Genomic DNA, 72,089 nt, shown 5'->3' on the forward strand with positions numbered 1-72,089 from the left:
ATCTGCTGGCTGATTTCATCGGGCTTTAACGAAGACACAAGCTTGGTTCAGAAAATGTGCAAGATTAGGAAAAAAAGGCAAAAATGTAATAAATCCGTGTGCCCAAGTACTTTTAAAAACAGACCTCAGGGTGGCATTTTATGAGGGGTGGGAGGGGTGGAGGCAGATTGTTCACCTGCCCCCTCACATCCACCCCCCTCTCAGCTTTGTCCCCATAAAGGAAAATGGGCCAGAAATCAATACAACTGGCACAACCCACCCTACAGCCATACTACACTGCGAGCAGGCTAAACTTGTTGGGCATGGGACATTCATCCCTCCCCCAACCCTCAGTGGGAACAAGACCCAGATTAACGGGCAGCTCCGGCTGTCACAGCAGTGCCAGAGCTCAGTGGTGAATGCTGCTGGGGCTGCAGGAAGGAGGACAAAGAAGATCATGGCTGTCCCACAAAGGTAAGTCCTGGAGTCGTAGGATGGGGAGGGATCCCAGAGCCCAGGGAGAGCGGAAGAACATGTAGCGGCCTGGGTTTTGAAGGTCAGGTGACATGGAAAGTGGGTGACAATTTAGGGGTGGGATTGCTCTCAATGAGTGCGGGGCCCCCACAGGATGAAGTGTCCCCCACTTCCTTCTTGCCTTATTTTATCTAGGCCTTACAAAATAGTCTACCACTCCACATCCCACCCCGACATCCTTGCCAACAAGCCTAATTGACCTTTAATTATTTATTTACAAATGGCATGTGTGCTGCTGATTTTGGCATCCACCTGTTGTATGTTGGGCAATTGACACTGGGAGGTATGGAGGGTTAAAATAACAGAACTTTATTTACAGGGTGGTGTTGAACAAAAGGCTGCTTCTTCGCTCTGACAGCCTCCCACGCAAGCGACCTGTGACAATACATGAATATATTAATACACGGTGCTTAGTGCAGCTCACGAGATTCAATCTTAATACAGAGCATTTCCCCCCCCTTTAGATTGAACATCCCCAACAAATTCAAACAAGTGCAACATGAACAATAATCAATAAATAATAATCCATAAGTCACAAAGTCTTGAGGTCTTCGCTCTCGGAACAGTTGACGATGAAGTCTGGCATCTTCATCTTTGCTCTGGTTGTAACTTCTACCATTTTTGTCTTTGCCCAAACATCATCTCTGATTGATTTGATGGGCTTCAACATTGTAACTAGAGGTTGACTCTGTTTGGTTTCCAGGTGAGGTGTTGTTTCCTCAACTGTGTCTCTCGGTGTCAGGGCTTCAGGAAGGTTCAGGTCAGGACTTTGTACAGTTGAACCCGGATTTTCAGCAGGTTCCATTTCTGATGGATAGGTTCTTTCTGCCAACAGCTGATCTGCAAGCCTCCTCCAGATGACATCATCTCTGGTTTGGACGGTATGCGAAACAGATCCAGTCTGTGCAAGGATTATGGCGAGAATCCATTTCTCTCTTGTGGAGCAATTTCTGGCCAAAACGCCTTGTCCTTGGTGGAAGACAGAATGATTTGCTTTCCCGCCATTCTAGCTGTCCTTGTTGTTGTATTTATTTTGTTTCTGGAAATTTCAACAAGTCAAATGCCAAACGTGGTTGTCTCTTTCATCCTTATTAATGCAGGAGAGGTCTTGGTCGTAGAATGAATGGAAATTGTTAAGATGTTTGATCAGAGAACCATGTTCCCTGGTTGCTCTCAATGTATGTTTTATGGTTTAGAAAAAATGTTCTGCTAGTCCATTTGTAGCAGGATGGTACAGTGCAGATCTTAATGTTGAATATCTTTCTCTTTCAAGAAACTTTTGAATTCTTGGAAGACAAATTGATTTGATTTATTATTGTCACATGTATTAACATACAGTGAAAAGTATTGTTTCTTGCACGCTATATAGACAAAGCATACCGTTCATAGAGAAGGAAACGAGAGAGTGCAGAATCTAGTGTTACAGTCATAGCTAGGATGTAGAGAAAGATCAACTTGATCAAATTGTAGTCCATTGTTCAGGGAATCTAAATCTATTTCTCTTAGTCTCTCAATAGTCTTTCCTGATGAACTAGATCTCATTATAGCAACTTCTGACCACGTTGAACGATCATCAACCATTACCAAGAACATATGTCCTTCAAAAGGTCCCACAAAATCTACATGTCTCATTGCCAACTTTCTTCTGGCCATTTCCGTGGATGCAGTGGTGCTAAATGTGGCAGATTTCTTACCTTTGCACATGAATAACACATTCCAGCTTTCTCTTCAATTTTTGCATCCAATAACTCCAGGCTATTTCCTTCATACATACAAACAAGCAATGGCCCTTGTGTAACTTGTCTTCACATTGGTAGTGGAATGACCACTCTGAGACCCCAAAGGAGACATCCTGACTGTACTGACAGCTCCAATCTTCTGGAGGAATACCGTTTCAAGTCAGATGTTGGTTCTGAGGTCTTCCTCGTAATACTATGTCCATCATTTATGAGAATATTGGATCACTCTAAGTGTACCTCCTCACTTGTGCATAAATGGCTGGTGTACTGTCTACCTGTTCAAAGTAGAAGATACTTGAGTAGTTTGACAAACTATTAACTGATGTACTAATTAGTAGTGGTAACCTTGACAGTCCATCCGCATGGTTGTTGACACTTGATGGTATAAGTATGCACAGACAATAGCAATGCCCATCTCTGCCTTCTACTTGCTCCAGTGATGGAATTCCCATGTGTGGTTCAAAAATGGTGGTTAATAGATGATTGTTTGTCAACAAGTGTGAACTTTCCTCCATACAGGAATTTATGGAATAGCTTCACTCGAAAGATAATCCCTAATGCTTCCCTTTCAATGTGTGCCTAGTTACTTTCAGCCTTGCTTAATGATCAAGACACAAAAGCAATGGCTCTTTCTTCACCAGACGGCATGATGTGGGATATCACCGCTTCAATACCATAACTGGATGCATCGCATGCTACCACTAGGTGTAGGGTAGGATCAAAACATGTAAGGACTTCAGATTTGAGCAACACTTCTTTGGTTTGCATGAAAGCGTCATTGCGTTGATCCACCTGATGCATTTTCAAATACGCGAAGACTAGTTAGTACGCAAGAACAAATAGGCCTTTATTCACAAAAGACTTGGAGCACACCCATGCTGATGAACTGGTCCGGAGACTGAGGCAGGGGGGTTGGGAGCAGTCCCCTTTATACCTGGACTAGGGGGGGAGGAGTCTCAGGCAGGGCCGGCAGGAGCGTGTCCAGGCCTGTCACACATGCACACAGGCAATAGCTTAACAGTGGTTTACCACACCAACCACTTCCACTTCTTGTTCTGACAAAAGACGTTATGTAATGGTTTTAAAATGGCTGCCAAATTTGAAACAAATCATCCATAGTAATTCAGCAATCCTAGGAAGGATCGCAACTGGTCAATATTCTGAGGCGCAGGCACCTCTGTTATAGCCTTGACCTTCGAAGGAGATTTGTGACAGCATGTGGCATCAATCATATGTCCCAAATACTCAACATAGGATTGTAAAAACTCACACTTGTCCTTCCGGACTCTTGCTCCATAATCTTTCAATCTCTGAAGAGTGGCATCGCAATTCTGAAGATGTTCCTCTTCCTCTCTTCCAGAGACTAGGATGTTATCCAGGTAACACTGGACTGTGTTTAGTTCACTCAGGATTTGATCCATTGCTCTTTGAAACAATGCAGGAGCGAATGTGGTACCAAATGGCAATCTTCGGTACCGGAACAAGCCTTTATGTGTCCCGATTAGCAGAAGTTTCTGTGACTTTTTTTGTCTGCAATCTGTAAGTAAGTCTGGCTAAGGTTGATATTGCTAAAACGTTTGTCTCCTGCCAATCCCACAAATAGGTCATTGATGTGGGCTAATGGGTACTGTTCCGCACATAATATTGGATTTAGGGTGACTTTGAAGTCTCCACAAATCCTTACTGATCTATCCTTCTGGATGACTGGCACTATTGTTATGGCCCATTCAGCAATGCTGACAGGTTCCAAGGCTCCCGTCTTCACAAGTCATTCCAAGTCAGCCTCCACTTTCAGCCTGATAGCATATGGTACGGCCCTTGCCTTCAAGCATTTTCCTGGCTTCTTTCTTTAATCTTCAATTTAACTGTGATGTCTTTCATATTCCCCAGTTCTCCATCAAACATAACTGTGTATTTCTTTAGAATTTTTGTGAGGCTTGATTCTGCATTAGTCATCAGGTTGACTTCAGCCCAGTTCAGTCAAATGTTCTCTAACCATGTTTGACCTATCAATGCTGGATAATTGTCCTTTACTAAAAATCTGAGACAAATCTGCTGTTTGTCTGTTACATTGCATAGTAACTTCAAAGCAGCCCTTCAGTGGAACCATTTCATCTGTGAATTTCTTCAACACCTTGAACCTTTCAAGGAATATGTCTGAGTTTTTCCTTATGTACAGTTTCTGGCACCAGCGAGATGGCTGCCCCAGTATCAGCTTCCACCCTTAAAATCTGTCCATCTAGCAGTGGAGTGCCCCAATATCTACTCATAGCACCAGCAAAGACTAGCATATTCAGTGGTAATTTGTCTTCAGACTGTGAGTCACTTTGTTTCTCTCAACCCATTTGTACAGCATGAACACTTTTCTTTTATTCTGTTTACATGCGGTTTTGGTTTGTTCTGGCTTCTTATTATTTTTACTTATTCCTTGCTTTTTCTTCCAGCAGGCACGCTCTATGTGTCCATTTTTCCACAGCTTTTGTACACAATGTCCTTACACCAGCATTCTGCAGCTGAATTCCCTGGCTTCACAAATCGGAGAGATGTACGAGCTTAGGTGTCAGTTCAGCAGACATTTTATTTATTCGAGTACACAAATTCAGTTGCTGAGCTGCTTTTGCAGCCAGCTCCATCAAACCAGCAACTTCCATGGCCTTTTTCAGAGTAAAGTTACTCTCCATTCGCAATTGTTTCTGTGTTGCTTCACTTCACAGATCACAGACAACTCTGTCCCCAATTGTCATTCAGCACATCACCAAACTCGCAATATTCTACAAATCTTTTTTAGCACAGGAATTGCACAGTTGATTTCCCCTTTACTTGATTTCATTTGTGGAATCTTAAGCGCTTTGCAATCAGCAAAGCTTTGGTGTAAAATGTGTTTGCAAAATATCTATGATTTGTTAGTATGCTTTAGTGCCTGGCTTCTCAGGTTGCATTAAACTTCTGAGAAGGTTAAATGACTTCCCCCCCCCCCCCCACCCCCCATCACACTCAGGAACATGGGCACCCTGCTATCTTCTGCTATTTTGTTTGCCTGCGCAAAATAGTCAAATTGCTCAGTTTAGGCCCTTAGGCAGATGTGGGGATACAGTCAAACAAATTCTGTCGGCCGTGAATGTGGAGAGGCATCCCAAATAATGAAACATCTCTTAGGATTCCCTCTCTTAGGATTCCCTGCCATAAAGCCCTCAAGCAAGAACTTAGCTGTGTGGAATAATGGTGAGGGAAGGTATAGCAGCATAACAAGAAGACGACACATATGGCACAGAGACAGGCCATTTGGTCCATCTGCTCTATGCTGGTGTTTATGCTCTATATGTGCTCCTCCCTCTCTATTTACTTCTTCTCACCTAATAGACATTGTCTGGAATTTTCCAGGTCCATGCCCCACGGGTTCTCTCACAGAGGGACTGGTGTGGGTCCACCCACTGGGGCCCACCCCTGGCACTGCCTCAGCACAAGTTGGCACTTCCAGGTAGGCACTGCGAGGATGACATGATGCCAACCTGGCAGTGCAAAACATTCAGCCTCTGATCTTCAGGTAAGCGTTCTCCAAGGCGGCCTTCACGACACACGACAGCGCAGAGTCGCTGAGCAGAAACTGATAGCCAAGTTCCGCACACATGAGGACGGCCTAAACTGGGATGTTGGATTTATGTCACATTATCAGTAACCCCCACAGCTTGCCTCCTGGACTTGCAGGCTGTCCTGTCTGGAGACAATACACATCTCTTTAACCTGTGCTTAATGCTCCCTCCACCCACATTGTCTGTATCTTTAAGATCTGGTTGGCTGTAGGGATTCGCATTCTAATCAGTATTCTGTAACTTGATTTTGTGTCTCTGTGCCCTGTTTGAGAGCACATTTCCACTCCATCTGACGAAGGAGCAGCGCTCCGAAAGCTAATGGTATTTGCTACCAAATAAACCTGTTGGACTTTAACCTGGTGTTGTTAAAACTCTTACTGAGTGCAAAACTGTGCCAAGGGGCAGTGCCAGGGGTATTGCCAAGTCGCTGTCAGGCCATGTCCCACTCCCCCAGGGCCATACTCAACTTTACACCCCTGGGGGCATCCCCACAACAGGTTCACATCTGGCTGACGTCACGTGGGTGTGGTTTGAAAATACGCTTTGGGCTCAATATACAGCGAAGGGGGTGTTTAATTATATGTTAATATATTGAAATCAGGTTCACACCCATCATGGCTGTGAACCTGAATATGTTGTCAGTGAGGGGTGACGAAAATTGGAAGTCACAATCTCACTGGCGAGATATGTGATTTCCGGGCCAGATCTAGAACACCATTCCTTCAGGCAGTGAACAAAGGCTCAAGATCACCCCATTTTACTCATAACTGGGACTGATACCTTCCCCAATACCTCACTGGTGAGGTATTGGGGAAGGTATCAAGGTCAAGTACAAGGTCAAGGGTGGGTACCGGTAGACAGGAAGGTGGGTTGAAGTGTGTCTACTTCAATGCAAGGAGCATCTGGAATTGGTACTTGGGACTACGATGTTGTGGCCATTACGGAGACGTGGGTAGAACAAGGACAGGAATGGTTGTTGGACGTTCCGGGGTATAGATGTTTCAGTAAGTGTAGGGAAGCTGGTAAAAGAGGTGGAGGAGTAGAATTGTTAATCAAAAATAGTTTAACGGCTGCGGAAAGGCACTTTGAGGGGGATCTGCACACTGAGGTAATATGGGCTGAAGTTAGAAATAGGAAAGGAGCGGTCACGTTGTTAGGAATTTACTATAGGGCCCCAAATAGTAATAGAGATGTGGAGGAAGAAATTGCTAAGCAGATTATGGATATGTGTGGGGGTCACAGGGTAGTTGTCATGGGGGACTTTAACTTTCCAAATATTGATTGGAACCTTTGTAGGTCAAATAGTTTAGATGGGGCAGTTTTTGTGCAGTGTGTGCAGGAGAGTTTCCTGACACAATATTTGGATAGGCCAACAAGAGGTGAGGCCACATTGGATTTGGTACTGGGAAATGAACCGGGCCAAGTGTTAGATTTGGTTGTGGGAGAGCACTTTGGAGATAGTGACCACAATTCGGTGTCTTTTGTTATTGCAATGGAGAGGGATAGGGCCGTATGGCAGGGCAAGGTTTACAATTGGGGGAGGGGTAATTATGATGCGATTAGGCAAGAATTAGGGGGCATAAGGTGGGAACAGAAACTGTCAGGGAAAGGCACTAATGAAAAGTGGAACTTTTTCAAGGAACAAATACTGGGTGTCCTTGATAGGTATGTCCATGTCAGGCAGGGAGGAAATGGCCGAGTGAGGGAACCATGGTTCACGAAAGAGCTGGAATGTCTTGTGAAAAGGAAGAGGGAAGCTTATGTAGGGATGAGGAAACAAGGTTCAGATGGCTCGATTGAGGGTTACAAGTTAGCAAGGAATGAGCTGAAAAAGGGGCTTAGGAGAGCTAGGAGGGGACATGAGAAGTCCTTGGCGGGTCGGATCAAGGAAAACCCCAAGGCTTTTTACTCTTATGTGAGGAATAAAAGAATGACCAGGGTGAGGTTAGGGTCGGTCAAGGACAGTAGTGGGAACTTGTGTATGGAGTCAGTAGAGATAGGCGAGGTGATGAATGAATACTTTTCTTCAGTGTTCACCAAGGAGAGGGGCCATGTTTTTGAGGAAGAGAAGGTGTTACAGGCTAATAGGCTGGAGGAAATAGATGTTCGGAGGGAGGATGTCCTGGCAGTTTTGAATAAACTGAAGGTCGATAGGTCCCCTGGGCCTGATGAAATATATCCTAGGATTCTTTGGGAGGCAAGGGATGAGATTGCAGAGCCTTTGGCTTTGATCTTTGGGTCCTCACTGTCCACGGAGATGGTGCCAGAGGACTGGAGAATGGCGAATGTTGTTCCTCTGTTTAAGAAAGGGAATAGAAATGACCCTGGTAATTATAGACCGGTTAGTCTTACTTCGTTGGTTGGTAAATTGATGGAAAAGGTCCTTAGGGATGGGATTTACGACCATTTAGAAAGATGCGGATTAATCCACGATAGTCAGCACGGATTCGTGAAGGGCAAGTCTTGCCTCACAAATTTGATTGAATTTTTTGAGGAGGTAACTAAGTGTGTTGATGAAGGTAGGGCAGTTGATGTCATATACATGGATTTTAGTAAGGCGTTTGATAAGGTCCCCCATGGTCGGCTTATGATGAAAGTATGGAGGTGTGGGATAGAGGGAAAGTTGGCCGATTGGATAGGTAACTGGCTATCTGATCGAAGACAGAGGGTGGTGGTGGATGGAAAATTTTCAGACTGGAGGCAGGTTGCTAGCGGAGTGCCACAGGGATCAGTGCTTGGTCCTCTGCTCTTTGTGATTTTTATTAATGACTTAGAGGAGGGGGCTGAAGGGTGGATCAGTAAATTTGCTGATGACACCAAGATTGGTGGAGTAGTGGATGAGGTGGAGGGCTGTTGTAGGCTGCAAAGAGACATAGATAGGATGCAAAGCTGGGCTGAAAAATGGCAAATGGAGTTTAACCCTGATAAATGTGAGGTGATTCGTTTTGGTAGGACTAATTTAAATGTGGATTACAGGGTCAAAGGTAGGGTTCTGAAGACTGTGGAGGAACAGAGAGATCTTGGGGTCCATATCCACAGATCTCTAAAGGTTGCCACTCAAGTGGATAGAGCTGTGAAGAAGGCCTATAGTGTGTTAGCTTTTATTTACAGGGGGTTGGAGTTTAAGAGCCGTGGCGTTATGCTGCAACTGTACAGGACCTTGGTGAGACCATATTTGGAATAATGTGTGCAGTTCTGGTCACCTCACTATAAGAAGGATGTGGAAGCGCTGGAAAGAGTGCAGAGGAGATTTACCAGGATGCTGCCTGGTTTGGAGAGTAGATCATATGAGGAAAGGTTGAGGGAGCTAGGGCTGTTCTCTCTGGAGCGGAGGAGGCTGAGGGGAGACTTAATAGAGGTTTATAAAATGATGAAGGGGATAGATAGAGTGAACGTTCAAAGACTATTTCCTCGGGTGGATGGAGCTATTACAAGGGGGCATAACTATAGGGTTCATGGTGGGAGATATAGGAAGGATATCAGAGGTAGGATCTTTACTCAGAGAGTGGTTGGGGTGTGGAATGGACTGCCTGCAGTGATAGTGAAGTCAGACACTTTAGGAACATTTAAGCGGTTATTGGATAGGCACATGGAGCACACCAGGATGATAGGGAGTGGGATAGCTTGATCTTGGTTTCAGATAAAGCTCGGCACAACATCGTGGGCCGAAGGGCCTGTTCTGTGCTTTACTGTTCTATGTTCTATGTTCTATTTATGATGTCAACGTGAACTCTGCACCCAAGGGTGCCCTGGCCATTCCCAGGAGTGTAAAGGGGCTGCAGTAAGTAACTCCGTTGTAGTTCCAGCCAGTGTAATTTGATTTCCTGGAGCCAGTCACTCCCCATCAAACTTATGCCTTTGCCCAAAACCACAATCAATGGTAGCTGAGAAGACTGCTATCTCTAGCTTACAAGAGTCAGAGTCATTCCTATGAATAGAGTAGCTTATGACCATAAGACCATAAGACATTGGAGCCCATCAAGTCGGCTCCATCATTCAATCATGGCTGATATTTTTCTCATCCCGATTCTCCTGCCTTTTTCCCATAATGCCAGATTCTCTTATTAATCAAGAACCTATCTATCTCTGTCTTAAAGACACTGAATGACCTGGCCTCCACAGCCTTCTGCAGCAAAGAATTCCACAGATTCACCACTCTCTAGCTGAAGAAATTCCTCCTCATCTCTGTTTTAAAGGATCGTCCCTTTCGCCTGAAATTCGCCCTCAGCTTCACCAGTGTAAGTGGCTAGCTTAGCTGCAGTGTCCTTCAGCCTCAGAGATTGAACCCCTCCTTGGAGATACAGGGATGTTCGTTCTCCAACGGCCATGACTGAGGCCCTCAAGTCCACCTCCAACTTCTGTGGATGGCCATTCATCAATAACAGCTCTGTAACTGGGGCTACGCCCACCTTTATGTTATTCATTGGCACAACGTTTGTTTCATCTTCTGGACGACTCTCCATATTATATAATGGAGTTGGATTATATACCCTGCTTGTACTGGGCAGGCCCTGCATGTTTCTGCACTTGTGCCTTATGTGTCTTCTTCTCCTGCATGCAAAGCATTCTGCTTCTCTGAATCGGCACTTCTCTTGGGAGTGACACCCTCCATATTGGTAGCACTCTGAATTACTCCTCGGCTGTTGACTGTACTTCCTATACTTTTGAATTGTTTTGACTTCAGTGCTTCTCTCTTTACATAAACCAGCACTCTCACTCTTGTCACCACTGTTGTGAACAGCTTCCTGCCAAACCTGGTGGACCTCACTATTCAGCATGCTTTGGAGCTCTACGGTGCCCTTCTCTGCACTTTCCATTGATAGAGCCAATTCCAGTGCCTTTATAGGGTTATTTATGACCCTGCTAACAACTCCTTCCATATTGCAGTATTATTTACACCCAACAATAATCGGCCTTGCAACATGTCATTGAGATCTAATCCAAATTGACAATGCTCCACTATTTATATTAATCTTGCCACTTAGCCTGCTATTGCTTCTCCTGGGGCTCTCCCAATTGAGTTGAATTTGATTCATTGCCAAATTACCGAGGCCTTAGGATGAGAACTAGGGCCACTAGCTCAGCTAAGTTTTAGTATGAGGAGCATCTGGGAATGTTAAATTTCTGATCAAATTATATGTCTGGGTCCCACATGTAATATGCAATATAACCATCTTCTTATCCTTCCCCTCTATTCTATTAGCCTGGAAAAGATATTGCAAATGCTCCCCACTACTGCCTGTGTCTCTCCTCTTTCTGCTAGTATTGCCTCCTATGCCTAGCCTTGGCACAAATTGTGATACAGGCACCCGCTATCTTGCTGCTACTCTTTTAGAGGTAGCATTGTTTACTGACCTCAAAGTCATTGATGAAATGAAGCTGGCCAGGTGCATGCCACTTATCCACTGCTGGGCACTTAATTTGGAGGGGGATTGTAATTCCAGAGAGTTGGCAGCACGGTGGCACAGTGGTTAGCACTGCAGCCTTTCAGCTCCAGGGACCTGGGTTCAATTCCAGCCTTGGGTGACTGTGTGGAGTTTGCACATTCTCCCCGTATCTGTGTGGGTTTCCTTCAGGTGCAAATGTTTCCTTCCACACTCCAAAGATGTACAGGTTAGATGGATGGGCCCTTAGTGTCTCAAGATGTGTTGGTTTGATGGATTAGCCATGGTAAATATGTGGGGTTACAGGAATAGGGTGGGGGAGAGGGTAAGATACTCTGTCAGAGAATCGGTCCAGACTCTCCTGCTGTAGGGATTCTATGATTCTAATAAGCATTCATGAGATGAAAATTAATGTAAATATGGTTCATGACATAGATCTGTGGGAAATGAAATTCCAGACTAATTTCCGCCAGTGGGAAACAGACTTTTTCCGTCACATTAAAATTAGTGCCCGCTGCCCACTCTGATCCTGCTACTGCAAGGAGCAGAAAATCCTACCCAGTGACGATGATAATTCCCCATTCCTCTTTGAAATTTAACAATGAGGCTTTTTGCATCCTGTGGAAGATGCAGACACATGCGGAGTACTGTATGGGTTATATATTTACCAGTTATAGCAGCAAGCCATAAAGAAATAAATGATTATATTATTTTCTATTATTACTGACTCTGGAAATCCGTAAGCCAAGCAGTAATGCTAAATATGGGTTACAGGCAAGAGGAAATTTAGCCTATACTTCCAGCATTAGTGTTTTTCCATGTTGCTGCAACAGGAAAACCAGCCTATACTCATTAAACAGGATGGAATTACATGATAAAAGGAGACAAGACAGTTAAAGAGATCTCTGCTCCATTTTTACAACAGCTATAAAGGATGCAAATCATATCTTAGCTCCAGTTTGAATCTTCAAATCCTTCAACCTTCCATTTCTTTCCTGTTATCTTTCCCTTACTTTGCTCATCAATTTAGTATCAATGATCTCCTCCACTTTACTTTCAAATGCCATGCCTTGGTGATTATGACAGTGGAATAAAAATGCAATTTAACCCGTGTGGAACGAAGTAACAACTTTGCAGTCACGACATTGATCTTAATATCATAGGTTTAGAATTGCCTTCAGCATCGGAGCTCCGACTCAGCACAGAGAAATAAGATTCCTAAAAGAAACAAACTTCCCAAATAAAGAAAGATTCCTCCTTTAGAAAATAACTACAATGTCACACAATCGTACACTATCTAATGAAGAGGCCTTCAGTTCTGTAGACTTGACTCTGTCCATAAGCATATTAGTTGATACTATCATGTTTATTTTCTTTTAATAGGCATATTGAAATGTGGTGAATATTTGGTAAATATGGTTGAATACAAATATCAATCAACACCTTAAATATATCATGATAAAATAAGTTTACAAATAAGCTGATGGCTTCAGTTGAATTTAATTCTTCCTATTTTTTCAGAATAGAGTATAGACTTTGCAATATCCTGATTGTGTATCATTTTGTGTTTCTCTTTTTATGTTATCCTGTACTGAACTCTAGGGGGGACATGATAATACAATCACATTTCCTGTCATTGTACTGTGTAAATGTCATTGGGAGTTTGAGCTTCAGTTGTTGCTGGTTGTACTCACACTAAGTGTAGAAGGTGCAACATGGTTGTCATAGCAATGTGTCTGGCAGGAAGTCATGCAATAGACTACTTTTAATTACATGTTGTTGGTGTCCATTATGGCCACATGCTGTTCATGCCCCTTAAAACTGCTGGCAATAAAATGTCTGATGGAGAAAATATACACTTCATCCAACTTCAGTAAAATCTTTCAATCACTGAACTCACAAATCTCAAGAGCTTTTGTGTGATAAATCAAACTAATATCTAAAATGTATGCATAATTTAAAGTTCCACTTTAATCTATTCTCTTGTTTTGCATGTGAGCATTCCTTGACTGATGTATTTTTTACATCATGCATTGAATAAGAGGTTACAATTCACCACATTCGCACGTAACATGCAGCATTGAAATCCCGAGAACCCCAGAATTCATTGAATCATAGAATTCCTACAATGCAGAAAGAGGCCTTTTCGGCTCATGGAGTCTGCACCAACTCTCTAAAAGAGTGTCTTACCCTGGCCTAACCACCCCCCCCCCCACCCCCCACAACCCCCCCCCCCTCACCTTGTCCCCATAAACCCACACATTTACCTAATCCACCTAACCGCCACATCCTCAGCCACTAAGAGACAATTTAACATGGTGAATCCACCTAACCTGCTCTTCTTTGAATTGTGGGGGGAAACCGGAGCACTTGGAGGAAACTCATGCAGACAGAAGGAGAATATGTATACTCCACACAGTCACTCAAGGTCAGAATCAAACCTGGGTCCCTGGTGCTGTGATGCAGCAGTGCTAATCACTGTGCTATCGTGCCACCCAGAACAATCAGTGCTATGTTTCTTTGGGCTAGAGGCAGGGCTTCTCGTTGCATTTCCTATAAGATCGACTTGTTTGTGAGTGCTCAGGATTTAAAATGTTTGGCATACAAAAGTGCAAACTGATCATGGTGCAGCGAAGGCAACAGGGCATCTGGGACCTTGGAGAACAACAGGACATATGGATATCTTGAGAAGGTGGGTGAATTCGAGGGGGAGAACTCAACATCAAATCAGGTACATGAAGAGAAATAGAGAGGTATATTTTCCAGTCTAGCCCGCTGCAGGAATTGTCACAGGTGGGAGGGAAACTTTGACGGACCATTTAAAGATCTGTTAATCTCCGGCAGGAATTTCCGGTCTTGGGGTGGAGAGGACTGGAAAATCCTGCCCAAAAAAAGGGAAAGAAAGACAGGATTAAGAGGGAGAGAAAGAGACAGAAAAGTAACACAAACATTGTTAAAATCTCCTAAAACAATTCGCAACCTGAAGAAATGAGACTTACAATGGCCCATTTTCTGACGAGTGAGGTTTATTGGCAGTGTTTAACAACTGACACAGGTAATGAGAGGATAATGAATAGACTTAACTTTCTATGGCCATTGGATAGTGAGAATGCAAATGTGGCAATTCATGAAAATCACAGGAAGCTTAAGGGTGAGTCATTATTTCCATGAACCTAAGAACATAAGAACTAGGAGCAGGAGTAGGCCATCTGGCCCCTTCAGCCTGCTCCGCCATTCAATAAGATCATGGCTGATCTTTTTGTGGACTCAGCTCCGCCCGCTCACTATAACCCTTAATTCCTTTACTGTTCAATAATGTATCTATCCTTGCCTTAAAAACATTCAATGAGGTAGCCTCAACTGCTTCACTGGGCAGGGAATTCCACAGATTCACAACCCTTTGTGTGAAGAAGTTCCTCCTCAACTCAGTCCTAAATCGGCTGCCCCTTACTTTGAGGCTATGCCCCCTAGTTTCAGAACGAGAAGATAAAGGTCAAGTGCGCAAATTGTCCAGCAACTTGTGACCATTTGAAAATCACTGGGTATGTCTTCATACCACAATTTGCTGGCCAATTCTTGTGTTAATAACAACGTGTATTGTTCAGCTGCTGTTCTTTTAAGTAAAAGTCTGGCTTATATCTTTTAAGTGAACATGCACAATTTACTGCACAGTTAAAATGATTTCACTGCTGTTCAATTGAAAACTAGTTTTCTGAGAAATAGAATTAAAATGCTCTTTTATCCGATATAACTTTACTAACACTTGAATTTCTCCACTCTTTTATTCCTATTATTCTCTATTTCAGGAGAGGATGGCACCTGTACAAGAAGGACGGGTCACAACTAAGTTGGAAGGGCACGAATATCCTGGCTGGGAGTTTTGCTAGTGCGATTCGGGGGGGGTTTAAACTAGTATGGCAGGGGGGTGGGGATCAAAATATTAGGTCTACTAGTGTAGAGGCTGGGGACGAGCTTGGGGCTGGGACAAAGCTGGCAAAGAAGAAGAGCACTCTGGGGGAGGATGACCTCACTGGGCCTGGAGGTCTGGAGTGCTTATACTTCAATGCAAGGAGCGTAGCAGGTAAGACAGACGAACTTAGGGCCTTAATGCTCATGAGGAATTTGGATGTGGTTGCGGTGACAGAGACTTGGTTGAAAGAGGGTCAGGACTGGCAGCTGAATATTCCGGGGTACAAGTGTTTTAGGCAAGACAGAGGAGGGGCCAAAAGAGGTGGGGGAGTAGCAGTATTAGTTGGAGAGCATATTACAGCAGTGCAGAGGGAGGACAATTCAGAGGGGTCGTGTAACAAGTCACTCTGGGTGGAGCTTAGAAACAGGAAGGGGGCAGTCACTATGTTGGGGGTATACTACAGGCCCCCCAACAGCCCAAGGGAAGTGGAAGAACGGATATGTCAGGAGATACTGGATAGGTGCAGGAAAAATAGGGTTGTTGTAGTGGGAGACTTCAATTTCCCTGGTATAGACTGGAAATCGCTGAGATCTGGGACTCTGAATGGGGAGGAATTTGTAAAATGCGTACAGGAGGGTTCTTTGGAACAATATGTAGATAGCCCGACTAGACAGGGGGCTATACTGGACCTAGTACTGGGGAATGAGCCCGGTTGGGTCTTCGAAGTTTCGCTAGGGGAACATGTGGCAAATAGTGACCACAATTCTGTTAGCTTTAGGATAGTGATGGAAAAGGATGAGTGGTGTCCCAAGGGTAAGGAGTTGGATTGGGGGAAGGCTAACTTTAGTGGGATTAGGCAGAAATTGGCAGCTCTTGATTGGGAGTGGCTGTCTGAGGGTAAATCCACATCTGGCATGTGGGAGTCTTTTAAGGAACAGTTGTTAGGGCTACAGGACAGGCATGTGCCTGTAAAAAAGAAGGATAGGAAGGGTAGGATTCGAGAACCTTGGATAACCAGGGAAATTGAGGGACTGGTTAAAAAGAAAAGAGAGGCGTATGTTAGGTCCAGGCAGCTAAAAACGGAGGGAGCTCTGGAGGAGTACAAAGAAAGTAGGAAAGAACTCAAACGGGGAATTAGAAGGGCAAAAAGGGGTCACGAAATGTCCTTGGCAGACAGGATTAAGGAGAATCCCAAGGCATTTTATTCATACGTTAGGAACAAAAGGGTTGTTAGGGTAAAAATCGGACCTCTCAGGGACAAAAGTGGGGAATTATACTTGGAGCCCAAAGAAGTAGGGGAGATCCTAAATGAATACTTTGCGTCGGTATTCACAAAGGAGAGGGATGTGTTGACTGGGAGTGTCTCGGAGGGGAGTGTTAAACCGTTGGAGAAAATCTCCATTACGAGGGAGGAAGCGTTAGGTTTGTTAGAGAGTATAAAGACTGACAAATCCCCAGGGCCTGATGAAATCTATCCAAGGCTGCTCAGGGAGACGAGAGATGAAATCGCTGGGCCTCTGACGCAAATTTTTGTCTCGTCACTGGACGTAGGTGAGGTCCCAGAGGATTGGAGGATAGCCAATGTGGTCCCGTTATTTAAGAAGGGTAGGAAGGATAACCCGGGTAATTATAGGCCGGTGAGCTTGACGTCCGAGGTGGGGAAGTTGTTGGAGAAGATTCTTAGAGATAGGATGTATGCGCATTTAGAAAGGAATAAACTCATTAACGATAGTCAGCATGGTTTTGTGAGAGGGAGGTCATGGCTCACTAACCTGGTGGAGTTTTTTGAAGAAGTGACCAAAATGGTTGACGAGGGAAGGGCCGTGGATGTCGTCTATATGGACTTTAGTAAAGCGTTTGACAAAGTCCCTCATGGTAGGCTGGTGAAAAAGGTTGGATCTCATGGGATAAAGGGGGAGGTGGCTAGATGGGTGGAGAACTGGCTTGGTCACAGAAGACAGAGGGTGGTAGTGGAAGGGTCTTTTTCCGGCTGGAGGCCTGTGACTAGTGGTGTTCCGCAGGGCTCTGTATTGGGACCTCTGCTGTTTGTGATTTATATAAACAATCTGCAAGAAGGTGTAACTGGGGTGATCAGTAAGTTTGCGGACGACACAACATTGGCAGGACTTGCAGATAGTGAGGAGCACTGTCAGAGGCTACAGAAGGATATAGATAGGCTGGAAATTTGGGCAAAGAAATGGCAGATGGAGTTCAATCCTGATAAATGCGAAGTGATGCATTTTGGTAGAAATAATGTAGGGAGGAGCTATACGATAAATGGCAGAATCATAAAGGGTGTAGATACGCAGAGGGACCTGGGTGTGCAAGTCCACAGATCCTTGAAGGTACGTCACAGGTGGAGAAGGTGGTGAAGAAGGCATATGGCATGCTTGCCTTTATAGGACGGGGCATAGAGTATAAAAGTTGGGGACTGATGTTGCAGATGTATAGAACGTTGGTTCGGCCGCATTTGGAATACTGCGTCCAGTTCTGGTCGCCACACTACCAGAAGGACGTGGAGGCTTTGGAGAGAGTACAGAGGAGGTTTACCAGGATGTTGCCTGGTATGGAGGGGCTTAGTTATGAGGAGAGATTGGGTAAACTGGGGTTGTTCTCCCTGGAAAGACGGAGGATGAGGGGAGACTTAATAGAGGTGTATAAAATTATGAAAGGCATAGATAGGGTGAACGGTGGGAAGCTTTTCCCCAGGTCGGTGGTGACGTTCACGAGGGGTCATAGGTTCAAGGTGAAGGGGGGGAGGTTTAACACAGATATCAGAAGGACATATTTTACACAGAGGGTGGTGGGGGCCTGGAAGGTGGTGGAGGCGGGCACACTGGGAACGTTTAAGACTTATCTAGATAGCCATATGAACGGAGTGGGAATGGAGGGATACAAAAGAATGGTCTAGTTTGGACCAGGGAGCGGCACGGGCTTGGAGGGCCGAAGGGCCTGTTCCTGTGCTGTATTGTTCTTTGTTCTTTGTTCCTATGGGTGCTATGTAAATGTTTCAATTAGTTAGGCATTATGTATGTAATGTCAGTAGGGACAATGCAGGAATGTAGATATTTTCTTCAGGTTACTATAGCTCACCAGGTTAAACTTATTTTGTAATAAATTAAGTAAAATATGAAACCCAGATAAATATTGATGACTAAATGCTCATAAATGATTATCTAATGACATGATTACTAACAGCCAGCATGCATCATATTAAAGCTAATAGATGTCAAACTAACCTTTTGAGTTAGAAAAATGCACCATCATACATTTTTTATAGCCAAACATTTTGACATTTGGGCTTTCCTACAACACTAAAATAATAAATGGTTTGTGGTTTGTGGTTTCAGATAAATGATTGCGGTTTTAAATATCTTTTTATCAAAACACACAAAGTGACAACTTCCTGTCTTCAGCTGTGGTTTCGTTTTCAAGCCCAATAGGAATGGTGCTTGTCCAGAGATTCTCTCCAAAACACCATTAATAAAACATTTTTGGATATCAATGCAGTATCCAAGGCTGCTAAAACAGAAGGAATATGAATGAGTAAATTTCCAACAAATGAGATGTGTGATGTTAGCTGTAAAAAACACAAAATCTTTTGCTACAAGTGGAAGTTAGTTCCTTTCTGATAAAAATGTAAGTGCAAACTTTTAATCATTAACATCAAAAATCACACATGAAGATTTTTTTTAAAAACTGCACCGCTGCTGAAGTATGTTTGTGTCAATACTTGTGACTTTAACTTCAATCAGAATTAAGTAAAATAATTTACTGCATTTTTCTTAGCCCCTCTCCCCTCATTAAGGGTGTAGTTTATAGTTATGTACCACAATGGAGAAAACATTGATGCCTTCATGAAAATGTTTTGCCAAATCTTTGGAATGTTATAATTAAGTGTTTCCAGTATAGGATTTTTGCAAAACAGAATTACATATCCAGAATTCACACACAGAGATAAAAGATACTTTCTTGAACCGCTGCTGTCCATGTGGTGAAGGTATGCTCACAGTGCTGTAGGCAAGGGAGTTCCAGGATTTTGACGCAGCAACAGTGAGGAAATGGTGATATAGTTCCAAGTCAGGATGGCGTGTGGTTTGGAGAGGAACTTGCATTTGGTGGTATTCCGGTTTATCTGCTGTCCTTGACCTTTTAGATGGTGGAGGTCACAGATTTGGAAGATGTGGTTGAAGGAGCCTTGGTAAGTTGCTGCAGTGCATTTTGTAGGTGGTCACACTGCTGCCACTATTTGTCAGTGGTGAAGGGAGTGTAAGTCTCAGGTGTTGGAAGAGTTACAACCAAACTGGTTGTTTTGTCTTGGATCATGTCAAGCTTTGAGTTTTTATTGGAATGCACTCATCCAGGCAAGTGAAGAGTATTTCATCACACTTCTGACTGTGCCTTGTAGATGATGGACAGACTTTGGGGAATCAGGAGGTGTCTTACTTGCCATAGAATTACTAGCCTCTTACCTGCTCTTGTAGCCACAGTATTTATATGATTGGTCCAGTTCAGTTTCTGATCAATAATAACCCCCAGGATGTTGGTACTGGGGAATTCAATGATGGTAATCCCATTGAATGTCAAGGGGAGATGGTTAGATTCTCTCTTGTTGGAGATGTCATTGCCTGGCACTTGTGTTATTTGAATATTGCTTGCAATTTATCAGCCTAAATCTGAACATCATCCAGGTCTTGCGGTAAATGGATACAGACTGATTCAGTACCTGAGGAGTTGCCAATTGTGCCAAACATTGTGCAATCATCAGCAAACATCCCCACTTCCAACATTATGAGGCAGCAGCTGAAGATGGTTGGGCCGAGGACATTACCCTGAGGAATTCCTGCAGTGATGCCCTGGCACCAAGTCACACTGCCAGCATTGGTACAGTTGGCGGCTTGGACACCAGCCATGAGGCCAATTGAGCCACAAGGTGACAAATTAAGGGACACTTCCTGCCTCTGTGGGTATTTTGCGGGAGTTGAAAGGGACTGCAACTGCGGAAACCTAGCGGACTCCCAGCAGGTTCTGGGGTGGGAGGTTCTCCTATATGGGCACTTGATGGCCCAAGTAGGCCCCGATTTTCCCAATGGCAATGATCCCCCTTGTGTCAATGGCATCATCACTGTTTACATTCCCTCCCCTCCACAATCTCCCAACCTACCTGCCAGGTGCTGGTGTCCATCTGCCTGGCCCTGATGGGCCCCAACCTTCCTAACCTCTCTTTGAGAGTGCTTGGTCATTCGGGTACCTTCTCACTGAAGCTGCAGTCTCAGCAATGCCCACCATTAACAGTGTCACCGCTGAGGCTGCTGAGCTGTCAGCTTTCTGATTGGGCCAGCAGTTGTTGGGGTTGTGTTGCTGTTGTTGATTGGATGTTGGCTATGGTGGAAGTCTGTAACTTGGCCACTGCTGGATATATGCCGCCCCTGGTCCTGCTACTGGTTAAAGTGGGATTATTTCCTGCTTTTCAGCTCTGACTGTGTGACTTCACTGTTACCTGCAAAATTCAGCCCGATATGGTTAACTTGTGGTCAACACAACTTTCCATCCTGTGGGTTCAATGAACAGAAAGTTGTGCAAGGTGTGAATGGGACAGACTTGTCTCTGCATTCAACTTCTCACTATTGACTTTGATTGTGTAATGCCTTACATTGGGCCTGTTAAACAGTAATATGACCCTTGCCTCCCCAAACTAGGAAGGGGAGAAAATTAGCTGTTCTTTTGTCTTTTGGCTCAGTGGTAGCACACTTGTCTATGAGTCAATATGGTGTATTTAGAATGCACTTTAGGACTTGTTCCACTATCTACACTGACACTGTTATGGAATACTGGCCAAGATTCCCACCCAAAGTCAACAGATCTTTGGCTGGTCCATCAGATTTTATGTCTCATCCATGTCAATTCCCCACCTGATGGGACCGGAAAATTCCAGTCATTGAGAGATTGCTGTCTTTTTTGGATCAGACGTTACATCGAAGGCCTATCTGCCCCCTTAGGTGGGTGAGAGATCCCATGACAATATTTGATGAAGAACTCAAAATATCTCTCTCAAACAATACTATCAAACCACATTACTGCTGATTAGTCTTAGTGCACGACATTGGACTGTCAAATTTCCCTGAATTTGAACAATGGCAGATTCCATGCAGTCCATGTCTGAACCTCTGCACCCCGGCCTGGAGCAGCAGCTGTTTCATCTGGTTAGGCCTCAGTCTGCACATGGTGCACTCCTCCCCCACTCCAGAACACCAGCACTGAGTCAAGTCCCTGACCACACCCCGCGATAAGACAATGCCACTGCAAAGTGCCCTGGAGGGGAAAGGTAAGCAGGACTCCTTGATGGGGCTTCCCACACTGAGCTACAGTGCTGCCCTGGAGGGGAAGGGTGAGCGGGAATCCTTCATGGAACCTCACCCAGAGAGCTGTGAGAAAATAGAAGCCCCTTCAACCGCCCCCCCCATCCCCCTGCCCCACCCCAGATATCACTGGTCCATGGGCCAACAAGACAGCAAGAGGAAGGCCACCAAGCACCTCCAGAGCCTGGCTGCAACATACCCCGAGCTCCGCTTGCAGCATTTACCTCCTCACGCCAATTCAAGGCAGCCACACCAGGTTGAGACTTTTATATACCTATTCTGATTGGCGCCAAAGTGACATCACACCAAAAAGATGGGAGACACAAACGTGGGTGGAGATTGCCATGTCGATCCCAATAATTGTATGCTAAATATGTAAAATCATGCAAATCAGTGGCCCGCCGGTTTTCTGCGTGTTCCTGGCGGCGCCATTTTTCTCGGTTGGGAGATGCACGTGGGTCGTAAAAGCTCGCAAGAAACCCACAAAATGGCCGACATGCGCATCTCCTGGCCCAACCTGCCAGAACAGTTGCAGGTCGCGATGGAAGAATCGGACCCGATTGCAGTTTTAATGTAAGCCGACTTGTGACACTAATAAATAATAAAGTAAAATAGTCGGTAAACTGCCAGCACTAATCGAGCTGCTTATGGACAGTTTATCATTTCAGCATCTGGGAAATGTAGTGGGCCGGGAGTTCATACTTCCAATGGAGATGTATCATTCCTCAGAGTGACAATGGTCAAAGCACCTCAGGTCCTCATCCTAATGAACCCTATGGTGTCAGGTTTGAATAAATTTGTATTAATATCTGCCTCCTGCTACTCCCTTTACCCCCTTTTGGACTTTATATTAAATTGGCTGGACTTCTCAGATTTGATGGGCAATTTCTTATTTGGTAAATGAGTTGAAAACTTAAATCTTCATTAATCTACTGAATGTTTCAAAATACTCAATTTTTTAAACTTTATTAATGGGTTACTAAATCAATTTTTTTCATTCTTCCATGGAATGTTGGCTTTGCTGACAAGGTCAAAATTTATTGTCCACCACTAATTACCCTTGATAAGGTGGTGGTGAGCCACCTTCTTGCCTTTGAGGCAGCTCCAATTGGAGGATAGGCACTGAGGTCAGTTCAATATAGCTAAGTATTATAAAGTGCTTTCAATGTACAAACAGGCCATTTGACCCTACAAGTTCATGCTGGTGTATTTTGCATCACTTGAACCTTCGACAACCTTTCTTCATCGAACCCAGTACTTCCCAAACTTTGGTGGGAATCTGTGAGAGTGTAAGGAGGAAGAGGTTTGTGAAAGCAAAGAGCTTAAACACCTGGTTTTTGTTTTAAAAATAAACATGTACCTTTTCACCAGCTTCATTGGAGCAGGAAATTGGGCCTCAAAGATTGATCAGATCAGGACTATTCATAAAAAAAAGAGGGTTTAAAGGGGCTTTTCAGCTGTTAGCATTCAGTAAGAGCCCCACATACGACAGCCATTACTGCCTTGGAGCTCATGACCCCAAAGTCCCAGTCCCAGTCCCAAGTCCCAGGAAGCCCTGGGGTAACAATCAGAATCATGGACCTTGCAGCCTGTGTCACAGAAAAAATATTTGGCAATACTTATCATACTGGTAACAGTGATGTAACTCATCTGTGCATTCTATTTCTTTTCATCAACATTTTCTTTTTCTCCCTTGCAGTTCAGAAGGGGGCAATTCACACTGGCATCCATGACTAAACAACCTTGGTAACAATTCACTTTGGTGTCAACACCAACATAAATTTGTGGACACTGAATAACCGGTATCTGGTACAAATACAAATTACTCCCGTGGATTGTATTGCTAAATTATTGGCAGCTTAGCCATTTTGTGTTAGAATTAAATGCGAAACCTTTCTTCAGCCACCCTCCTGAAGTCTCCAAAGACCATACGTTACTGCATTATTCCTCCAATACATATTGTACATTGTTTTACATTGAGTATAATCATATTTTGAAAAGAATGCATTCCATAAAAAAAATCAAGCAGAGATTATTACAAATACCAAAGTCTATTTACTTTACAATATCAGCCACCAATCAGCTACAGATTTCCCCTTTTGTTAAACAAGGGGAAACAAGATGCTGAAGAATTGCAGTCATTTACAGGTCATTCACCCTTTCATGCTTTTCAATAGGAGATCTGTAATATGTAGACTAGCTGGTACCAGGTTTGCAAGGTTTTTATAACGGAGATAGCTGAAAATTAAAACTTTAAAGCCAAAGTTATCTTTGATTTTGAGTATCCTCAGATTGCCAGACAACCTAGGTTCTCCCACTGTTAATACCAGGAATCAATGCATTTCGTACTTGGGTAGTGCACCATTCCAATATGGCTACAACTCCGCGCAAGATTAACAAGAATATGATTAGCTTGAGACCAGTCCCCTAAGACCCATGGACAGGCTGGGTGGGTGAGGGGCAAAGAAAGTATTATGTTGTGGCTTTCCGGCACCATCAAGTGATTTGAGGCTTGGTTAGGAAAAAAGGTATTTATTGATAATGAGAAACTTGGTACAGGAGTTTGCAGCCCTTAGCTGCCCTGGAGCAGCAGCTCCAGTCCTTACATGCTTACAACATGGCTTCTAGAAGATTCTGCCTCAGAGATGACTCCACCCGCTGATGTGATCACTCACTCTCAGTTTCCATTGGTCCCTGCAGTCAGGTGAATCACTTCTGCTGTGCCATCTTAAAGAGACAGGCACCACATACACAACAGAGAGAGAGGTTACTGGGTCTTAAGGGATGGGTGCATCTAGTCAGAAGGGGGCTTCAGATGGAGCAACCTCCAATTCTTTCTGGCCTTCCCCCATGGAGGTTCATCAGAATAAAAATTGAGACTGGGTGGGCAGAGGCCTTTAAGTGGCATGGCTGCTTAAGGGCCTCATTGAGGGAAAGGCAAGCTTCTGATCCAAGGCTTTGCCCACCCCAGTTAAAATCATTAGGTGGTCAGGGTGGGCAGGAACCCAGAGGGAATCCTGTTCCTGCAATTTCATCCAGGACAACATCCAGGATAAAAACAGCCAGCTTGACTGGTGCCCCATCTAGAAAAATTCACTCCCTGCGCCACCGGTGAACAACAGCAGCAGTGTTATAAGATGCACTGCAGCCACTTATAAGATGCACTGCAGGCACTCACCAAGGCTCCTTAGACAGCACCTTCCAAACCCACGACTGCTACCAGCCAGAAGGACAAGAGCAGCAGACACATGGGAATACCACCACCTGGAAATTCCTCTCCAGGTGGCTCCCCATCTTGATTTGGAAATATATCGCTGTTCCTTCACTGTTGCTGGATTAATGTCCTGGAAATTGGTCCCTAACTCCCTCAGTGATGTTAGGGAGGGATTTCCAGGACATTGACCCAATAGTGATTGTTGACATAGGCTTGAGGGCTTGACTGCTTCCACAAGCTATCATTATCACAGTGTAAATTCAAAGTTTGATCAATAGCTCCAAGCAGTTATTAAGAGGTTAGCAATTTTTGATGTGGAGCTATGAATGCAAATGTTTTGAAAGGAATTAAGTACTTGAAGGGATTTAAATGTATTGAATTTTCTTAATCAATTATATAGTGGAGTCTTTAATAGAAACTTAGAACTTTATTTCACTTCAACATTGTTCCTGAAATCTGCCCACTCTGGGTACTAGGTGAATTAGCATGGAAGGTTTAAGAGCAAAGGGTGATCGTTGGGTGAATGGGCTGACATTAGTTGGCACTAACTTAGCAAAGGGGTTATAGGTGGCCATGGGGATGAGTGGGGTTAATGGTTTGGCATGGAATGTAAATGGGGATGAGATAGAGTCATAAATTGGCATGAAGTGTATGAGGGGCTACGGTGGGTGAATGGGGACATGAGTTCATATGGATGGGGCATTGGAGTGGATGGAGGGGGCATGAAGAGTTGAGGGCTCTCTGTTGTTGCTACAACTGGAATGATGTCCTAAAGTGCCAAAACAGACCTTTTAAACAATTCACCTTGGCACTCGGGAGCCCCATAGGCTGCCTTTGCATTGTTTCTGGGGATGGCAGACCTGACTCCAGCAAACATTCACCTCCTCTGAACAAAGATCCCATTATTCGGGGCACTTTCCCCCAAGGTGGTTGGGGAAATTCCATGACTCTGTGCATCTGCCTTGAGAGGGGGGAATCCGGGCCTAACACTGCACACTGTCAGTCAGTCGTTCGCAGGTTGGAAGGATTTGCAGCCTGTTTGGCCGTATTATGAACACATCTTCTGTGACCATCAAGTCCTGGGGTGGGATTCGATCCCAAAGCTTCTGGCTTAAAAGAAGAATGCTACCCATCGCGCCACAAGACTTCATATTCAATTTACCATTGGACAAATCACTAGTATATAGTCTGGAGAAATCTTGGAAATATTAAGAGGAGACATGAAAAGTTGATCCTAAAATATTAATCACTATATCCTAATCATAATTATATATCCTATCATAATTATGCCAGTGTGTTCAAATTATAGTTTCTATTCCATTCAATGCAAGACATCTGTAGGCGGCACAGTGGCACGGTGGCTCAGTGGTTAGCACTGCTGCCTCACAGAGCCAGGGACCAGGGTTCAATTCCGGTTCGGGTCACTGTGTGGAGTTTGCACATTCTCTCCGTGTCTGCATGTGTTTCCTCCGGGTGCTCTGGTTTCCTCCCACGCTCCAAAGATGTGTGTGTTAGGTTAATTGGCCATGCTAAAGTGACCCTAACATCAGGTGGATTAGTAGGGTAAATTTGTGGGGTCACAGGGAATAGGGGTTGGGTGAGATTGTGGTTGGTACAGACTCGATGGGCCGAATGGCCTCCTTCTGCATTGTAGGGATTCTATGAATGATTCTATGATATGTCATTTTTCAAACCACTGCTTGTAAGTAAATGGAAAAGGATCCAGCACTAAATCTTTGCAGTTGTACAGAAAGGTGCAGTGTGAATGAAAGCTGAGACTCAAGTTGTAACATCCACAATGAAAATCGTGCCTGTTTTGTTGGGCGAAACTAATTAATGGGAGTTCTGAAATCCTGATTGTGCAGGATGTCCCCACTGTTAACACACACACATCAACCCCCCTTGGCAACGATCGCCATATGGAAGTGATTAGTTGTGCAAACACAAGAAATGTTTCAGCTGTGTCACTTATCAGACTGTAACACTGGAAAGAAAGCTTGTTACTGGTGTCGGAATTTTGAAGACTTTGTAAAATATTCTGGTTGCTTGGTTTATGCCACACCAGTGTGAGATAGAAAGTCTATTGGAAATGCTGGCATTCACCACTGGGGGGTCAAGGGTTGTACCACAAAGTCAGAAAATTACCCCACAGGTGCAATGACATTAATATCTATGGTTGTGAGGAGGGTGCAAGGGTGCAAAGTAGGGGAAATCTGACAAAGCAAGAAATGGACGTCCTGTCAAATTTCATGACAAGACTGCATTGTGATTTTATTTTGACAACCTGACTGCTCCCATCATAAATCCTGAAGCCTTGTGGATGGATCCTGGAAATAGGGAGGAGTAAGGGAGTGAGAAATTAGAGCACTGGGCAGGGAAGATCTCTGATGGTGGCAAGGGAAGCAAGAGGCCATGATCTGCAGAGAGGAGGCCAAAAGGGGAGATCATTCCTGCTCCTCCCCACCTGCAAACAGAACTCCAAAAGGTTTTCTTGAATTGGTATATCCCACCACCCTTTTACTACCAAGTTTCCTGAGCCCTCAGAAACACTCAGCAACTGTTAAAGTTAAATCAGGATACCAATTGTACCGGAGGAGTCTGGTTTAAATATGTTAATGAAGTGTTCACCTCTTAACGGTGAGAAACTTGCACAACAAAATCCAACACCAATAAAGCAGAAAGATACATGTATATATAACAAGTTGGGGATGCACTCCTGTTTTTAAGTTTTTAACCGCCAGACCCCATCTCAACCCCATTTCATTTGCCATGTGGGGGTTAATATTGAGTGCACAACTCTCCAGTGGAACACAGGATTCAACCTCAGGTTTATCTGGGCTGATGCAAATCCAAATTTTTGTTATTGTACTAATATAGATTAGTTATGTAAATTGAGTTTGCCATTTACTTCAAACATCAAAATACTTTTCGTGAAAAACTTAAAAATTGTTCATTGTGATAATGTACAAACATGATAATCCCACATAGATACTGGTACTAACAGCCCTAACAGTTTCAGAGAAGTTTTGCTTGAGACTTGAGGCTGTCTGTATAGAATCATAGAATCCTTACAGTGCAGAAGGAGTCCATTCGGCCCATCGAGTCTGCACCGACCACAATCCCACCCAGGCCCTATCCCCGCAATCCCAACAATTACCCTGCTAATTCCCCTTGACACTAGGGGCAATTTAGCATGGCTAATCCACCTAACCTGCACATCTTTGGACTGTGGGAGGAAACCGGAGCGCCTGCAGGAAACCCACGCAGACACGGGGAGAATGTGCAAACTCCACACAGACAGTGACCCAAGGCTGGAATTGAACCCAGGTCCCTGGAGCTGTGAGGCAGCACAGCTAACAACTGTGCCACCGTGCCTCCCTATATAGTTCTGCTAAATCTATTTATTTACACCATTTTTAACGAATCCCAATAAGCACATGGTATTCAGGACACAAACTGTTCTACATCTAGCTCTCTTGGGGCCTCTCGGTCGTCTGACTACTGATGTGACAGTTTAATCATAAATATCATCACGGCCTGACTAACATAGCCATTAACCCATTACTATACACCCCTTATTTTTCCCTGTGGTTATTCTTCAGGTATGAGACTCGAAAGTAAGTGTCCTCAGCCTATTCAATAGTAGCAATCAGTTTGCTTTTTATTGAACACCCACATTTTCTTGTGAAAGTCCATAGGATTCAAAGTGAACTGTGCTCCAGTCAATAATGCACTTCCTGTGGTCTTACACTGGTGGCAAATGAAACACTGAATGATGCTGGATTTTGTATGATGTACAAACACAAGATGTACTGGAGCAGGAGCAGGGAAACTGGCAGCAGAAACAATCTTGAAGACCGGTGAAATGAGTTACATCAGTAGCTAGTGTGTAATTGAGCTGTTAAAGAAGATTATGTTTGAGTTGCATTCACCAAATTTGACAGTGCGGACTGAAATGACGATGGCTCACCAGTAAGACTTGATCCTGCAAGCAAGATAACAGAAACTAACCTAACCTGAAGCAAGTAACCTGGTCGGTGAATCTGTTATAATTTCTGTTGGGGAGCACTTCAGCGGTCACGGGCATTCGGCCTCTGATATTCGGGTAAGCGTTCTCCAAGGCGGCCTTCGCGACACACGACGGTGCAGAGTCGCTGAGCAGAAACTGATAGCCAAGTTCCGCACACACGAGGACGGCCTCAACCGGGATATTGGGTTCATGGCACACTATTTGTAACCCCCACAGAGTTCCACTGGCTGTCTTGTCTGGAGACAATACACATCTTTTTAGCCTGTCTTGATGCTCTCTCCACTCACATTGTTTTGTTTCTTAAAGACTTGATTAGTTGTAAGTATTCGCATTCCAACCATTATTCATGTAAATTGAGTTTGTGTCTTTATATGCTCTGTTTGTGAACAGAATTCCCACTCACCTGAAGAAGGGGCTTGCAGCTCCGAAAGCTTGTGTGGCTTTTGCTACCAAATAAACCTGTTGGACTTTAACCTGGTGTTGTTAAACTTCTTACTATAATTTCTTCCACCAGCATCCTTTCTCAGATTCAAACCTTTCAGTGGGTTGAATTCCATCGTCGAATCTGCCCTGGTGCCGCTTTGTTACTAAATCTATTGAAGACCATTTGGGAAGAGAGAAAACAATTTCCATCTCGTTACCATCTCTTTTATCAGAATGAATGGGGCAACAGCAAGATGAAAGTTTGAATGATAATGTTACTACACTCTGGCCAGCCAGACCTCCCGATGTAATTTGATTTCTGAACCGGCTTGATTGAAGCAACCAGCACTCCCATCCAAAACCTCATTAAGATATTTAACCTCCAAATGTGCATTTAAGACTCCCAGTATTACTTTGCTCTTCTGCAGGGGTGGAATGTATACAGTGCAAGATACGCCCAGTGGAAGCGAGTGTTCAGTAGCCCAACTGCAAGTGAAACATTGCAGGTGCATTTTTTAATGATTTTTTATGAGGCTAGGAAATAGTGTCGTGCTTCTCCCATTAGAATGTTGTGTTATTTCTATCTGTTTCAATAACGTTATGTTGATGTCTACTATCCACAATATATTAACTTCGTGTTACACATTCCTTATTTAGGAATCCTCATTATGATGCACAGTTTCAGCTACAGACTAAATGGAGTTTCATAAGAGATCCCCGTATCCATATCTACACAATAGCGCCTATGCATGAAGGTAGGTACAGAGAGAGAGAGAGACTCATGTTGGACAGCTTTTACATGGGCAATGCCATGGGAGGTTTAAATTCTTGTTCAGTGAAGGTATCTGTAGAAATGTGCGTCTGCTGGGTTCATTCACATTATATTGGTGCAAAAGTCAAGGTCAGGATTTTGTGTCCCACTTTCCGCAGGCATAAATGGCAATGGGCAGAAAATCTTGCAAGAGGTTGAAAACGAGATTTTTGCTGGCTAATCCCGCAACAGATCCCTTCCACCCGCCAGTGACATAATGGGGTTCCCACTATGTACTAAGAACAGTTTTGTAAGGAAATATATCATTGGAGATAGTATAGAGATTATCTTCAGTATGAAGGGATTGTCTTATGAGGAAAGGTTTAATGGGTTGGGACTCTATTCATTGGAATTTAGAAGAATTATTAAAACATATAGAATTCTTAAGGGGCTCAACAGGGTAATTGCTGAGAGGATATTTCCCCTCCTGGGAGAGTATAGGACCAGAGGGCATAATCTCAGAATAAAGGGGCGCCAATTTAAGACTTGAGATGAGGAAGAATTTCTTCTCTCAGAGGATTGAGTGTCTTTGGAACTCTTTGCCACAGAGAGCTGTGGGGGCTGAGTCCTTGTGTATATCTAAGGCTGAGATAGATTTTTGATCAGTAAGGGAATCAAGGGTTACGGGTAAAGTGCAAGAAATGGATGTGAGGAATGTCGGATCAGCCATTTTCCTATTGAATGGTGGAACAGGCTTGAGGAGCTGAACAGCCTACTCCTGTTCCTATTTTTTATGGTCTTATGCAATGACAAGAACCCAATTTAAGTACATTTTAAATATCATTAGAGGACTTCCCCACTGTATCGTCCCCCCACATTCGGATCACTGCACACCACTTTTCTCACCTGAGACAACATTTTGGAACAAATAGAAAATTCCGCCTCAAGAGCCAATTTCTGGCCCCACCACAGCGTGTTTCCCCATGACGGATATGGTGAGCCATTCAAATACCTGTTGACTTCGGCAGGACCAGATAATCCCACCAGCATGAGGGGCTGGAAAATCCTGCCCATAAGAATATATATTTGATACATATATATCACAATATAGGCTAGAGAAGAATTGTTTTCCATTTCAATTGCTGAATGAAAGTACAAATCAAAATGTTAGAAACTCTAATAAAAAATGCCAAAAATGTAAATTTCCAAGGAGAAGAGATATTTATTTATTTATAGTGTCGGTGGTAACCATGATGTGGATTTGCTGGCGTTGGACTGGGGTGGGCACAGTAAGCAGTCTCACAACACCAGGTTAAAGTCCAACAAGTTTATTTGGTAGCACAAGCTTTCGCAGTGCTATTCCTTCATCAGGTGAGTGGGGGCCCACTCACCAGATGAAGGAGCAGCGTTCCAAAAGCTCGTGCTACCAAATAAATCTGTTGGACTTTAACCTCGTGTTGTGAGACTTTTAACTATTTCTTTATAGTTTATTTATTAGTGTCACAAGTTGGTTTACAATAACACTGCAAAGAAGTTACTGTGAAAATCCCCTAGTCACCACATTCTGGTGCCTGTTCGGGTACACTGAGGGAGAATTTAGCATGGCCAATGCACCTTTCAAGGAGGGGTCCAGATGCTGATAGAAGAACAGGGACATTTATCTAATGAAGCTGACATTGAGTCAACCGCCTGCCCTGTAGATCCACCACAGCAACATGTGAGACAGGAGAAGCATGATGATGGTGATGTTAATGGTGAAGAGAATGATGATGACCAAGCCACCCAGGAGTCACAGTTGCCTGATCCTCTCTGAACCTTCAGGACTGTAGCTCAAGCCAGGGCTTCAGCTGTCCCCTTCTGCACTATACCCGTAAAGTGTAGGAGATGACACCAAGAACCCCAAAGACCAAGCTGGCACAAAACGAGAGCCACCTCAGTCCATGAGCCTTTTATAGCTGAGCGACATATGTAATGTGATCAGAGATTTTGGGTGCCTACTAGACGATAATTTTCCAACAAAATAATCTTTGCTATGCAGTGACTGCATAATAAATGGTGTGGAGATGCCGGCGTTGGACTGGGGTGAACACAGTAAGAGTTTTAACACCAGGTTAAAGTCCAACAGGTTTATTTGCTACCAAATGGTATTTGCTACCAAATAAACCTGTTGGAATTTAACCTGGTGTTGTTAAAACTCTTACTGTGCATAATAAATGCACAGGAAACAGTAAGGACACTCACCCTGTATATCTATATGTACATGTAATAAAACCATACAGCACAGAATGAGGCCGTATGAGCCATTGTGCTTGTGTCAGCTCACTGACAGAGCAATTCAATTAGTCTTTCCCCTATAGATCTTCAATTTTTTCCCTTTGAAGTATTTATCCAAGTCCTTTTAGAAAGTCACTATTGAATGTGCTTCCACCACCTTTTCAGGGAGCACATTCCAGATCATAACATTAAAAACAATGACTCCCTCCAGTTCTTTTGCTAATTAGTTTGTGTCCTCTGCGTACTGATCTTTCTGTCACTCAGGGCAGTTTCTCATTGTTAAGTGGGAAGGCAGTGGTATAGTGGTGATGCCTCTGGACTAGTAATCCAAAGGTCTAGGCTAATGTTCTGGGGGGTAAGGGTTCAACTTCCATCCTCGCAGTTGGTGAAGTTTAAATTAAATTTCAGGGGGATATGGGGATCAGGCAGGAATCAGAGTTGAAGACCAAGGTTAGCCATGATGATGTTAAAAGGTGGAGAAGGCTTGGCAGATTGCATGGTCCACTTCTAGCTATTATTCAACTGATTCTTGGGATGAAGGAGTTATTTTATGAGGACAGGTCGGGCCTGTGTCCATTGAGATTCAGAAGAATGAGAGGTGATCTTACTGAAACATATAAGCTCCTGAGAGCCTTGACTGGGAGGAAGTTTCCATTTGGGGAGAGACTGGAACTAGGGGACATAATTTCAACAATAAGGGGTCTCCCATTTAGAATGGAGATGAGAATAATTCTTTCTCTCCGAGAGTTATGAATTTTTGGAATTCACATCCTGCTCTTTGTTTGTATGTCCGTGTGTATGCATGTTATTAATAATATCTAAATCATTTGTATGTGTCCAGTCATATGAATGTTTGTGCACATATGTGTGCATGTGTATATGTATATGTGTGTCAATATATGTGTGTATGCATATGTGCATGTGATTCTCTGCATCTTTTGTTTTCTCTCACAGTGTTTAGTGACACTGTGTGAAATATAATCTAGTGTTTCAATGAGGTGCCACCTCAGTGTGAGGTTTCTGGCTGCCGTGCCAGCAACAGGTGTAGGGATAGAAGTGACCCTCACCTCACAGCAGGTGAAACCGAGAGTGGACCTGCTGCAGACTGTGACACATTGAGCAAAAGGTTTGATTCCCAGAAGAGAGGGAAATGAGAGGCAAGCAAGATTGCAAAATTGGACACCAAGCTGCCAGCTCACCTTCAACCAATTTTTGCAGAGACTTCAGGATCTGGATGCCAGTAAACCACCTGAATGCAGCGGCTGAGCACCTGAGTTTGGAAATGAGACAATTAACAGCCACTGAAAGGGTTGTAAGCAATTTTTGATTACAGGCACATGGACCATGAACTGCCATGATCCTGTTGCTGAGTATGTGGTGGTAGCCCAGCACAGAGCCATTAACCCAAAGCTGTGTCCATTTAAAATCAGTCAATTAAAGGGGAATGGTTCCGCCAGATGCTCAGGCAGTGAAACACAGCAGCTGGTGAGTGTGTAAGGGTAGCATAAAAGAATACTGAGCATGGAGGAGGCTGCTTCCGATAAAACTGCTGAGCCTGTCCCACCGGCAGCAAGTGCTGGCTCGGGTTCCTCATTTTATCCCAGTGCCGTTGTCCTGAAGCCTGCAGTAAAATCCTGCACATTACACCTTGTTGGCAAAGCTATGTTCTCAACTCAACTTAGAATTAGGGGCTGATAGAGATGAGGGCTTTCCTTGCAGTTGGAAGATTGGGGAATGTGAAGAAAATGGAAACTCTTCATACCCTGAATGAATTACAAAGGAAAAGTAAAGATAATGCATGTAGAATAGCCTTTCTGTGGGGCAGAAGATCTGTGGGGACTGATTCCAAGACTTATACTGGAATCATAGCTTCTAGCTCCTTAACCTCTAGCTATTAGAGCAAGTGTCCTTGATTTCCCTTCCCAAAGATCCTATTTATAGCTCCCTTCATCTCATTTGTGGAGGATTATATAAAAATTTAATTTTAAATCTCTCCATCTTTTGCAACAAATAGCACATCTTTCGTTGGAACCTTTCCAGTGAGGCCCATTTCCACTGTCCTGCAAGCCAATAACCTTTGTCTGACTGGACATGCCATCTCCCAGTCATTATACTGGGTCTCTTATGGTTTAGAGAAGCAGAAACTTCTAAGATAGTGACGCCTCACCCTGTTCCATCTCCCACTGACCTTGGAAGCTACAGGCCCAGCTGAGAAAGCCAAGTGAAATCTCCTTGCTGAAATCAGGAGATGGCATATCTGAGTCCCAGGGCTTTTCAAGATAATCTGTTAGGCTCCCACTGGAGTTAGTCTGCTAGTCCAATGGAACGACGAAGGAAACTTGGCTCCGGTATGTTTAATGACTCCAATCATGAGCATGATTGTGTAGTATTAGACATTTACAAATTGTTTACAAAAGTGACATGATAAGCAGAGAAGCCACAAGAACAATCAATTCTCAAAGGGATAAGATGTCATGTGGAGAGATTCTGACATGTAAAGGACCTTTATCTCAGACGACAGAGACACCAGCTCGGTTTTCAACTAACCCAAGTTGTTTACACAGTCATAAGGTCTTGCCATGACTCTGACTTCTTCATTCCTTTGATCCTGGCTAATTACGCCACCAAAGTAGACTGGCAGCAGCAATCAGACACTGAAGCTCATATTCCACAGTTAGTACCTTGGTGCATCCTATAATGGAAGCAAGTAGTTCAATGTGACCTTAACGCTTTTATGGAAAACAACAACTTTCAGTCATATTTCAACATATTGATCTTTGCATGGGCTGTCCATTTTTCCAATGTGCATGATTGAGAAAAATGAATTGCAAATAATTTGCATATAATGATGGGAGGGAAATTATTGGAGAAATTATCACCTTAAATTTCATGGTTTTATATTTTCAATTTTGGATGTACAGGTTTGTAAATTCAAAACAGATGAATCATCAGATTAATTGTTTTATTACTCAAAGTATAGGGATAATGTGGAGCTGACTACCACAGGAGACAGCTGACATATGTAGTGTGTAAGGGGAAGCTAGACAAACACAAGGGCCAACAGACATCTCTCCCTGTTCAAGAGAGATACAAGTGGTTATATAGCACCACTCCACAAGAATCATGGGGCAAGGCAAGAAGACAACCCTTCATGAAATACTGCAGCTGGTCCAGAGTTTGAACCTGTGCTGTGCATTCTGCACCACACTCTAGCTATCTGGCTAACTGAGCTGACGCCCACAGTTAATTAGTTTGGCATGCAACCATCTCAGGAGATGATTGACTGTGCCCAGGTTACTTCCATATGAAATAATGTCTGTTGTAGCGATAGATGCTGATTCATTAGTGGCAATTTCTATCACACTGGCACAGTTGAATAGTGTTGGCCTGAGGTCCACTGATACTTTTTCCTTCCAGCAGGCTCTCCTTTCTCCCACCCTTTTGCCCACTGCTTTTTCCACACCCTTCTTGTCTACAGGCGCATTGGTAAACAGCGAGAACTTGCCATGCATCAGCTCTGATCCCGGTCAACTTGTGCAGGGATCCCCAGCATATTTGCCCTCTTGAGTCAGCAGTGACTCCATTGACTGAGATGTATGGATGACGCTGCATCCTCTAAGACATGCTTTGTGGTGAGCTTGCTATTGGCACAATAGGTCACCCACATCTGCGATACAAAGTTGTCTGCAAGCAAAACTTCAAGATGAATATCCTATGTAGCCCTATGTAATTAATGATGTATGCTTTCTAACAGTTTATAGGATGGTGATAAATGTAGGATCTTTGTGTTTAACTCCAGTTGAACCCTTGGAATAATGCATCGCATCTATGACCAAATTAATGACTCCTGAGATTGCAAAGCAATATATAATAACAGCACAACAGACTAATATATATATTATATTATAAATATATACAAAATACATAATCTAAAATGGAAATGACCCAAAAGCTGAATGAAGCATTGAATAACCGGAGCTTAGCTGTATTTCATCAAGCTAATAATAACTTCAGTCAGAGAGATATCTTAAAGTTCATTTCTACTATTAGCTCACATGGGATTTTCATCGCTCTATAATACAGCAAAGTCACTGGGACAGAGTGCATGCTCTTTGCAATAAACAATTTTCCTTTCATTACCATAGATCACAGCACAAAAGTCAACCATTGAAGCTTCAAACAATCCTTCCAAAAATGGGGGTTGACTTATATAGTGAATGAACCGTCAGTGTTGGTGCAGGTGGTCACCATTTTGAAATATGAAACAAACATAATACCAATAATTCAGATTAAGTCAATATGTTCCTTTCTAATGGATGAATTAATTCCAAAGGCATATTTTTAACCACAATCAAAGCATTTCAAAAACTGTCAAATTCGTTGGCTGGGATTTGCTGGCCCTGTCGTGGCAGGATCTGCACAGTAAAAAGTCTCACTACACCATCGTGGCAGGATCTGCCATGGGACATTGACTTGCGGCAGGGCCAGATGATCCCGGCAGTGGAAGGGGCTGGAAAATCCCACCCACTGATCGGAATTCTCTGGCTGTTCACGTCCCACAGCCGCTGCTAGCCAGGGTAGAGAATTCGGCACTCAGCCAAATCCCTGTTGGCTGCAGCAGGACCAGAGAATCCCGCTGGCATGAACGACCGGAGGATCTCGTCTTCAGAACCTGGCACAAGGAGTTTATCAAATTCATTCTGAGTCACTATGGCAACAGAATCATTGTAAGGATCTGACTCTGTGTCAGATTTGGCACTTCCAATAACAGAATTATCCCTGCACAACAAATCATCTTCCTCTTCACCCATTGAATTGGATATTCTGCATTTTCTGAACAATCTGATGACAGTTTGTGCATTAGTAGTATCCACGCTTTATGACAAAACCACGCAAAATATAAAGTGGAGCGGTACGCATATTTCCACTCTTTATGAATGTTTGTGAATCTCCATCGACCATCCACCTATTCTATTTGACACTCACATGGTTCCTGAATAGCTTTTAAGGCACACATCCAAAAATTAAAGGTTAGACTCTGGATAAAAGCAAATTACTGCCAATGCTGGAATCTGAAAACAAAAAGGGAAAACGCTGGAAAATCTCAGCAGGTCTGACAGCATCTGTAAGGAGAGAAAAGAGCTGATGTTTCGAATCAAGATGACCCTTCGTCAAAGCCTTGGGCTTTGATGACCCTTTGTCAAAGATGACCCTTCGTCAAAGCCTTGACAAAGAGTCATTTGGACTCAAAAAGTCAGCTCTTTTCTTATAGATGCTGCCAGACATGCTGAGATTTTCCAGCATTTTCTCTTTTTGTTTAAAGGTTAGACTCCCTGGTATAACTGCAATGTGGGTGTTATTTCTTCAAAAATATCTCTTGATTTCATTACTCATGTGGGATCTGATCATGTCCCACATGAATAAGGCATTTGACAAAGTCCCACATGGCAGGTTGGTTAAGAAGGTTAAGGCTCATGGGATACAAGGAGAAGTGGCTCGATGGGTGGAGAACTGGCTTGGCCATAGGAGACAGAGGGTAGTGGTCGAAGGGTCTTTTTCCGGCTGGAGGTCTGTGACCAGTGGTGTTCCGCAGGGCTCTGTACTGGGACCTCTGCTATTTGTGATATATATAAATGATTTGGAAGAAGGTGTAACTGGTGTAATCAGCAAGTTTGCGGATGACACAAAGATGGCTGGAATTGCGGATAACGAAGAGCATTGTCGGGCAATACAGCAGGATATAGATAGGCTGGAAAATTGGGCGGAGAGGTGGCAGATGGAATTTAATCCGGATAAATGCGAAGTGATGCATTTTGGAAGAAATAATGTAGGGAGGAGTTATGCAATAAATGGCAGAGTCATCAGGAGTATAGAAACACAGAGGGACCTAGGTGTGCAAGTCCACAAATCCTTGAAGGTGGCAACACAGGTGGAGAAGGTGGTGAAGAAGGCATATGGTATGCTTGCCTTTATAGGACGGGGTATAGAGTATAAAAGCTGGAGTCTGATGATGCAGCTGTATAGAACGCTGGTTAGGCCGCATTTGGAGTACTGCGTCCAGTTCTGGTCGCCGCACTACCAGAAGGACGTGGAGGCATTGGAGAGAGTGCAGAGAAGGTTTACCAGGATGTTGCCTGGTATGGAGGGTCTTAGCTATGAGGAGAGATTGGGTAGACTGGGGTTGTTCTCCTTGGAAAGACGGAGAATGAGGGGAGATCTAATAGAGGTATACAAGATTATGAAGGGTATAGATAGGGTGAACAGTGGGAAGCTTTTTCCCAGGTCGGAGGTGACGATCACGAGGGGTCACGGGCTCAAGCTGAGAGGGGCGAAGTATAACTCAGACATCAGAGGGACGTTTTTTACACAGAGGGTGGTGGGGGCCTGGAATGCGCTGCCAAGTAGGGTGGTGGAGGCAGGCACGCTGACATCGTTTAAGACTTACCTGGATAGTCACATGAGCAGCCTGGGAATGGAGGGATACAAACGATTGGTCTAGTTGGACCAAGGAGCGGCACAGGCTTGGAGGGCCGAAGGGCCTGTTTCCTGTGCTGTACTGTTCTTTGTTCTTTGTTCTTTAATAAGCTGCATTCTTTGCGTAGGTCACTGGGACACCTATTCCATACATTATCAATCCACAGCTTCACTCCAACTCATCCATCCAACTGCTGTCACAAACTTGTACAAAACCTCCTGTAGGGAACTTGATATTCAGCATGGTTTTATGTTTGTAAATTGCCATAGGTTTTAATTTCATTCTGTCAGCCATGCAGGCTAGTAACATCGTGAATTTTGTCTTCACACATCTTTCGGTTTTCACTAGAACTATTTGTGAACCTTTCCACTCCATAGTTTGGCTGCAGGACATATCGAAATTCATACGCATTGCATCCATGTTGTCAATGCGACTTAATGGGCACTCATGTTTTGCCACTGTCTGATGATGAATCTTTGGAAACTGGAAATTTTAGCATCAAAGCCATTGAGTAGTCTGTGAGCGATGTTGATCTTCTGTCAAACACTGTTTTGGTTTTGTAAACTGTCTTTACCAACTAGCTGTTGCTCTGAAATCTTTGCTGGACTCAGGGTTAGAGTCGTCCCACTCATTGCATTTCTGGTGATGATGTGACCATTCTCATGGTTTTTGGGAACTCAATCCGATTCATGCTTCTCAAGATCAGGCCAATGGCTGATCCCTGTTCTGATGGCACATTTGGTCTTGACTATCTTCTTCAGGACAGATTCCATCTTCATCCATTCTTGCATCAGTTTTTCATTAAATTTTGAATTCTCTCACTACAGCAGGGTTATTTGACAAGTTAGCAAATGTGACAACTTTAAACTTGAAACTTCATTTGCTGAAATCTTGGTGACGTTCACGCCGATGGGATCTTACGCTCTCACCGACAGCGCATCCCTGGCATGGGTTTCCCAGCCTCGAGGGGTACATTCAATGAAAACCCCACCGACAATGGCAGGACGATAAGATCCCCCCCCACCAGTGAGCGGTGCACTGCTGCCTGCCACCGTAAAACACACCGCATAGGGGGAGGAAACTCTCACCCAATATCTTTGCTGAAGGACCCATTTCTATTTGTCATTCGCCATGCACAGTCTGCTTTTTGTGGACATATCTTAAACTCCCATTCATCTTCTTGGCAACACTTGCCAGCTTGATTGCTCCCATGTGCCAACTTTCTAAGGTGAAACACTGAGGCCAATTCCTAATGCAAGATAGCATTTCTTAGCAGAAAATGTGGGTTGACTCATTGACCTAAGCAGGATTTTGGCTTTGAAAAATTGGGGTTGTCTTATAGGCCGTGTCGATTTATATCTAGGGTGATCTATCTACAGTAATTTAAATGAAGAGGAAATGGAATGGGCTCCCTGACAGGAGTGAGTCCTCCCCAGCTGTGCTCACTGCACCCACATGATCTCATAGCCAGAGAGTCAATAACTGGGAAATATGCCCTCTTTTTTTCAAAGAATAGAAAGACAGATGTTCCAAATCTGTATCTTTACTCTTAGAAAAGAAACGTATGAGAGCAGAGTTTCTCAAATTAGAGAGGGTGCTGAGTTCAGCAAGGTACCACATAGACAGCTGACCAAGTAGAACCACCAATGCAGCCCTGAACGGTAGCATACGCACATTATGAAACAATCTCACCACAATGCAGGATTTTGCATCCCCATCAATTCCTGGAAGTTGACATTGGACCTATCAGAGGTGCTGCTGGTGCATACTAATTGATTACCGTTGGATCAGAAATAGCCCTGATGGCCCAATGTCTGCTTCCAGAAATCACCAGTGATTCTAAAATCTCTCTAGCATTTGCCTCCTCTGGGTATATGAGGTTCGGGTGTAGATACGCAGAGGGACCTGGGTGTGCAAGTCCACAGATCCTTGAAGGTGACGTCACAGGTGGAGAAGGTAGTGAATAAGGCATATAGCATACTTGCCTTTATAGGACGGGACATAGAGTATAAAAGTTGGAGTCTGATGTTGCAGTTGTATAGAACGTTGGTTCGGCTGCATTTGGAATACTGCGCCCAGTTCTGGTCGCCACACTACCAGAAGGACGTGGAGGCTTTAGAGAGAGTGCAGAGGATGTTTACCAGGATGTTGCCTGGTATGGAAGGGCTTAGTTATGAGGAGAGATTGGGTAAACTGAGGTTGTTCTCACTGGAAAGACGGAGGATGAGGGGTGACCTAATAGAGGTGTATGAAATTATGAAAGGCATAGATAGGGTGAACGGTGGGAAGCTTTTTCCTGGGTCGGTGGTGACGTTCACGAGGGGTCATAGGTTCAAGGCGAGGTGGGGGGAGGTTTAACACGGATATCAGAAGGACATATTTTACACAGAGGGTGGTGCGGGCCTGGAATGCGCTGCCAGGCAAGGTGGTGGAGGCGGACACACTGGGAACGTTTAAGACTTATCTAGATAGCCACATGAACAGAGTGGGAATGGAGGGATACAAAAGAATGGTCTAGTTTGGACCAGAGAGCAGCGCGGGCTTGGAGGGCCGAAGGGCCTGTTCCTGTGCTGTATTGTTCTTTGTTCTTTGAGGTTGCAACAGTCAAAGTGAAAGACAATTCCATGGCAGTGTTTTCAGTTTAAGATTCTTGTACTGATGTATTTATCCCTTCATAGAAACATAGAAAAACTACAGCACAATACAGGCCCTACAGCCCACAAAGTTGTGCCGAACATGTCCCTACCTTAGCGATTACAAGGCTTACCTATAACCCTCTAACTTACTAAGTTCCACGTACTTATCTAAAAGTCTCTTAAAAGACCCTATCGAATCTGCCTCCATCACCATTGCTGGCAGCCCATTCCACGTACCCACCACCCTCTGAGTGAAAAACTTACCCCTGACATCTCCTCTGTACCTACTCCCCAGCACCTTAAACCTGTGTCCTCTTGTGGCAACCATTTCAGCCCTGGGAAAAAGCCTCTGACTATCCACTCGATCAATACCTCTCAACATCTTATACACCTCTATCAGGTCACCCCTCATCCTTCGTCTCTCCAAGGAGAAAAGGCCGAGCTCACTCAACCTATCCTCATAAGGCATGCTCCCCAACCTAGGCAACATCCTTGTAAATTTCCTCTGCACCCTTTCTATGGCTTCCACATCCTTCCTGTAATGAGGCGACCAGAACTGAGCATAGTACTCCAAGTGTGGTCTGACCAGGGTCTTATATAGCTGCAACATTATTTCACGATTCCTAAACTCAATTCCTCGATTGATGAAGGCCAGTACACCATACGCCTTCTTAACCACAGCCTCAATCTGCACAGCTGCTTTGAGCGTCCTATGAACTCGGACCCCAAGATCCTTCTGATCTTCCACGCTGCCAAGAGTCCTACCATTAATATTATATTCCGCCATCCTATTTGACCTGCCAAAATGAACCACCTCACACTTATCTGCGTTGAACTCCATCTGCCACTTCTCCATCTGCCACTTCTCCGCCCAGTCTTGCATCCTATCAATGTCTCGCTGCAACTTCTGACATCCCTCCACACTATCCACAACACCTCCAACCTTTGTGTCATCAGCAAACTTACCAACCCATCCCTCCACTTCCTCATCCAGGTCATTTATAAAAATCACAAAGAGTAAGGGTCCCAGAACAGATCCCTGGGGCACTCCACTGGTGATCGACCTCCATGCAGAATATGACCCATCTATAACCACTCTTTGCCTTCTGTGGGCAAGCCAGTTCTGGATCCACAAAGCAATGTCCCTTTGGATCCCATGCCCCCTCACTTTCTCAATAAGCCTTGCATGGGGCACCTTATCAAAGGCCTTGCTGAAGTCCATAGATACTACATCTACTGCTCTTCCTTCATCAATGTGTTTAGTCACATCCTCAAAAAATTCAATCAGGCTCGTAAGGCATGCTCTACCTTTGACAAAGCCATGCTGACTATTCTTAATCATATTATACCTCTCCAAATGTTCATAAATCCTGCCTCTCAGGATCTTCTCCATCAACTTACCAACCACTGAGGTTAGACTCACTGGTCTATACTTTCCAGGGCTATCTCTACCCCCTTTCTTGAATAAAGGAACAACATCCGCAATCCTCCAATCCTCCGAAACCTCTCCCGTCTCCATTGATGATGCAAAGATCATCGCCAGAGGCTCAACAATCTCCTCCCTCGCCTCCCACAGTAGCCTGGGGTACATCTCATCCGGTCCCGGCGACTTATCTAACTTGATGCTTTTCAAAAGCTCCAACACACCCTCTTTCTTAATATCTACATGCTCAAGCTTTTCAGTCCACTGCAAGTCTGCACTACAACCACCAAGATCCTTTTCCATAGTGAATACTGAAGTAAAGTATTCATTAAGTACCTCTGCTATTCTTTCCGGTTCCATACAAACTTTCCCACCGTCACACTTGATAGGTCCTATTCTTTCACATCTTATCCTCTTGCTCTTCACATACTTGTAGAATGCCTTGGGGTTTTCCTTAATCCTGCCTGCCAAGGCCTTCTCATGACCCCTTCTGGCTCTCCTAATTTCCTTCTTAAGATCCTTCCTATTAGCCATATACTCTTCAAGATCTCTAACATTATCTAGCTCCCTGAACCTTTTGTAAGCTTTTCTTTTCTTCTTGACTAGATTCATTACAACCTTTGTACACCACGGTTCCTGTAACCTACCATAACTTTCCTGTCTCATTGGAACGTTGCTATGCAGAACTCCAGACAAATATTCCCTGACAATTTGCCACATTTCTTCCGTACATTTCCCTCCCTATTTCTATACTTTCCTCCACGCTAAAACTTACAATGTTTTAATCATTTTAACTTTCTGGCCCAAAAAGTCACTGCAGAGCACAAATCTGCAGCTAAACAGAACAATGACAGGAAAATTGCAACAGTGTAAAAGAGTCACTGTTCAATGTTTTTCCATTGGTGGAGCCAGTGTTTGTGCACTTAAGCGGTCACCTTGATATGAAATTATGTCCTTTCTGGTCAAATAGGAGTGACAACATTGGTTAAGTGCCACAGGGCTGAAATTGGTTGGCTTTGTGTAAAATGTTTAGGCACAGAGCCAGTTTGAGTTTGCCCACACATGTATAAATATATCCATTATTCTACATGTGGTCGGTCTCACATGCACTGAGCTTTGAAATAGTCTATTTCAGTGATCCCTATTCCAACCAACATCCTTTGATTTATCATCAAGTATCAGGCTGTGGATGCTTTTACTCCAAAATAACATTGGAGTAAACAAATCTATTTTTCTTACAGGGCACATTTTAACTCAGAGCAGCTGTAACTTTGGAACAAAGGTGAATGGAGAGCTTCAGGTTCCTGTTTGAAAAGTGTTCAAGAGGAAGATGAGTGTAAGCAAACATCTGAAGTAGAAGAAACACATAACCATGAGGGTGGCATTCCAACCCCCACTGAGGAAGTGATGATGCTTGGTGACAGTACTAAAGCAGACCCTGTTTTTTGTTTATTCACTGTTAAGTACTCGTCCAAGATTCAAGAGGTCGAAGAAAGGAGAAGCAGGGATTACGATTTTTATTTTTCATCCAATTTAGCAACATTTTTGTTAAAGCTATGACTTGCTAGTTATTGACTGCTAAATTATTTCACATAGAATGTCATTTCATTTAACCTGGGAAAGTATTTAAAAACTGTGTTTTCAGACAAAATGTCAACATTTAAATTAAGTCCTCACATAATACCCAGCTATTTCTCAGAGAGGTAAATAAGAGAATAATTTGAACTTACTTTCCGGAAATGTGTTTCCTTTATGGATATTTCTGGGGAAGTTCATCTTATGAAACCATCTTATTATAAAATAAATTGGAATAAATATATGTTACCTGAATTATTTTAAAAAGGGCAGCACGGTGGCACAGTGGTTAGCACTGCTGCCTCACAGAACCAGGGACCTGGGTTCAATTCCAGCCTTGGGTGATTGTGTGGAGTTTCCACAGGGAGTTTCTCCCTGTGTCTGTGTGGGTTTCCTCCAGGTGCTCCGATTTCCTCCCACAGTCTAAAGATGCATGGGTTAGGTAGATTGTCCATGCTAAATTGACCCTTAGTGTCCCAAGATGTTTAAGTTAGGGGGATTAGTGAGGTAAATATGTGGGGTCATGGGGATAGGGACCTTGGTAGGATGTTCTGTTGGAGAGTCAGTGCAGACTTGATGGGTTGAATGGCCTCCTTCTGCACTGTAGGGATTGACAGCCCATGAGACATGCACAGCAATGACTATACAACTACAAATAAATCAGCTCATGTAAAAAGGAAGAGAAAAGACTCACGCTTACTTTGTACCTTTGTAAAACTATAGATTCCGCCATTGCAGAAAAAAGGCAATTAACCAAATAATGAATAATTATATTAAATCATTAATATTAATAAATAATAAGAATTAATACTGTCTGAAATAATGGTGGAACCTTTAATTATATACCGTTTCCTTCAGGCTCATGTGATGCCAGGAGCCCGTGTCTGTCCAGGAGGCTGTGATTTGCATCATTGAGATTGTATGGTTTTTGGTATCAGCAGGAACAGATATATTTTTTTAAGTTTACCGACTGGATTTACTTGACATATTCAGGGAGGAAAAGGTATGCCATTAATTTAAAAATATCAACCAAAGGAAAGAGCAAAAGCGCATATCTGATACTTGTCTAAGTTCAGACTCAGGCTCCCCATATATCAGTTCAAGGAAGGGAAACTATCCAGAGAAGGATGTCTTCCTGTGTTACAGAAATCAAGCTTCTGACTGTGTGACCAACAACATCTTTGACAGTTTATGGGGTGACCATCCTACTTTTGTGACTGAGGACAATAACATCAATCTGAGATAAGAAATTTATTTAGTCAAATGAGGGAAGAGGTTACACACACAAAATCAATTTGATAGTTTAGCCAGAGTGCTCAGAAATTAAATGAAACATTGAAGCTTATCTAAGGATAAATATAATTAATGTGCCTGTGCCTGAGTTGAAATATTATGTTTCACAGGGAAATTTTGAAACAAGGTCAGAATGAAATTTGAAGTACTATTGGTTCCAAAATGAAAAATAATTCTGCTTGCCTGATTTGATATCCCTCCCTTTAATAATAAAGAAGCATATAAGTTGAAAATATTGATTTTTCTCATCAATGCTTGATCACTGAAAAAATTTTGGAACAAGAGGTTTTTTTTTCCCATCAAAGGGAATTAAAATCAGAAAGAACATCTTGCTTAACATCGCGTACCGCTTTGTTAGACCCGCAGTGTACCTTATTCTGCTCTCTCATTTAATACATGCACAGGGAATCTTTCACAAGGAAGAAAGTTTTTATAAACAGAACATAATAAATGAATGAATAATGAATTGTATTCTGCAGCAAGTTCCATGCACTACTCCTGTCCTTGCAGGTTATTATTCTTATTATTTTTGAAATTGCAGTGTCACCTAGATTCAGAGAGTTTCTGCCAGTTAAAGTGCTACAACTAAGTAATGGCACAGTGAAGAATGGTTATCCATTCAAAATTAATACACATAAGCAAAGACAACAAACTACCTAATGGAAGCTTGATGGCAAATACAACAACATCTGGAGGGTGACCCTAACAGATTATTTCCTGTCACTCTATCTCCAAAAACCTATGGCCTTGTGAGAAGTGAACGGATCATATGCCTTTGTTATGTGATCCAATACAGGAGGACGTTAAAGACAAAATAAAATAAAATATGAAGTACCAGAACCAGGACGTCTATTCATCAGTTATAGTTGCCTTTCATTTCATTAGTCAATTAATGGGGAAATACCATTTTTTGAAAAGTCAGAATTTTTTTTCAGGCACATATGTATGTTTTAATTCCACCTGTACTTGCAAAGACGGTTTTATCTTCCAAAATGCAGGAGACATTTTTTTCTATGAAAGAATTAACTAGTGTATCTGTGTGTGTAGTGAGCATTATGACTATTATAGCTAAAATAATAAAATTATTATTTATCCATTGTGATTGTGGTGTCCGTTGCAACTGTAGGGGTTGTTGCTACTTTTCTCTTGTGGTTGTTGTGCCTGTCATTCCAGTATTGTGTGTTTTGACTGTAGTCTCTGTTGTTGCTGTAATATTTGCTGTGGACCATTGTGATCATAGTGTCTGTTGTAATGTACTGTAGTGCCTGTTGTGATTGTTGTGTCTCCTACAACTGCAGTCTCAGTTGCTACTGCAGTGACCATGTGTTTATATTGTTTTTTGTGTCTGTACTGTCTGTTGTGACAATTTTCGGTTGTGACTGTATTATCAGCTGTGATTGCATTTTATGCTGTAACTGTAATCTTTTGAAGTGATCTAGCAAATGTATTTGTTGAATATCTAACAATTTTCTTCTTTTTCTCTGTTTTTTCTCTATTAAATCCTCATTAGATGTATTTTGTTGTAATTTTTCTTTATAAGACAGAAGTGAACACAAGAGATAATAGACAGGAAACATATTGATGCTAATGATTCTGTCCTTACTCATCCATTCCTTTAAAGCTTTAGCCGGTCTTCAATCTTCCAGTATATCTGCAAACAGTGCTGACATGATCCATTCCTTCACTTTCCTCCCAGATGTGGTCAGAGTGGAATAGCTAACAGAGAAAAGTGAGAGAGAACAAGGGAGAACAAGAAAATTGACAGGTGAGAGAGACAGAATGAGACATTTCTTGAGAAAGAAGGAAGAGTGATGAGTAAACAAAAAAAAACATAATACAAAAAGAGGCAAATATCAAAAACATCATAGGAAGTTAACAGTTCATTCACTGCCATTCCACACCTGAACCAATTACTTTCACACAATCTCTTTTTCATAGAATCCCTACAATGCAGAAGGAGGCAATTTGGCCATTGAGTCTGCACCAACCGCGATCCCACCCAGGCTCTATTCCCGTAACCCCTCAAATTTACCCTGCTAATCCCCCTGACACTAGGATTAATTTAGCATGGCCAATCAACCTAACCCACGCATCTTTGGACTGTGGGAGGAAACCGGAGCACCCAGAGGAAACCCATGCAGACTTGGGGAGAAAGTACAAACTCCACACAGACAGTGACCCGAGGCTGGAATTGAACCTGGGTCCCGAGCGCTGTGAGGCAGCAGTGCTAACTACTGTGCCATCGTGCCACCTTTTTCAGCCCTTTCATTCTTCTCTTCAGCCTTTCAGTTCTTCTTTCCTCTTTACCACTCATCAAGTCATTATAGCTTTCAATTTTACTTTTATTTATTACCTATGCTAATCCATCACCACTCCTTGGACTTCTCTCCTGCCACCATTCCAGCCTTTGAAATCCCCTTGAACAAACCCATTGCTAATCTGCACCTTCCTTGGAATACTCAGGCAGGCCAATAATCTACTGCTTTTGTTGGATTTGCAACCGGGTGATCTTTGCAGTTAACGTCTCCAACCCACTTCCTGACTCACTTACCACACCACCCTCCCCACATCTTTCCATTAGCTTTCGGACTCTGCTGGTGGGTCAACAATTATAATCTTTGCCTGAATTTCACTCGTGGACAAGTCAATACTTGAGGTGTTCAAACCTAGAGGAGTTTAGGAGCATGTGTGACAAAAACCAAGATGTGATTTAGTGATGGGGGCTACACCACTACTGTGGACATTTTAGTGAGGCAGGTGAAAGAAGGTACAAGCCAGGTGCCATCCATAGATGTTCAGACTGACAACCTGGTTTTCACTGAAACTTAACTCACAGGTGGTGAGATCTTGTTGCTTACCAAAGTCTTCCCTCTGGGCTGTACTTTCTATTGCCTGTTTCACCCAAAATTCCACAGGAGCAGTATCACCCTAGTCATCAAGTCACATCCTGGTTTCCTCAGCACAATTCATCATCAAGATGGAGTACATCTTCTGATCTGCCATTGTTGTTTCTCACCTCCCCTTTCCTCAAAACCAAACACCCGCTTAGTTTTCCCTCCAATCCTAGCCTTGTTTAAAAACGTTCTCTCCCACCACTTCCAAACTCTCTAAGCTCACCAGCTCACAAAGAAGCATGCATAGAAACATAGAAACTAGAAGCAGGATTAGGCCATTCGACCTTCGAGCAAGCTCCGCCATTCATTTTGATCATGGCTGATCATCAAATTCAATATCCTGGTCCTGTCATTCCCCCATATTCCTTGATCCCTTTAGCCCCAAGAGCTGTATTGGAAATCACAATATTTACCTCCTGTCCCTCAGCCTCATTTCCCACTGAACTTTGGATAAACCAATCTCTCCAACAGCTAATATTTTTAATGGTTCTCTCCAACTCAGATACTGGCCAGGAATTTGCTACCTGAAGTCAATGGACCTTTGACTGGTCCATTAAATTTTCCATCCCGCTTGCGACAATTTCTGCCACTGGTGGGACTGGAAAATCCCAGCCAACTCCTTCTTTCCTTTCAAAATTACCACTTCTGGAAAAGTCTCATCCTCGCACCCTCATTTATTGCTAAATAAATCCTCATCTCCAATATCCCCAACTCTAACATTCTTTTACACTTCAAATTCCTTCATCATGCTTTTTAGTTCCATGTCTACTTATTCCAGTGGTTCCCAAACTTTTTTCACTGGGCCGCACTTTCGGAATAAAAATTTGCTCACGCCACACCGAATTTTTTATTGATAAGAAATACATTCAAAAACAAAAGAAAACAACTCCTAGCAGTGCTTGATTCATAACATAGAACACAACTACTTTATAATATGATCATGGGACATCCAGAAAGCATAAAACAATGCAGCTACATAAAAATATGATTCATTCCCAAAATATACTTATAGACGAGCCTCTTACATATGTAACCTTTAGTAAGTATACAAACTCAATGAGAGGTGTGAGCTTGTTTTTGTCGGGTAATCTCATTTATATTAGGTCTAATTTGAGACAAACAAACTCTCATCTCCTCATCAACACAAAGAAGCCTTTCTCTTTTCTGGTCTTTGATATTTGTCAGAGCTGAAAATCCCTGTTCACAACAATATGTCGTGGAGAACTGTAGAAGAATAGCTAATGCTCTTGAAGTGATGCGTGGATACTGTTTCTGGTTGTATATCCAAAAAGAGTCCAGTGGCATACTCCCGTGTTTCATTTTCAAGGTGCGATCACTCGAAATGCAGGCCATTTCCTCCTCCTCATCCAATGTCAGACCTGAACAGCTGGAATTCGCAAAGGGGTCTCTAACCCAGTCGAATTTTTCTGTAGACAACGATGGGAAGTAATGATCAATCTTTTCTACCAGTGTTGCAAGATGTTCCTGTATGAGGCCGTACAATTCATTGCTCGTTTTAAAACTTTTTACCAGTGGGAACATTTTGAGGTTATGTTGCATCGCTCTTCCGAGCCAGAGCCGAAGCTTCTTTTTGAATGCAGTTCGTTTGTCTGTAGTTGTGAGGATATTGTCATCGCAGCCTTGCATACTGGCATTGAGCACATTCAACCGGGAAAAGATATCGGCCAAATATGCCAGCTTTGCACACCAGTCATTGTCATCCAGTTGGTGGTACAATGGGTTCCCTTCTTGTTCCAAAAATTCTCTTAATTCGTTTTTCAGTTCCAACACCCGATTTAAAATTTTTCCGCGGGACATCCAGCGAACCTCCGAGTGCAGAATTAGGCATTGATGTTTTGATTCCATGTCTTTGCAGAGTTGAGCAAATAACTACGCCTTTAGTGGTTTTGCTTTGATGAAGTTCACAATGTGCACAGTCTGATCTAGAACCAACTTCAAATCAGCTACAAGGGTCTTAGTGATTAATGCCTCTCTGTGTAAAAAATAGTGAGTTGATATTACATCTGGATTTTTCTGTTTGTTGAGTGCCACCAAGCCTCTCACATTCCCTATCATACATGGCGCTCCATCCGTACAAATTCCAATACAAGAATCCCATGAAATCTCAACTTTTTCCAAATACTCAGACAAGGTTTGGAAAATATCTTGTCCTCAGGTATGTTTTTCAAGTTCTTTGCAAAATAGAAACTGTGTGATTATTTCATCATTGTGAATGAATCTGATATAGGCAAGCAACTGTGCTTTTCCACTAATGTCGGTCGATTCATCAACTTGAATGGCAAATTTAGAATTCTTCATACTTTCGGAAACACGCTTCTCAATATTAGCTGACATATCAACCATTCTTCTGCGAATTGTATTATCAGACAAAGGAATTTCCATAACTTCTCGCTCAGCATCATCACCAAACAAAGTTTTCACAATCAAGCTGCAGGCAGACTGAATCAATTTTTCAGCTATTGTATGTGGTTTTGTCTGTTGAGCAATCAATTCAGCCACTTGGTAAGATACAATCTGCATCTTATCTGAGACTGTCATTCGTTTTTCGAAATATGATCATTGGCATTTCTGCTGTTCCAAAAGCTTTTCAAAATATTGAACATCCTTGTTTGCCAGATTTCCATGTTTTGACAACAGATGTCTTTTCATCTTGCTTGGGACCATATTGGAATTGGAAAGCTTCTCACCACAGATCAAACACATAGGCCGAGGTACGTTTTCATCTCCAGTCCATGTGAAACCGAGACTCAGATAGCTATCCATATATTGTCAACAAACTTTCTTTTTTGGAGGTTTGCTTGGGCCTGCTACTGATGTAGAATTAAACGACTCTTCTTCAGCACTCTGTTCGAACGGCGATTCTGGATCACAACGTGGACTCGGATCATCCTCAGCATCACTTGATGCTCTTGCTCTCACTTTGGAAAAATATCTATCCATGTTTAAATGTTTCTTTGATTGTCCTTGAATCTTCCCGCCACACTTGCCATCCTCTCTCGCCGCACCAGTGTGGCACGCCGCACCCTTTGGGAACCACTGACTTATTCCATAATTTCCTCAAATAGGTTGCTGTGTCTCCCACAGCACTGAAATATCCAAAATCAAAGACATGGATGATATTCACTTTGACTCTAAGCATGGTGCATCATCTCTGCTCTCAGTATTGTCAAACGGTTTGTCCAATAGTCAATATTGGCTGAGACAAAATTTGCTCCAAATGAAAATAAGGAAGACCTACCAGCACAATTAAAACACATTAGACTAAAGGGACTATGGCAATCTGGACGTGAAATTAGCTAAACAGAGAGTAGTGATGAGCAGTTGCTTTTCAGACTAGTGGAAAGCATGATGAGGTGTTCCTTAGGACCACAGTTCTTTTTGATACATGTTAATGAAGTGTACACGGGGCAGTTTGCAGGTAACATGAAATTTTGAAATAATACACAATGAATTGAATAGCAAGATAATTCAAGATGACATTGATGGACACATGGCAAATTTAATACAAAGAAGCATTCATTCATAAATTTTGGTAGACAATTTTCAGAATTATGCTGGGGGAGAATGGGCTTCAATTATGTAGAGAGACTGGAGAAGTTAAGTAGCTTTCCTTCAGCAGAGGAAGTCAAGAGGTGAATTAATAGATGTTTTCAGATTGATGGTTGGTTTTGTTAGAATAACTAAGGAGAAACTGTTTCCAGTAGTGGCCAGTGATCACAGATTTAAGGTGACTGACAAAATACCAAAGAGGAAGTGTTTTTTTACGCAACAAAACTGTTCTGGGATGCACTACCTGAAAGGGGAGTCAGTTTAGCTCTGTTGGCTGGACGGCTGGTTAGTGATATTGAACAATGCTAACAGTGCAGGTTTAATTCCTGTACCAGCTGAGATTATTCATGAAGGCCCCACCTTCTCAATGTTCCCTGAGGTTAAATCACTACCAGTCACAGCCCATGGTCATCTAGGACTGTGACAATTTTACCTGAAAGAGTGCTGGAAGCAGGTTCAATGGTAACTTTCAAAGGAATTGGTTAAATACTTGAAGACAAAAATATTGCAGGGCACGAGGAGAAAAAGTAAAGTTTATTTATTAGTCACAAATAGGCTTACATTAACATTGCAATGAAGTTACTGTGAAAATCCCCTAGTCGCCACACTCCGGCACCTGATCGGGTACACTGAGGGAGAATTTAGCATGGTCAATGCACCTAACAAGCACGTCTTTCAGACTATGTGAGGAAACTGGAGCACCCAGAGGAAACCCACACAGATACAGGGAGAACCTACAGACTCTGCCAGACAGTGACCCAAGCTACAAATTAAACCTACGTCCCTGGCACTGCGAGGCAGTAGTGCTAACGACTGTGCCACCATGCTGCCAAAAAGAGAGGAATTGCGACTAGTTGGATAACCATCAAAGAGCCAGCACAGTCACAGTGAGCTGAATGGCCTCCCTCTGTGATGTATTATTTAATGACCCTCTGACATCAATACTTCTGGCTTCCTGTTAGATTTTATATTGTCACAATTTTCTACTTTTTTCTCCTGAACATTTTCTCAGACTGAGCCACACTGTTTGTTATCACAGCACTCACATTGATCCAGTATTCAGCTTTGAACCCCATGTTCATCTTTGAACCCCATGTTCGCTCAATTAAAAAGAATGACAACTCTCACTTCCATCATATTGCCCATTTCTACTCCACCACAGCCAATCTGCTGCTGAAACGCTCATTCATGCCTTTGTCACTTCCAGGTGCCAGCTGATTTCCCACATTCTACACCCTTCATAAATTCCGTTCAGCCAAATTTCTGCCAAACTTATCCTATCCAATGCTAGTTCCCGTTTGCCCTTCATCCCCCTATCCATTGAGCCACATTTGCTCCTAGTCCTCCAAACTCACCAATTAAACATTCTTACTCTTGGATTTAAATCTATCCATGGTTGCACCCTTCCACTTTCTGTAACCCCCTCCAATTTGAGACTCCTTCCTTGTACTCCGATTCTAGTTTTTTCTCCCATACTTTCTTTCAACCTTTTGATTTTCTGCCATTTTCATTTGAGGCAAGTAGAAATAGCAAGATATTGAGATATTTTGAGTAAAATAATCTTCATAAATTAAGCATAGTCAAACTGAATTCTCAAAAAAGTCTGTGAAAGGTTAAATTGGTTAAATCTTACAAAATGACCAAAGTATTCAGTCATTCCTATGGGAAATGATAAAAGTGTTCTGAGGTAAGGTTCCTCTAATGAAAGTGATACAAGATCTGGCAAGTTCACACAATCTAGTAAACTGCTTCATGGAATTATATCATGGTTCAAAAGGACATCTAAAGAAAACAATGGGATCAGTACGACTAGGCAGTGCAAAGCCTTTGTTTGTGTGAGTGTTAGTTTTAGGATACCTGATCCATTGCTTTTGGATATGTTTGCTTGCTGCTTGGGGTCTCACTACCCTGGCCTATCGAGTCTTCTATCAATATTTTGCTAGTCACATATGTCCCAGAGTGCTGAAATCGACGTCGAATAGGAAAGATTTGCACTTAGATTAAGTTTCATCTTTTTCCACATTAGGCATCACCCTGAGTTTAAGCTGTATGTAGATTTAAATGGCAGCGGATGAAAGAGTTTTTGATAAGTAAGATTAAACAAAATCTCTGACATCAGCCAATTAATCATGATTGGTGTTCAAGCAGTATGTTTTAACAAGGTTCTGACTAAAACTAAGCCAATCTGTAGCCAATGATTTTCATAGAGTTTACATTGTTTTTCAGCACTGAATCAATCTGAATTTGTTCTGTTAAACAAGTGCCCAAGGTGATGGGACCACCACCAATGTATAATGTGGCTAACAGTAATCTGACTTCATCCAGCTGTGCCTCACCATAAATAAGACTCTTTAAATCACCAGACTTGAAAGATAGAGGCCAAAACAGTAGTCTGCCACTCTGATCTGATGTCTTGAGGAGATAATTTGGATGCTTGAGAGATTGTCAAACACCGACAAGCGCTATGACTGAGAGATCTTAGGGTTTATCAGAGTGGATTCATTCTTCATTGAACAGTAAGATGTCAAGACCCCCTGTTATCAGGTGCTAGAAGGCTCTTTCCTGCCTTAGTCATCGTAATGACAACCAACCCGGCTGGTGTGTCTCCTCTTCAATTGTGAGACTAACACTAGATAAACCAAGTAAAATAAAAATGTACAGCTTGATGACGAATGTTGGGCAGAATTATTCCTGTTTATTGCTCCCCTTGCCAATATCATCCCTGCGTCACTTTGCCCATGCTGGCAAAGTCAATTTCTATACAGATCAGATCCAATTATCTTTCCAAAAATTGGTAGTCATGTCATTTGTGAAGTCAGCAAATGTAAATGAAAGGCAGATTCTGCAATGGAAACGGAACTATTATGTATCCAAACTTGATACTGTATCTAGGCATTAACAGAAACATCTTGAAACACACAACAGGCCACTCAGCATCCATGGTAACAGGCATGTCAATGCTTTGAGTGTAGTCAATTATACCGGCATCCAAAATATGATGTGCTTTGTTAGCTAAACTGCTTTGTGTTTTACAGAATTTTCTATTTTTGTTTTAATTTTCAGTATTACATCATTTTGCTTTTTACTAGGTTGCCCTTAACTTTTATAAAAAAGAAAGAACATGGTACGTTGTGATATGCTTATCATTGTTTCTGATTAGCCCATATCCATATCTAAAGCTTAAATTCCTGGTGCCCCTTTCAAGTTTCTGATGACAAACAAAAGCAACATGAATTCAGAGTGAGCCTAAGATCTTTCAACCATTGCTGATATCTAAATTATCTTCTTAAAACATATGGGGAGACTGATGGACATCAGTTTAGCACATGGTTTACATCCTTCTGCTCTGCTTAGAAAGAGTTGTATTTGGAGAAAAACGCTGCTGGATGAATTATGGCTTCAATAGAAAATAATCTAAAGTCAGATTATTGATGACCCTCAATAACATTTTATGACCGGAAAGCATGTTGCTTTCACACTTTTGCTTCCAGAGAGGATTCAAATTTACCTCACTTTGTGCAGTAAAAGACTGCAATGTGTTACTTCTGAAATGTGTGTCTTAACACTAAGTCACTTAGGCTACAAGTGCACAAAGTGCTTAGGCTCAGAGGCTGGAATATATCTGAAAAGTCAAATGAATCTCTGCATATTGAGGACCATTTTCTACTCAGGAGGTACATGCAATAAGTAACCTGTAAAGCATCCTTCCCTAAGGTTCCTCATGGCAGGCTGATACAGAAAGTAAAGTCATATGGGATCCGAGGAAAGCTGGTAAAATGGTACAAAGCTGGCTTGGGCATAGAAAGCTGAGAGTAGCAGTGAAAAGGTACTTTTCTAACTGGAGGTCTGTGACAAGCCGTGTTCCACAAGAATCAGTGCTGGGGCCTCTGTTGCTTGTAATATATTTGAAGGATTTGAAGGAAAATGTAGACAGTCTGATTAGTAGATTTGCAGATGATACAAAAATTGGCAGAGCAGTGGATAGTGAGGAGGATTGTCAGGCTATTAATCGGCTGGAGACATGGGCCAAAAGATGGCAGATGGAATTTAACCCAGATAAATGTGAGGTCATGCGATTTGGAAGGTCTGCTGCAGAGGCAAAGTATACAGTAAATGGTAGAGCCGTTAGAAATATTAGCATATAGAGGGATCTAGACATGCAAATGCACAGTTCCCTGAAGGCAGCAACTCAGTTGGACAAGGTGGTCAAGAAGGCGTATGGCACGCTGGCCTTCATCGGTCGGGGCATTGAATATAGGAATTGGAAAATCATGCTGCTGTATAAGACTTTGGTTAGGCCGCATTTGGAGTATTGTGTACAATTCTGGTTGCCACACTACCAGACGGATGTTGATGCATTGGAAAGGGTGCAGAAGAGATTTACCAGGATGTTGCCTGGTTTGGTGGATATGGACTATGAAGAAATGTTGAACAAACTTGGATGATTTTGTCATTGGAGCGTTGGAGGATGAGGGGGGACCTGATAGAGGCTGACTAGATTATGACAGGCTTGGATCGAGTGGATAGTCAGAGTCTTTTTCTCAGGGTCGAAGGGTCAATTACTCGGGGGCATAGGTTGAGAGTGAGGGGAGGTAATGTTTAAAAAAGATGTGAGGGGCAAGTTTTTCACTCAGGTGAATGCCTGGAATGTGCCGCTAGAGGAGGTGATGGAAGCAGATTCTATAACAATGTTCAAGAGGCATCTGGGTCGATACATGAATAGACAGGGAATAGAGGGATATGGACTATGTAGAGGCAAGAAAATATTAGAGAGGCATCTGTGTCGGCACAGACTTGTTGGGCCAAAGGGCCTGTTCCTGTGCTGTACTGTTCTCTGTTCTTTACCTGTTGGAATGGACATCCATTTCACTACTTTCCCCATGGAATAGCCAATGTTGGGAAATCACCACATGTAAAATAATAAGTATACAAACCCATATCCCACAGCATATCAGAACATCAATAGCACTTTCCCACCCTCTGAATTTATTTTCTTAATATTGTTTCTCTATGTCTTTCTGTTCTTTGTGTTTTAATTTTTTGATTGTATGTTTCCCATTTCACCCTTCTTATTATGCTTGCTTCCATGTCGATATTTTGTTTTCTTTCTTTCTCCTATCCTTCTCATAGTCTTTTCATAGAATCATTGGACCCTATTTTACCATTTTAATTCTAAGTGCTGGGCGAACTTAAAACTGGGAGTGTTTCAGATCTGACTTTTAGACCCGTTCTCAGGCGCCCCCATACGCACTCTGCCTGAAAAAGTATCAGCAATTCCGGATTGTGCTGCAGGAGCCTGTGGGCGAGGCTTAACGCATCCAAAACCCTGCAGTTCCAATCGGTGCCTCCAACAACGCATCTACAGAAATAAAAAGATGGAAGGCGGCTCCCCTGCCACATTGCTGCTGGGCTGGATAATGCCTCCCCCTGGTCCCCACAGACATTGCCCCACGCCCACAACATTACTGACCCCTCTTATCCCCCATCCCCTCTGCCACCCATACCAATTGCAGGCCCTTCCCCCCCTCCCGCCCCCCACTGACCTCAGGCAGTGGCAGTGGACCCCGCCTTCCCCCTCACTGATCTCGGGCAGAGTGGCAACGGACCCCCCTTCCCCCTCACTGATCATAGGCAGAGTGGTGGCGGATCCCCCCCCCCTTCCCATTCCCCCCACCGATCTCACGCAGAGAGCCGTTGGACGCTCGGCACTTACCTCCTCACTAACTGGAGCACCTGAATCGGACTTTTGTGGAGCATGTCTGTTTCGTGTCGATTCTGGATGGGCGAATGTGGTGGTAAAGGGGGATGTAGGTTGGGCGCGCAGTCCATTAAGTCAATTTAAATACATGCAAATGCATTTAAATGGCCATCATGCCCATTTCGGGTGCGATCCCGATCGCGGCCATTTTCAGGCCTTGGTAAAGGGCGAACCAGCATAAAGGCAGGCCCGGATCACGCTACTCACCTCATGCCCGACTTTACTAATTTTTAGCACCCAAAAATGGGCGCAACTTGATGGTAAAATCAGGTCCATAGAGTGTTAAGCACAGAAAGAGGCCCTTTTCCCATCATTTCGGCACTAGCCATCAAGCAACTATCTAGTCTAACCCCATTTTCCAGCACTTGGTCTGTAGCCTTGTACGTGTTGGCATTACAAGTGCTCATCTCAATGTTTCTTAAATGTTGTGAGGGATCCTGCGCTGACACTCTTTCAGGCAGTGAGTTCCAGACTGTCACCACCCTCTGGGGGAAAATGCTTTTCCTCAAATCCGCTCGAAATCTCATGCCCTCACCTTACAATCCCAGTCTAACCAGCGTCTCTTCATAGCTGAAACGCTCCAGCCAGGCAACATCTTGGTGAATCTCCTCTGTACCCTCTCTAGAGCATATCTGTTCTCTCAGCTGTCTGATTCTTCATTCCTTATCTCTGATGTTGATTATTCTCTCTTAACAACTTGCAGTAACGCACTTCCTTCCACAAAATCACATTTTCCCAGAGTGACTTACACAAGAACATGGAAGAAACCAGTTGTGACGTGATGAGAAATTAGGAGAGGTCTAGATTTTGAGGAAGATTTTCCAGGTGAAAAGTATTGAAAGGTAGAGGGTTTTGGGAACGGAATTCCAAGCTACATAATGTAGAAGATTTTGCCACTAATGGTGAAAGAGAAGAGTAGGGAGCATACAGGAGGGCCGAGTTGGAAGAGCAGAGAATGTGTACTGGGGTACGGTAGTGGAAAAAATTACTGAGCAAGGCTGTTAAGGGATTCAAAAATGAAGATGTTAGGTAACCAATGGAGCTCAGCAATAGTTTTTAGGAGAGTAGGACTTTAGAATGAGATAAGATACAAACAGCATAGTTCTAGATAAATTGGCAGTTATGTAAGGTTGAACATTTGCCTCATTGTCTTCCGTTTCCTCTCATCACCTCCTTTCTTTAGAATCATAGAATCCCTACAGAGCAGAAGGAGGCCATTCGACCCAATGAGTCTGCATCGACTCTCCAAAAGAACATCTTATCCAGGCCCACCTGCCCCCACCTCTGTCCTATCCTCATAACCCTGTTCATTTACCATGGCTGACCCACTTAACCTAGCTCAGTTGGCTAGACAGCTCGTTCATGATGCGGAGCAACACCAACAGCACGGGTTCAATTCCCATACCCAAGGAGAATGTACAAACTCCACACAGTCACCCAAGGCCTGAATCAAACCCATGTCCCTGACACTGTGAGGCAGCAGTGCTAACCACTGTGCCGTCCTGCAGCCCATGCTACTGTGCCTTTGTTTTCTACTTATCTTTTTCATAATTTTCCCTATGACTATCTCCTTTCTCTCTTCATGTCTCTTTTTTGCCATTCACTATCCTAGACTTGCTATGGCAATTCTGGAGCACAAGAATTGTCTCTTCCATTCTCAAGGCACTGAATGCAGACTAGCTGACATTGCTGTACTGGGCTCTTATGTTTGAGGGTTCTTGATCAGAATTTGTTAGGATAAAAACAGATGGAGCAATTATTTAAATAGTTGGCAATGCTCTAAGTAGAAAAAATACCCAGTCCAGTTGAGAAACATCCTAGGTTGATGGGAGAAGTAAAAGTGGAAATAGCAGAGCCTATGGCCACAATCTTTCAACCTCCATTGGATATAAGAATGGTGCCAGAAGATTAGAGGGTTGCAAACGTTTCATCCCTGTTCAAAAAAATGGGAAAGAGACAGACAAACAACTCACTTCAGCTGAAAATTGGTGATTGGGAAACAACTAGAGAGCATAATTAATAAATTGGCACATGGAAGGACATTACATAGAATATGCAGCACAGAAACAAGGGATTTGATCCAGCTAGTCTACACTGGTATATAATCTTCACATGGGTCTCCTCCTATGGGTTAATAAAACCAGTTTACCATTTGCTTCTGACAAACTTGTTTGCGTTTAAAAATATCAAAGATGGATGATGAGATTGAGCAAGCCATCAGCAAGCTGAAGATCCAATTGATGTGCTTGGACAGATCAAGGGGAACCATTCAGTGTGTATCAGCAAGGGTTTCCAGAATGACAATGATCTGCTCTGGTTTGCACAACATTAAACTGCAGTGACAATTGACGGCTGGAGGCGGAGGAGCAACCAGAGGACTGGAGGGAGCTAGAGGTTAAGGGGGATGAGGCTGATCTGGTGAGGCCACCTGTATCTTCACAATTAGCTGCCATAAGGCGTATGGTGAGTTCCTGCAGGGCATCTTGTAGATGGTAAACACTGCTATTACTGTGCATTGGTGGTGGAGGGAGTGATTGATGGTGGATGTGGTGCCAATCTACTGGATTGTTTTGTCCTGGATGGTGCCAAGCTTCTTGAGTGCTGTTGGAGCTGTACTTATCCAGGCAAGTGGGGAGTATTCCATTACACTCCTGACTTGTGTCTTGTAGATGATAGACAAGGTTTGAGAAGTCATGAGATGAGTTACTCACCACAGGATTCCTAGCCTCTGACCTGCTCTTGTAGCCCAGTATTTATATGGCTGGTCCAGTTCAGTTTCTGGTCAATGGTAACCCTGAGGATGTTTTTAGAAACATAGAAAATACAATTGGAAAAGGATCATTCAGCCCTTTGGACCTGCTCTGCCATTCATTATAATCATAGCTGATCATCCAACCCAATAGTCTGATCCTGCCTTCCCCCCATATCCTTTGATCCCCTTCGCCCAAGTGCTATATCTAACTGTTTCTTGAAACATACAATGATTTAGCCCCAACTACTTTCTGTGGTAGTGAATTCTACAGGCTGACCATTCTGGGTGAAGAAATTTCTCCTCATCTCTGCCCTAAATGATCTACACTGTATCCTCAGACTGTGACCCCTGGTTCTGGACGCTCCCACCGTCCTTCTTGCATCTCCCTTGTCTAGTCCTATTAGAATTTTATAGGTTTCTATGAGATCCTCCCTCATTTTTCTGAACTCCAGTGAATACGATCCTAACTGACTTCAATCTCTTTTCATGTATCAGTGGGTGATTTGGCGATTGTAATGCCATTGAATGTTGAGGGATGACGGCTATATTCTCTTTTGTTGGAGATGGTCATTGCCTGGCACTGGTGTGGCGCAAACGTTACTTGCCACTTGTCAGCCCAAGTCTGGATATTATCCAGGTTTTGCTGCACTTGGACATGAACTGCTTCAGTACTTGAGGAGTTGCAAATGGTGCTGAACCCCAGTCAAAAATTCATCACCATCACTGACAGCCATTGTTCATCTTTTACTTTTGTCATGGCATTTTTCACAAGCCGAAGGTCACTTTTCAGGTGGAGGTACGTGAGAAAGACTGGCAATAGAGCTGTGAAGTATGGTTCATAAACATTAAACAGAAATGGAAATGCAACAATGTGACACATTAAATACACAAGTGGATATCCTTGCATAATTACAAATCTTTTTTTACTTTTTCTATTACCTCTGTGTGGATAAAGCCATGTGACTTCAGAACTAGGCTGTATGTTTGCCTGCCCTGATTACTCAGACGCTTAGAAATCTTAGAAACCCTACAGCACAGAAAGAGGCCATTCGGCCCATCGAGTCTGCACCGACCACAATCCCACCCAGGCCCTACCCCCATATCCCTACATATTTACCCACTAATCCCTCTAACCTACGCATCCCAGGACACTAAGGGCAATTTTTTTAGCATGGCCAATCAACCTAACCCGCACATCTTTGGACTGTGGGAGGAAACCGGAGCACCCGGAGGAAACCCACGCAGACATGGGGAGAATGTGCAGACTCCACACAGACAGTGACCCGAGCCAGGATTCGAACCCAAGTGCCTGGCGCTGTGAGGCAGCAATGCTAACAACTGTGCCACTGTGCCAACATGTCACCAATTAGGGGTGGGGAAACTCAGAAAACGAGATCTCTTGTGAGATTATGCACCCCCATCTCTATTTGTGCTCATGGCAAACGCAGTCAAAAAGTCATCCCTGACAAGTCTGGACTGAGTAGAAGCCGAACACTGAACAACAAAGCTGGATGGTATACAGGAGATAAAAATAGAATCACAGCAAATTATATGCATAATTGGACTGTCCAATTATGACACATTTTGATCAATAATAATCAATGAAGCAACTGTTATTTATAACTAAAACATCTAGTAACAGTATTAACATGTAGATGAGAAAGGACTTACTTCATATTCTGCTAGCAAAGTGCAAGTGCCCCCTAAAGGTCAATCCTGGGACTGCACACTCAGGGAGCATGCTGATGAAGATAGGCAGTAACCAGAAATGGTCTCAATCCAGAAGTGGTCCTTCTAGATATGGCCTTGTAATAATTACTCTGTTAAAGAGATTTTTAAAAAAAATAAAACTAGCAATAACGTTTTGAGTAACATGACACAACTCCCCTCATTTACAAAGTAATGTTTAATCATCAAAATCTTTTAGCAATCTGAGGTGTAAAGATATTGGTGATCAGGTATCACTTTGTAAATTACAGGAGTAGGAAACAAAACATTAGAAACAATGGCTACCATGTTTTTCTCTGGCACATGATCAGAGGATCAAATTAATCCTGGAACAGAATATAATAATATCTAACATATGTACCTTGTTTAATGCAAATCTGTTCAGAAGAATAATTTTAGCTTGTAATTTTTCTGTTTGAAAGTTCACACCTAAGGAAAGAGAACTATCTATGCTCCGTCAGTACAATGTTATTCGTACCCAAATTAAGCTATTTGTTTTAATTTTAAAATTGCACAGATTAGATCTCTTTGCTCAACTCTTCTCATTAGCGAGTGAGTCATTTATCAAAAATGGTTCCTTTAAAATGCAAAAATATATATTTAACTTAATTGCATTGGGTTTGATTTATAGAATGTCAGACCGAGTACTGACTACTGTAGAATGTGGAACTTGCTGCCACATGGATTGGTTGAAACAGATAGCACTGATTGCATTCTTTGCAATTAAGAGATGATTTGATGCATACAAGAAGGAGGAGACATTAGGTGAATATGAGAAGAGACAATTAGAGTGGAAGGAAGCATGTGAAGCATAACCTCCAGAATGGGCCCGTTGACCAAATGGCATGTTGTGTACTATACATGCTGAGTGTATGCATGTGATTTATAGCACAAAAGACTGGCGCTTTTCTGACCTTCCTGGAACCAATCTAAAAACCAATTACCAGTATTCATTTTGTTCACTGTCTCCCTCTCATCACATTTTCACCATTTCTTTTGACTCATTGCGAGCACACAATGATCCACTTGTACCTATAATGATGGAAATAATACTAATGTAAGCATCTCTTTTTATTTGGGTTACAGTCACCACCTCCTTCTCTGACTGGTCGCCTCATTACAGATTAGTGCCTTCTTCTATCTCGCTCAGGTATCTCACCCAGACTTTTTCAGAAATACAGCAGTGATACAACAGAAAAGTGATGGGAGGTGTTATCAATAGTACCATCAAGTGGAACATATACCACGCTGACACTGAACTCAAAAGGTGAGAGCGACTACCTTTGACAGCTTTGGAATCAGTGTGGCATCACAAAGCCATGAGTTTATCCTAAGCATCCATAACCAAGCTGTTCCAGTATAGCTACAACACTGGCATCTACTGACAATGTGGAATATTGTCCAGGTATGTGCTGCCCACAATCAGATAACAAAACTAACTCAACCAACAACCTCCCCATCAATCTACTCTCAATCATCAACTGTAATGAAATATGTCATCAACAGTGCTATTAAGTGCCACTTACACAGCAATAACCTGCTCACCGATGCTGAACTTCAAAGTAGAGGTGAGAGTGACTGCCCTTGACACAAATGCAGCATTTGAACAAGTGTGACATCAAGGCACCCTAATAATATTAAAGTTAATTGATATCAGGGAATAAACCATCCATCGATTGGATTCACACCTAACACAAAGGAAGATGGTTGCGGTTGTTGGAGGTCAATCATCTCAGTACCAGGACATCACTGCAGGAATTCCTCAGGGTGGCGTCCTAGGCCCAACCATTTCTAACTGTTCTGTTAATGACCTTTCCTCTATCATAAGGTTAGAAGTGGAAATGTTCACTGATTACTGTGCAATGCTCAGCATCATTCATGTGTCCTCAGATATTGGAACAGTCCATGTCCAAGAGCTGGATGATATTCAAACTTAGGCTGATAAGTGATAAGTAACATTCAGGGCCACACAGTGCCAGGAAATGTCCACTCATCTCCCCTTGACATTCAATGGCATTACCATTGCTGAATCCCCCTCAATCGATATTCTCAGGGGGTGGGGAGGGGGGGTTACCATTGACCAGAAACTGAAGTGGCCTGGCCATTTAAATACTATGGCTACATAAACAGGTCAGGGGCTAAATTTATTTGGTGAGAACTCACTTCCTGACACCACAAAACTAATCCACAATTTACAAGGCTCAAGTCAGGAGTGTGATAGAATACTCTCCACTTTCCTAGATGAGCGCAAGTCCAAACACTCTGAGGAATCACATCAGCTAAAAATAGCCCACTTGATTGGCACCCCATCCACCACCTTAAAGATTCACTCTCTCCAACAGCAATGCACAGTGGCAGCAGTGTGTACAATATACAGGATGCGCTGTAACCATCATCAAGGCTCCTCTGACAGTACCTTCCAAATCCTCTACTACCTTGAAGGACAAGGACATGCATGGGAACACCATGATTTGCAAGTTCCCTCCAAGCCAAATAACATCCTGACAGCACTGTAGATGTATCTACAGCACACGAACCACAGTGGTTAATGAAAATTGCTTACCAATATTTTCTCAAGGGCACTGGAGGCCTGTGACCAGCGGTGTGCCTCAGGGATCAGTGCTGGGTCCACTGTTATTTGTCATTTATATTAATGATTTGGATGAGAATATAGGAGACATGGTTAGTAAGTTTGCAGATGACACTAAGATTGGTGGCATAGTGGACAGTGAAGAAAGCTATCTCCAATTGCAACGGGATCTTGATCAATTGAGCCAGTGGGCTGACGAATGGCAGATGGAGTTTAATTTAGACAAATGCGAGGTGATGCATTTTGGTAGATTGAACCAGGGCAGGACTTACTCAGTTAATGGTAGGGCGTTGGGGAAAGTTACAGAACAAAGAAATCTAGGGGTACATGTTCATAGCTCCTTGAAAGTGGAGTCACAGGTGGACCGAGTGGTGAAGAAGGCATTCGGCATGCTTGGTTTCATTGGTCAGAACATTGAATACAGGAGTTGGAATGTCTTGTTGAAGTTGTACAAGACATTGGTAAGGCCACACTTGGAATACTGTGTGCAATTATGGTCACCCTATTATAGAAAGGATATTATTAAACTAGAAAGAGTGCAGAAAAGATTTACTAGCGTGCTATCGGGACTTGATGGATTGAGTTATAAGGAGAGGCTGGATAGACTGGGACTTTTTTCTCTGGAGCATAGGAGTCTGAGGGGTGATCTTATAGAGGTCTATAAAATAATGAGGAGCACAGATCAGCTAGATAGTCAATATATTTTCCCAAAGGTAGGAGAGTCTAAAACTAGAGAGCATAGGTTTAAGGTGAGAGGGGAGAGATACAAAAGTGTCCAAAGGGGCAATTTTTTCACACAGAGGGTGGTGAGTGTCTAGAACAAGCTGCCAGAGGTAGTAGTAGAGGCGGATACAATTTTGTCTTTTAAAAAGCATTTAGATAGTTATACGGGTACAATGGGTATAGAGAGATATGGGCCAAATGCGGGCAATTGGGATTAGCTTAGGGTTTTTTTTTAAAAAAGGGCGGCATGGACAAGTTGAGCCGAAGGGCCTGTTTCCATGCTGTAAACCTCTATGACTCTATGACTCTAATTAGGAATGGGCAACAAATGCTGGCTAAACCAGAGATGTCCACTTCCTGTGAAAGAATAATTTTTAAAAAATCATTCACCACTATCCAGCAACTTGCATTAATATAGCACCTTTAACATGGAGAAATAATGCTAAACGGACATTAATACTGTTTTAGTGTGATTTGTGCTAAAGTTACAGTGGAAAATGGAGGTGTGTCCATGTAAAATCTATCCCATACTCTTCTATTTCCTCACCAATTAGCTAAAGATTATTCTTTGTACATAGAAGAAAAGAGTAACCTATAAAACTGAATGGTGTAGGGAAGGCAAAGATCAAGATGAAACTCTAGAGAGACATTGTTATCATTGTTATGCAGAACATGAGAATCATCAGCAAGATGTCAACATCTTGTAATGACACATGCTTATCTTCCTTGCCCAAACTGAATGGTATCAGTGTGTGTTGGCTTGGCAATTAATCAACAGAAGAAAAAGGTTGTTTGTACAGAAAATAATAGTCTTGTTGAGTGAAGAGTTCCTTTGTTTGATTCTAAAGATGTTGGCCGTCCAAGGAATGATTAACTTAATTGTACCATGAACTGTGCAGAAGCATGTATTTATGGACTGCATGCATTCTCAGCCTAGAGAGCCTTTTCCAGAGATAACTGGTAATGGTTTAAATTAATGCTCAATTTGATTTGAAAGCAGATGATTTCTGTCGCATTACTACTCCAGAGAAGATTCTGCTGACAAGTATTTTATCGGTGATCTTGCATTGATAAGCTTATTTATTTTTTTGGCAGGTCAAGTTCAAACTGGACCCATCAGTTCCTAATGCTCCTCTCAGGCTGGCGGCTTGTGTTTATCTTGTGGCTGCACGCTCTCACTCTGCACTAGTCGTGTGCCAGATGCACTGGCAGCTGCAGGAAGTTGTTTATCTAACCCCTCTGACCCATACGAGGTGTTAGAAGATGACAAAATGCCGTGTCAGTTCCTCCTTAGGTTTTTTGATAAGTCTGGAAAATTCTGCACTCAGGCACCCAGTAAATGAACTGCAGATGCCAGTGGATAACGTTACCACAGCCAGTGACATTTCTTGAAGTGATCTTTTCTTATTGCTTCCCCTACCACAATACCATATTTTCTGAATGCTAAAGATCATCCTTTTTCTGAAATATCTATCAATAATAACTATACACGACACATATGAAGTACAGAATTATACCCAATGTTACTTTAGAAAGGGGTCCTTGATTTACAACTTAAAACTTTTCTGGAGGTTAGTCATTAAGAAGGTATAATATAATTTCTTGGATTCCCAGCAGAATAGGAAGGATCAGATAGGGGTGAATACTCGAGGCAGACTAAGCTGGGTTTATAGGCTGTGTGCATAAATGCCCAGATCATGGTCTTAGGTGAGCTGGAGGTACAAGTGGCAACATTGGATTCTTTATGATGGCAATAACGGTGGTCAGTCTCAAAAAATGAAGGAATAAGCATTTAATGTTCCTCCCAACAAGGTTTTCAGAATAAATAGGGAAGGGGAAAAAAGAGGGAAGGATGTCATTATTCATCAAAGGTCACTATAAAGGGATAATACATGTAAAGCAGAATTTACTTGGTTAGAACGAAAGAACAATACAGGAGTTATGATGCGGCTGGGTGTATATTGGAGATGATGTGGAGATGCCGGCGTTGGACTGGGGTAAGCACAGTAAGAAGTCTCACAACACCAGGTTAAAGTCCAACAGGTTTATTTGGTAGCAAATACCATAAGCTTTCGGAGCTTGCTGCTCCTTCATCAGATGGAGTGGTCTCTGTTCTCCAACAGTGCACAGACACAGAAATCAAGTTACAGAATACTAATTAGAATGCAAATCTCTACAGCCAGCCAGGTCTTAAAAGGTACAGATAATGTGGTTGGAGGGAACATTAAACACAGGTTAAAGAGATGTGTATTGTCTCCAGACAGAACAGCTGGTGAGATTATGCAAGACCAGGGGCAAGCTGTGGGGGTTACTGATAATGTGACATAAATCCAACATCCCGGTTTAGGCCGTCCTCATGTGTGCGGAACTTGGCTATCAGTTTCTGTTCAGCGACTCTGCGCTGTCGTGTGTCGTGAAGGCCGCCTTGGAGAACGCTTACCTGAAGATCCAAGGCTGAATGCCCGTGACTGCTGAAGTGCTCCCCCACAGGAAGAGAACAGTCTTGCCTGGTGGTTGTCGAGCGGTGTTCATTCATCCGTTGTCGTAGCGTCTGCATGGTTTCCCCAATGTACCATGCCTCGGGACATCCTTTCCTGCAGCGTATCAGGTAGACAACGTTGGCCGAGTTGCAAGAGTATGTACCGTGTACCTGGTGGAGGAGCACTTCAGCAGTCACGGGCATTCAGCCTTGGATCTTCAGGTAAGCGTTCTCCAAGGCGGCCTTCACGACACATGACAGCGCAGAGTCGCTGAACAGAAACTGATAGCCAAGTTCCGCACACATGAGGACGGCCTAAACCGGGATGTTGGATTTATGTCACATTATCAGTAACCCCCACAGCTTGCCCCTGGTCTTGCATAATCTCACCAGCTGTTCTGTCTGGAGACAATACACATCTCTTTAACCTGTGTTTAATGTTCCCTCCAACCACATTATCTGTACCTTTTAAGACCTGGCTGGCTGTAGAGATTTGCATTCTAATTAGTATTCTGTAACTTGATTTCTGTGTCTGTGCACTGTTGGAGAACAGAGACCACTCCATCTGACGAAGGAGCAGCAAGCTCCGAAAGCTTATGGTATTTGCTACCAAATAAACCTGTTGGACTTTAACCTGGTGTTGTGAGACTTCTTACTGTATATTGGAGGACAATGAATAGTGGAAAGGAGAGTGAGGAACACATTTTCAGGTAAGTTATAGAAAAATGCAAGAACTTCAGCGTTGTGATAATGGGGTACTCAGGTATCCTACTGTGGACTTGGATAATAACAGTGTTAAAGGCAAAGGTAATCCTATCTTACTGAAACCTATAAGATCCTGTGAGGGATGTGAGAGAGACTAGGATGAGGGAACATAATTTAAAAATAAAGAGTCTTCCATTTAAGATGGAGATGAGGAGAATGTTTTTCTCTCAGAGGGTCATGAGCCTCAGGCAATCTCTTCCTTCGAGAGCAGAGGAGGCAGGGTCATTGAAGATTTTTAAGGTAGAGTTAAATAGATTTTTTGACTAACAAGAATCAAAGGTTATCGGGGATAGATGGAATGTGGAGGTGAAGCCACAATCAGATCAACCATGATCTTATTGAATGGCAGAGGATGCCTGAGGGGCTGAATGGCCTACTCCCGATCCTAATTCATATGTTCATATGTTTGTATGTCAGAGGAGAAGGCATATCTGTAATTTGTAGAAGAGAACTTTCATAATCAGTATGTTTCTGGTTGAATGAGAAATTCAAAATAGTGGATTCAGCTCCAGAGAGGAAAGTGGGGCAAGTGCAGCATACTTCATGATTCAGTGGGAGAACATTGGGAAACAGTGATCACAATAAGATTAAGTTACAGCAGATAGGGAAAAGGATATGGAAACATGAAGTGCGGGAATATTCAACTGGAGGAGAGCTAATTTCAGTGTGATGTAAAAGGATCTGACTAGGGTAGACTGTAATCAAAAATTGACAGGTAAGGCAGAAAATGAACAATGTGAGACTTTCAAAGAGGAAATAGTTTGGGTACAGATATACACATTCCCAAGAGGGGAATACAAATGGCATCCAAAGCTACAACTCTCTGGATGACCAATGATAGTCAGGAGAATTTTACAGTCCCCCATAGGGGTGCAGTTTCTGGTAGGCGAGGCCCATTTAATAATGGGGTTTTGGTGAGGCCTAGGGTGGTTTGCCTGTGATCACCTCACTTGAGACCCTTAAGTGGCAAATTAATGGCCACTAATTGCTGCTTCTCACTCAGCCTCAATTTTGAGGCAGAGAGAGGAGGCCAGTCAGCATGTCACCCTGCTCAGGCCTCAGGAAAGGGGGAAGGACGTCTCCCTATCTCAGAATCTAGACACTTCTGTTGGTGCCATAATTAGCAGTTAATTGTAAGTTACTAACAGTTTTGGGGGAAATTCTGTATGTTAACCACTGATATTCCACTTGTTTGCAGCAAGAATTTAATCTTACGTCCATGCATCAGACTGGCCGATGGATGTGGAACGAAGTAAAATAGCAGTTGCTATTAAATGGTTTAAGGACATTTTAAATATTTGTATTTCCACAGCATGGTGCAGGTTAGAGGTTTCCCAGAAAAACGCAGGCAACAGGATGATGTACCATCAATCGAGCAAAGACTAGTTTGTATTCAAGAACAAATAGGCTTTTATTAGCAAAAGACTTGGAGCACACCCATGCCGATGAACTGGTCCAGACTGAGGCGGGGGGGGTGGGGAGCAGTCGCCTTTATACCTGGACCCGGGGGGGGGAGGAGTCTCGGGTAGGGCCGGCAGGGATGTGTCCAGGCATGTCACATATACAGGTAATAAGCTAACAGTGGTTTACCACACAGGACTTGAAGAATAAGCATCAAATTTGTTAATTCAGGAAGCGAGCGTGAGTTGTCCTTCTTGATTACAGAAGGCACCCTCTCCAAAACTGACCAGTCTAGCAAACATAGGAACAGATTACTGACGAACTAAATGCAGATATGGTCCCAGGTCCAAAAGAAAATCCGAAGAAAGATGCTAAAGAAAGATGGTTTCCAATGTTAAGTACATGCCCAAGTTAGCCACACCATAAAGTTGTGGGCTATTGACACAGTGAATACTTGTAAGTAACTCTAGCTGCATGATGCTTGTTCATTTAATATCTGAGAGGATTGGCTAGCGGATGTGGGGCTGTATATCATAACCTGTGGCAATTAAACATACAAAATCTTAGCATTACCCTCATCTGCTTTCAGAGCAAGATGGCACATAATAAAACAGAACACAGTAAAACTGGAACAAAACAGAGGATGTTGAAAAACTCAGCAGGTCTGGCAGCATCTGTAAGGAGAGAAAGCAGAGTTAATATTTTGAGTCCTTTGATTCTTCATCAATAGAACATAGAACATAGAACAGTACAGCACAGAACAGGCCCTTCGGCCCACGATGTTGTGCCGACCTTCATCTGAAACCAAGATCAAGCTATCCCACTCCCTACCATCCTGGTGTGCTCCATGTGCCTATCCAATAACCGCTTAAATGTTCCTAAAGTGTCTGACTCCACTATCACTGCAGGCAGTCCATTCCACACCCCAACCACTCTCTGCGTGAAGAACCTACCTCTGATATCCTTCCTATATCTCCCACCATGAACCCTATAGTTATGCCCCCTCGTAATAGCTCCATCCACCCGAGGAAATAGTCTTTGAACGTTCACTCGATCTATCCCCTTCATCATTTTATAAACCTCTATTAAGTCTCCCCTCAATCTCCTCCGCTCCAGAGAGAACAGCCCCAGCTCCCTCAACCTTTCCTCATAAGACCGACACTCCAAACCAGGCAGCATCCTGGTAAATCTCCTCTGCACTCTTTCCAGCGCTTCCACATCCTTCTTATAGTGAGGTGACCAGAACTGCACGCAATATTCCAAATGCGGTCTCACCAAGGTCCTGTACAGTTGCAGCATAACCCCACGGCTCTTAAACTCCAACCCCCTGTTAATAAAAGCTAACACACTATATGCCTTCTTCACAGCTCTATCCACTTGAGTGGCAACCTTTAGAGATCTGTGGATATGGACCCCAAGATCTCTCTGTTCCTCCACAGTCTTCAGAACCCTACCTTTGACCCTGTAATCCACATTTAAATTAGTCCTACCAAAATGAATCACCTCACATTTATCAGGGTTAAACTCCATTTGCCATTTTTCAGCCCAGCTTTGCATCCTATCTATGTCTCTTTGCAGCCTACAACAGCCCTCCACCTCATCCACTACTCCACCAATCTTGGTGTCATCAGCAAATTTACTGATCCACCCTTCAGCCCCCTCCTCTAAGTCATTAATAAAAATCACAAAGAGCAGAGGACCAAGCACCGATCCCTGCGGCACTCCGCTAGCAATCTGCCTCCAGTCCGAAAATTTTCCATCCACCACCACCCTCTGTCTTCGATCAGACAGCCAGTTACCTATCCAATCGGCCAACTTTCCCTCTATCCCACACCTCCTT

Source organism: Mustelus asterias, chromosome 1, assembly GCF_964213995.1.
Source record: "Mustelus asterias chromosome 1, sMusAst1.hap1.1, whole genome shotgun sequence".
NCBI lineage: Eukaryota > Metazoa > Chordata > Chondrichthyes > Carcharhiniformes > Triakidae > Mustelus > Mustelus asterias.